Source organism: Myotis daubentonii, chromosome 7 (genome assembly GCF_963259705.1).
Source record: "Myotis daubentonii chromosome 7, mMyoDau2.1, whole genome shotgun sequence".
Lineage (NCBI taxonomy): Eukaryota > Metazoa > Chordata > Mammalia > Chiroptera > Vespertilionidae > Myotis > Myotis daubentonii.
Genome location: NC_081846.1, coordinates 2,467,986 through 2,539,031, shown reverse-complemented (window position 1 = coordinate 2,539,031; position 71,046 = coordinate 2,467,986). Strand labels below are relative to the sequence as shown.

The 71,046-nt window shown below is 50.2% G+C and overlaps 1 protein-coding gene across 1 annotated transcript; it reads right to left on the bottom strand.

The window, feature by feature from the left end:
* Positions 1 to 22,492: 22,492 nt before the first annotated feature.
* WDR75 (WD repeat domain 75) lies at positions 22,493 to 42,264 on the bottom strand. The gene is made up of 21 exons (XM_059702534.1): positions 42,112 to 42,264; positions 38,809 to 38,938; positions 36,670 to 36,735; positions 35,828 to 35,918; positions 34,686 to 34,810; positions 34,262 to 34,332; positions 33,821 to 33,940; positions 33,263 to 33,351; positions 32,165 to 32,323; positions 31,407 to 31,466; positions 31,205 to 31,320; positions 30,441 to 30,616; positions 28,980 to 29,137; positions 28,180 to 28,360; positions 27,412 to 27,506; positions 26,634 to 26,729; positions 26,030 to 26,199; positions 25,678 to 25,737; positions 23,578 to 23,724; positions 23,213 to 23,304; positions 22,493 to 22,823 (listed from the first exon to the last, which is right to left on the bottom strand). Exons 1-21 carry the CDS (start codon positions 42,198 to 42,200, stop codon positions 22,610 to 22,612), a joined length of 2,505 nt encoding a protein of 834 aa, XP_059558517.1. The 5' UTR covers positions 42,201 to 42,264; the 3' UTR covers positions 22,493 to 22,609.
* Between the last annotated feature and the right edge of the window lie 28,782 nt (positions 42,265 to 71,046).

The window sequence follows — 71,046 nt, the reverse complement described above, 5'->3', positions numbered from 1 at the left end:
GCCTGTGCCCTGACCGGGGATTGAACTGGGACCTCCTGGTGCATAGTTCGAGGCTCAACCACTGAGCCACACTGGCCCGGCTCAAGTGTGATTTTTCTAAATGGCATGACTTGAGTTGGGCTTTGTGAGGATGAGGTGATGAGAAAGAAGGGGGGGGGGTGTGTGCATCCTCTGGAGGGAGGAGTGGGACTGGCAGGTGGAGAGGGTGGAGGCAGGGAGGCCTGGTTTTGAAGCCTGTGTTTCTCGAATGCAGCTGATTTCACAAACGGCAGCCTCCCCCCAGGGCAGGGAACTCGCTGGCCTGGGCTCTGCTGGGAAAATGGAGGCATTTGAGGCGATTCCCACCCTCCTTCTCTCCGCTGGAAAGATCCCCAATACTTTCCATGTTCCTGCACACCCTCGTCTACTCACCTTCTCACACTAAGCGCATGACTTTCTCTCTTGTCCTAAAAGAACTCCCTTTTCTTTTGCTTCTCTCTTCTTCCAGCCCGAGTAACTTCACCCACCACACCCCCTTCTCAGCCCGTCTCCCCCCACCCCCCTTAGGACTTTGTCTTAAACAGCTACTGGTGGCCTCACATTCTATGCTTTGTCTCTTCCCTCCTAAAAAACACGCCACGGAGATGAAAAGAATTCCCTCTCCACCTCCAGCTACTGCTCGATGGCGCATTTGCCTACACTCGCTGTCGCTAACACAGGTTTTCTTTGCAAATCGCTCCCAGCTCCACGGCCCCTTGGAGGGACCGCAGGTGAGGCTGGCGACTGGGCCCTGTTTCAGCTCTCGCCTCCTTCGACTTCTTCGCAACAACAATACTGTCGATCGCTTTGCCCATTTGTGTTTGAGCTCTCCCTACCTTTTCACTGCTCCTTCTCATCTTCTCTCATTCTTCCTGCTTCTCCGTCCTGACCCTAAAGTTCACTCAGGACTCACCTCGCATTCTGTATTCTCAATGTTCTCTCCCGAGTGAGTCATTCCTGCCCCCTCACAGTGTCGGCGACGATCGATGTCAAATCTCTCGCTCCTGCACGGACGCTCCGTGGGCTCCGTTGATGTACTAGTGCGAGCAGCTCGCCATCTCTCTGGCCGCTGACAGTCTTTGGACTTGCAGGGTTCGTTTCATCTGGGAAATGTTGCTGTAAGATTAAATAATATAACATTGCTTGCCATGTTCCAGGAATAATAGAGGCAATTGGAAATTATGATTCTTTGTTTTATTTTATCTTTTTCCCATGGACAACAGTGTGGTGACTGGGGGGCGGGGAGGTGGGAGAGGGTATAGGGGGAAATTATTTTTTATTACCAAGAACTGCTTTGCTGCACAGCGAGGGGTGAGAGCAGCTGAGTCAGCGGATGGGCTGGCTTAGGGGAAGCTGGGATAGAAAGTGGCTAAGAGGGGAAGCACCCTGTGTGCTTAGAGGTGAACGAATGCTCTGCAGTGAATACAGCGTGTGACTCTGGCCGCGGAGACATACCAATTAGCAAAGATGAGAAAGCAGAACTAGCCCCAAACCAAGCAGTTTAAAATGCTGAGCATTAATTTATTTAAATAGCAGCAAATTCCGAATGAAAAACATGGTCTTGCATTTTCTTTTGATGAATTTGTATTTTCCTTAAGGGTATGCACTTAGAGGTAGCCAAGCAGCCACTTGTATATTGCCCATAGGCTAAATAGCACAGATGGAACTACATTGAAGATATACTTGCTCTGTGACTTTTTACATCGAACTGCAAGTATTATAAAAATTCCCTTATTCGTTGATTTATCAATGCTTTTTCATGTTGCTTTGTGCCAGCACAATTGCATGGTGATGTCAGTTATTACAAGACACACATGCTTGCCTCGAGACGCTAACACAGAGAGCTGTAAAACTAGATAGCGCACATGATAGAGACATGCAAGGTAAGGGAAGGAGATAATTTTGCTCAAAGTCATAAGCAAAACAACCCCTGACCAGGCCTTGCCCTCCTTGGCCAAGCTGCTGGAACAACTCAAGGATGCCGACAGGTGCTTGTCCCAGGTGTCTCTCTCTGGGTCACGGTCCTGACATAGTCTGAGGCTCTACTCAAGGCTACCACCTGCACACTTCCTTTCTCCTCACCATCAGCACTTCTTTCCACATCCATTCCCCGGGGCACGGTCTTGTATTCACCAAACTACCCAGGACCCATGGCGCTCTCCTGACTCTGGAGTGAGGCATGTTCCAGGATCGTAGACCTGGTCTGAGAATTCTAGACTCTATGGTTTAAATGTTCTCATCTCAGGTCTCAGGATAATCTTGGCAGATTTGAAGATGTTGAATAAGATGAATATATTTGCTTGGGCAGTTGAGTTGATTCATCATAAAACTATTGAAAGGTCATCTGGATTTTTAAAGTTAGAGGCTCAAATGGTTATTTCTTTCATTATTAAAAGGTTTAAGAATCACCCACCCGGTGTAGCTCAGTGGTTGAATGTCGACCTGTGAACCAGGAGATCACAGTTCGATTCATGGTCAGGGCACCTGCCCAGGTTGCTGGCTTGATCCCCTGTGTGGGGCGTGATCAATGATTCTCTCTCATCATTGATGTGTTTCTCTCTCTCTCTCTCTCTCTCTCTCTCTCTCTCTCTCTCTCTCCCCCTCTCCTTTCTTTTCTGAAATCAATAAAAATACATATTTAAAAAAAATTTTAAAACTCAAATGCTATATCTTCAAATGTTTGAGTAACCAGATGTGATAAACTCAAGAGAAAACATGGAGAAAAATTAGCATTTCATTCTCCAGCAGGTCTGATAAAGGCGGACCGACTTTTCAGTCGGGACTCGCGCTGGCACTTGTTCCCGTGAACAAACATCCTCTGCAGAAGGCAGGCCAGCGTCCCTTCCTTCCAGGAGAACTGATTAGCCGGCGGTTTCTATTTTGGTGCGAATGTAAACACATTTCAGCGAGAGCAAAAGCAACGCTGGGCAAGGTTGGTGACTCAGCAGAAAGGCGATGGCTTTGGGCAGAGAAAAACAAGCCACGTCTTCTCAGTGTCCTTCCCACGCCGCTCAGAAGCATGGCTGTTAAAGTTCCCCGCGGAGGAAGAGTTAGGCTGTTTATAAAGTCCCTCCGTGCCTCAGCGTCGGGTAGAATCATAGCAACAGCCTGATCGGGAGGCCACTTCCTGGGAAGGTGATAACAGCTCGCTATTTGGTCAGACGTGGCCTTCCAGATAACAGTCTCCCACGCTGGGGTTTCTGGGTTTAGAGCTACAAACTGTCACAGTTAACGTTTTCATCGGAACAAAGATGGGGTGGCTTTCAGGTACCTTTGGGCCAAGCTTCGTCTGTGAACATGGAGGTGCGCTTGCTGTCGAGGATGTTTCCTATTCCAGGAAGGGGATTCCATCTCTGTCCACGTAGGTGACGTCTGTCTGTGAGACTGACGCGGGGACACAGGGGCCGGCCACACGGGCGGGCAGGCCTTCTGCGTCCACCAAGGAGCGTGATTATGCCAGCAGGGTCACTGGTCTACGTGGAAGTGAGACGCTTCATGGGGGGACTTATTGGAAAGTTATAGTTTGGTTATTCACTCATTCCACAAGTGCACATTTGCCTGTTGCCATGTTGACGCAGCCTCTGACCTCACAAAGCTGGCAGTGGAGACCAACAAGCAAACATCTGGAATGACTGGCGTTGGGAACTATTGTCACAGCTGAAAGCCCCAAGATGAAAATGGCCCCTGGAAGGGGAAATAGAGGTTCTGGCTGGAAGGCCATGTGGCTCAGTGGTCTCTATCCAGCTTTCTCTGAAATCCTAATAGAAGTCACTTAAAAATCCTATATAATAAAGAGCTAATATGCTAATGGTTGTGACACCCTCACGCCATAACGACCAATCAGCAGGAGGCTGTGTGCGTGGCAGGTGCACGCTAGTGGGCAGGGATTTGACATTGCATCCCCACCCGGTGGGGCTTGATGGGGGTGGGGCTGGCCAGGTCTGGGTCTCGCCCAATGGCAGTCAGACATCTCCCGATGGGTCCCGGATTGCGAGAGGGTGCAGGCCAGGCTGAGGGACCCCTGCCCCCGTGCATGAATTTTGTGCCTCTGGTATGTATATATTTAAAAATGTATTTATATACTTAATGTATATATACTTATTTATTTCAGGGAGAGAGAGATAGAAACATCAATGATAAGAGAGAATCATGGATTGGCTGCCTCCTGCATGCCCCACACTGGGAATTGAGCCCACAATGGCATTCAAATCATGACCTCCTGGTTCATGGGTTGACGCTCAACCACTGAACCATGCCGGCTGGGCTAGAAGTCACTTTTGATAAGAAGGGACTAGAGATGGAAGGGAATTGGGAAACAGAGGGCAGGCAGGGGCTAGACCAGCTCATACAGAACTATCAGCTGTCCTTGAACGCGTGGTAGCCGGAAAGAAAAGGTGGCCATATAAAGCCAAGAAATGTCTGCTGTCCTTTTCCACTGGTTTTTGGGTTGCAAAGTAGCAGATCCAGAATGAGATTTCTTGAAACCAGAGACACAGCTATCGGGTAACCATTCTGTTGTGCTGAGGTGACGTGGTGGACTCTTGCACCCAAATCAGTTTTATTAATATGTTGCCGTTTGGTGAACCTAAGTTTCCTTCCTTTGTGATTTTGCTTATGCCCAAGCAGAAAATAGCCTTACACAGAAGTCATTTCTTTAATTTAGGGCCAGAGATTGTTTAGAGGAACCTTGGGCAGGGGTTCTCTTCTCCTTTTAATTTTTAGGTCTACCATATGAGCTATATTTGGCCATTTGAATTTAGATTCAACCAATCAATTTCCCTATGAAGACATCTATGATGTTGTTAAAATAGGGAACTAAACATCCCTGAGTCTTGGGTTTTAAAGTGAATGGAAACACAAGTACCTTAAGTAATCTTACATTTCTAGGTTTACTTCCTTCATGTATGTTGTCTATCTTTTTGTAAAAAGAATTAAAATAAATAATGCTTAGCGTAGCATTACAATGATTTTATTATTAAGTTGTTAGAATTAAATGAGTTTAATTTGGCTAAAATCTTTAAAAAATTACAACTTTTAAGAGAAATGATATTGAAATCGGGTAGGAGGGAGGAGGAAATAGCTATAGGAAGGCTAGCAGTAGTGAACAAGCAGAAAACTTAGATCTGCGTTTCTTGGTGGTGAGGGCAAAAATAAACCATGTTGGATTCTATATTTCTCACTATTTAATCTAGGGAATTATACCTTTGTACCAAAAGGGAAGTTTTGTTTTCCCCAATGCTCTACAACAGCGGTTCTCAACCTGTGGGTCGTGACCCCTTTGGCGGTCGAACGACCCTTTCACAGGGCTCGCCTAAGACCATCCAGCATATCAGATATTTACATGACGATTCATCACAGAAGCAACATGACAGTGATGAAGTAGCCACGAAAATAATGTTATGGTTGGGTCACCACATGAGGAGCTGTATTTAAAGGGCCAGAAGGTGGAGAACCACTGCTCTAAAATAATGGCGTGTGAGATATTTTACAACATGGTAGACAGTACGTTCGATGCACAGTTTAAGGAAATGCAGAGCTGGGTGTCATCGGCTGTTTCCTGTAGCAGCCTTTCTAAAGGGGTGGAGGCAGCCAGCCCTGGGGGGGTCTGTGTCAGGCCCATTCCTAGTGGAATTCCTAGTCAGATCGTTACGGGATCTGACTGTTGAGACGTGGAGGCCGTGAGCGCCCCTCTGGTGATCCAAATGCCGCAGATGAACTTATGAGAAGGCGAGCAGAGAAGAGAATTCCGGGCCAAGGTGGCTCCTAAAAGCCCAGGGTTCTGGCTTGGAAGCAGGTGGGAGCCTCCAGGTGGCTGCTGCTTGCGGCGGCAGAAGTCAAGGTTCTGCTGGGACGTCAGACGGCCTTGCCAACGCCTGCCGGATGGAAATTCCCACCTACATCTGCATAGACGTGGGTGACCACAGAACCGTCTCGGGCAAAGGAACGGTGTGGTTTCCATGTGGTAAACTGGCAACATGTACACTATTTGAAAAGAACATAAAGTATTCATTGACCATCTGAGTATAAAAGTGCTTCAGCTATCATTTTGCAGCTCATGTGGTGGGACGTCCTATTGACACAGCTGTCTTAACCGAAGTGTGGCGAAGCATCTGCTTACTCATGACCATTCCTCGTTACCATTTTGCTTAGAGGGACACTTTGGTGGTAAATATTGAGGTCGGAGCCCAGCCAGCGCGGCTCAGCAGTTGTTGGGTCGATTCCCGGTCAAGACACGTCCCCCCCCCCACCCCCGCCCGTGGGGGCCACACAGGAGGCAGCCGATCAATGATGTTCCTCTCTCATCAATGTTTCTATCTCTCTCTCCCTCTCCCTTCCTCTCTGAAATCAATAAACATATACACTGAGTGGCCAGATTATTATGACCACCCCATCAGTACAATGAAGTGAATTAGTTATGCAAATAATAATAATATTAATAATAATAAAAACCTTGAGAGTATTTGCTTAGGAAGTTTTCAATATTCAGTATTTTTGGAAGTGTCAATGAAGTACTGATGGGGTGGTCATAATCATCTGGCTGGTCATAATAATCTGGCCACTCAGTGTATATTAAAGATAATAAAAAATAAAATAATATTTGCACACAAAAAAATATTTGCACAGCATTTGATCATTTACAAAGTACATACATTGTCATTGTCATCTGAACCCCAAACACCTCCGCAGTAACATGCTCTTCTTAACCGACAGATGTTGAAATGCGGCTCAGAGGGATCAAGAGACTCACCAAGTTGGCTCAGCTCAGAGCAGACTGAGCAGGGGCCTCGTCCCAGATCTTGCCAAGCCCCGTCTTACCCTCTGCTAGCCGGCTGCTCCTGGCTCCCTTCACCTGGTCGAGTCTGAATCTGCATCTTTGTGGTTAACAAAGCCCAACAGATCCAAAGAGTGACGTAGCTTGCCTCACAGCTACATGTATAGCGCATACAACATCTATCACAGCATGCGTGTGTATGCATGTATGTCTTCTAGTTTGGGGGAATGCTTCCATCTGAGTCAGGATTTTTAAGAAAACATACATATTTATATATATGGATTTCAGAGAGGAAGGGGGAGGGAGAGAGAGACAGGAATATCAATGATGAGAGAGAGTCATTGATCGGCTGCCTCCTGCATGCCCTCTACTGGGGATGGAGCCCACAACCCGGGCCTGTGCCCTGACTGGGAATCGAACTGTGACCTCCTGGTTCATGGGTCAACGCTCACCACTGAGCAACACCGGCCGGGCAGAATCAGTTTTCCTTATACCGGAAAAGAGACGTTCGGTTTACATAGCTGCCTTTGTCAGAGGGCCAGGTACAGACCTCACCTCTTGGACTGAGAAACGAGTGAGTCAGAGAACAGGTCATTGCATTTAATCTTATGTAAACCAGCCACCAGGAAACACTCGCTCTTACTCCATCATTAGTCCCCCTCTTTCCCCATTTCCCTGTGTCCACCACCCCACAGAGCCCCCCGCAGAGAGGAAGCGCCAGCAGCATTACCTCTGCTCAGCGTGAGAACGTTCGTCTGTGTGCAGTCAGTGCGTCCACTTAGGGGCAAACACACCAATGCTCTGAAAAACCATCAGTGGACCATTGTCCGCACAATAAACACTGCTGCCTTCCCCACAGATAGGCTGCCGTGACGCAGCGCCACCGGACCAGACAGTGGGATGGCTTGTCCATGGTGATGGGAGTTTCCACAGGCCCATCCACGCCTCCTTGCCGCCTCCTCGTTGGTGACCTTGTAAGTGACGTGAGAGGCAGCTGACGGGGTTGGGAATCTACGAGGGACCTGGACCTTGAATCTTGCCCAGGTAGGTTCCTGTATGAGGTGATGTAAACTAGCAAGACAGCAGCTACATGGCCGATGCTTTCAGAAGAACCTCATGTCCCCATTTACAAATGGACGGGCGCAGACCCCAGCTAACCAGGCTCTCCTGGCCCACGGTGCCCCGGTCACCCTCCCTATCGTTTCCAGCTTACATGTCTGCCCCTTTTACAAGACTGTGGCGAGAGTTAGGGAAGTCTTCTGTCTTCTACATTCTGCTTCTTGTTGTCCTGATGTTCTCTGAATATTTGCTGCTAACGTAAAATTTAAACAAACAAATGGCCAGGCTGGCATGGCTCAGTGGTTGAGTGTTGACCTATGAACCAGGAGGTCACAATGCAATTCCCGGTCAGGGCACGTGTCTGGGTTGTGGGTTCCATCCCCAGTAGGGGGCGAGGAGGAGGCAGCCGATCAATAATTCTCATCATTGATGTTTCTCTCTCTCTCTCTTCCTCTCCTTTCCTCTCTGAAATCAATAAAAACATTAAAAAATAATAAATAAGTAAACAAACAACTGGAAAAAACAACAGTTGGGGTGGCTGGTAAGAAAATGTGAAGTGTTTAGGCTCAGCTCATTTAATCACTGAACTTAATATTGTCTGAACTCACTGCCCCCACTTCGATTTTTCCACATGTTCATTCGCTCATTAGCTTGAGATCCACTGCACATAATTTTTTCAGAATAACAAATGGCTCCTGAATGGCAAGCAAGATCACACCAAGGGCCAGAGTCCTTCACCACGTGGCTGAGCTCTGAGACTGTGCCCAGCGTCCTCTCTGACTCCTGCTTCCTCCTGAAATCAGAGAATTTTGGGTCGCTGGTGTCTTACATCAGGACACACGAGGATTTCCCGGCCCGCCCCTGTTCAGTGCTTGGTCGATGGAATGGAGGTATAATTGGAGACAGGGCCACTGGCCTCTCCCTTCGGGTAAATCGTAGATGAAACAGTTTTTGGTGACCTGGCTTAGAAGCCCAGCCATTGTTTCAGCTGACCCAGGAACACGTCGTGGGAACAGTTTCACCTCAGCCGGAAGTTATCGAGGTTAGAAATTAACAGGAACACGTGTGCACAAAAGGGGGGGTAAGGGAAGGTCAGAATAAGCCCACACATGAGTAGGCAGTTATTTCAGGGACCGGGAATGAGGAACTGCTCAGGGGTTAGCGTGGACCAGGGTACAGTGACCCCAGATATTTTTAAAATGTATTTATTTAAACTTCGCCTGAGGATGTGTTTATTGATTTGAGAGAGAGAGGCAGGCAGGCAGGGTGGGAGGGGGGAAGGCGATTCGGTGTGATTCCCAGCGAGAACCATGGGCCTGGATGGCCTTTAAGGTTCTTGCGGTTCTGTAACGTGAATTTTTCTCAAAAAGGTATTATTCTGCTTACACAGCCAGGAAGATGTGGTCACTCCTTCTTGCTTTTCTAGAGCAAATGGAGTCACAAGAGAGAAATGACTGTGACCCCGTTTGTTGGTTCAAAAACCATCTTAGGCCCTTTGGTGCCCCCCGGGCAGCAGGAGCTGAGGGGGGGGCGGGCTGGGGGGCGGGGGTCAGCCCCCAGCGCCTCTGGCCTGCAGGACGGCTCCGGGCTGGGCTGCTCCGGGAGAACAGGGGCTGGTAGACGTTCTCCACACTTCGCTTTCTCATCACTTGGTGAAGCTACAGACTTCAGAATCGTCCCTCCCCCTTCAAGCGAAAGGAAGCCTTCATTTCAGGGGAGACTGGCCCACCCGCGGCTCCCCACCTGCGTACGAACAGTCCCTGGCCCTTTAGCTTTCAAACTAACTCTCAGGTACATTGTCCCACTAAGGAAGTTCATACAAAACATCCTGACACACATCACCGGTCACGGAGTGTGTCCTGATCCCACGTGTGGGAAAGCAGGTGGGTGTGCACAGGATGTCCAGCGGTTCTCAACCTGTGGGCCGCGACCCCTTTGGCGGTCGGACGACCCTTTCACAGGGGTCGCCTAAGACCATCCTGCAGATCAGATATTTACATGACGATTCATAACAGTAGCAACATGACAGTGATGAAGTAGCAACGAAAATAATTTTATGGTTGTGTCACCACATGAGGACCTGTATTTAAAGGGCCAGAAGGTTGAGAACCACTGTGTTAGGGGAACCACACTGCGTGTCCATAAGCAGGGCTGGATCTGCAGAAATGGCTGTTTGCATGGCTCCCCCTAATGTCTAACGGAACAAATAGGAAGCGAGGGGGGGAACTGGGGGCTGGGAGACAGGGAGAGGCAGATGTATTTTCCTCTCTGTACCCTTTGAAATCCAAGACTTTTTTTTTTTTTAACATATTCAAAAAATAAACATTTTAATAGGAGGGGGAAAAGAAAAGATGTGGCCGTACATTTCCTAAACTGGCTTATATTCCCCTCCGCATTTCTCCCCATAGTCTTTCCCCTTCTCCACCAGGCTGTGTATTAAGCTCGCCAATAATCTGTTAGTTTCAAACTGATGGCAAATGGTTTTTAGGAATATATCCCAAGTAAACACAGGTCTATGCAGCCTAACATTTTTGTTGAATTTGTGGACAATTTATTGAATCCTAACGGTTGACTGCTATATAGTCAATAAAGTTATATGTAAACTTAAAGAAAAGAAATATATGCCAAGAATTTTACTGTCTAATTCTACTAATACAGGCGTGCGGGGTTTCTATTGTTTTAAAATAGTGGAAAGTTAAAGCAAGATCTATGAGCGACTGTACAGAGAGGATGCGGTCGTGGACGCTGAGGCGCTGGTCTTGTGTTTTGCCTGTCGTGGGCCTCATCGCCGTTCTCGCTGGCCGGCCGGGACGTATGGTCGGAGGCACTGCCGAGAACAGGCCGCGCGTGGGGGTCCGTTGTGTGTGGGGAGCAGCCCGTGGTCCTGTCACCAGCCTCGGGGCGTTAGGGAGCCTGGACCTCTGGCCTGTGACCTTCACAAGCTCCCTCAGTTTCCCCTCCTCCCTTCGGTGGGACAGGAGGGCTGGAGGGGGCTGGGGTTCCGCATTTCCTTCCCCCCACTCGGCAGGCTGCCGCTGATGGCGCTCCCACAGGTGTGCCGGGCTCTGAGCATCCCAGGCGCTCCGCTGCCTAAGCAGCTCCTCCTGGCTCAGGCCTCCTGACCCGCGGCTGGCCATTTCCACCTGCTTTCCTCCCCTTCCTCCTCCTCCTCCTCCCCCTCCTCCTCCTCCTCCTCCTCCTCCTCCTCCTCCTCCTCCTCCTCCTCCTCCTCCTCCTCCTCCTCCTCCCCCTCCTCCTCCTCCTTCTCCTTCTCCTCTTCCTCCCCCTCCCCCTCCCCCTCTGGAGGGGACGCTCCGCCGCCTCTGCTGTGGGAACCTGCTCAGCTCCTGCAGGTAGGTCTCAGGGGATGGTGGCCCCGTGTGGGGTCCCCGGGAGTGTTACACACCCAGCGTCCCACCCTGGCGGGGGCCTGCAGGGTTGGTGCGGGTGAGCCTCTGCTCCCTGATCCGTGGCTCCGTGTCGCCTGTCGGTCCCTCCAAGCCGAGGGAGAGGCTGGCCCTGGTGCCCCGTCTCCTGGGCCCGGCAGAGCTGTGGCTTTCAGGGTGTGTGGCGTTGCACGTGTGAGGGTGGCGGCTCTGTAAGAGCAGAGGGGAGACGGCTTGGAACAGTCATTTCCAGCTGGACGCGGAGGTTCTTCTAGTGAACAGAAAGCATAGCTACTGCGGGAGAAATAGAAGTCCACAAGGCAGACGGGACCAATCCCCGTGGACCCCGAGGGACACGTGTCGGGGGTGAAAGTCATGCTAGGTTTTCAGGTGTGCAGTGGGGTCTCGCCCTTACCCTCCTCCCCATTGTTCAAGAGTGAACTGTCCTGACTCCTTTTTTCCTTAATATGTTCATTGATTTTGTTGTTGTTGTTAATCCTCACCTGAGGATGTTTTTGCATTGATTTTTAAAGAGTGGGAGGGAGGGGGAGAGACGGCGAGAGAGAAACATCAATTGGTCGCTCCTGGGCGCGCCCAGGCCGCGATGGAACCCACCAGCTGGTCTGTGCCCTGACCGGGAACCAGATCCCCAGCTTTCGGTGTCTGTGAGGCTGTCCTAACCAGCTGAGCCACCCGGCCTGGACCCGACTTCCCATTTTTATTTTGCTGAAACTGTTTTCATTGGAGGACAGCTTCTCCGTGTGAATTTTATCATGAAGATTTTTCTCGATGGTGGTACATGGCATTTGACCTTTATTTGAAGTGATTTTAATGAGAATGGTCACAATTATCACTAGAATGCACTGAACTCATTAGCAAGTGTAAAGTGTTAGATGAACATCGAACAGGAAAAATAATGGGACATCTGAAATCTAGTCTCTGAGATTTAAGGAAAAAGAAACTATACATACTGTTTTATATTTTAACATTTTTCCTCTGAGTTTATCGTGTTGAAAGACTTTTCAAATACCAGACCCATGACCCAAGCTTCTCCACTATGAGAAACCCTTTTTAACATAAACTATTTCGCAGGCCTTTATGTGATTAAGCTTATAGCTACTATCTTTTATTGAGGAAATACATCAAGAAAGCTGTATTGACCCACTGACATATTTAAATGAACCCGTATTGTATCGTTCAGGGGCTGCTGTGGTGGTGAGAAGCGGGGTCCGGATTCAGGTTGCCTGGTCTCTGTCCTGCTCATCACTTTCCTGTGTGTAAGGAAGGTAGCCTCTACGGTCTCAGTTTCCTGATATTTACAAGGAGGACTAAGCCCTGCTGGTTGCTCAGTGGTTAGCGTGTCCTCCCAATACCCCCAGGCTGTGGAGTTCGATCCCTGGTCAGGGCACATACAAGAATCAACCGATGAATGCATCGATAAGTGGCACAGCAAATCAGTGCTCGCTCGCTCTCCCTCTCCCCCGCACACACTCTCTTTCCTGCTCTAAAATCAATCTAAATTTTTTTAAGGAAAAAAAAGAGGAATAATGGTACTTCATAGGGTTGGTTTGACGGTTCATGGTATATGCGCCTCAAGCCCCCAGAAGCGCCCCTGGCCATAGTATGTCACATGCCTGTTTGCGGTGGGCTCACTCGTTAGCCGGCACATGCTTTGCAGGGGGGCTTTCTCGCTCGGAGACTGATTGCAGGCCGGGGGCAGGGGCTGTGCTGCTGGTCTGTGCCCCCAGCACAGGCCTAGCAGCGGCGGCTGCCGAATGAATGGGACCCGGCAGGTCCGGTGCTGCCAGCCCTCTGCCAGTCACCAGCGGGACCTCGCGGCTGTGGAGTGAGGGTGGCGCACAGGTGTGGTGAGGACCCAGGGAGCCCACGCACGTGGGGTCCTCAGGGGAGTGTGCGGCATGAACTGCGTCAGCCGTGGCCGTGAGCCGGAACCCAGACTGTGGCACAGAGTCTGAGAAGTTGTTTAGTCTCTCTCAGCCCATTCAGCTATACATCACTGTTCCAGCTGGAAATCCCTGCCCAGGAAAGCCATTTGTCGCGACTGTTTCCTTGCTTCCTCCTCTTCCTCCTGCTAACTAAACCAGAAAAATACGTTTAAAGTGTTAGATGAACATCGAACAGAAAAAATAATGGGACATCTGAAATCTAGTCTCTTTTGACGACACGGTTGGAGGCCGCCAACAGCCGTTCCTGCCTCTCTTGCTGTCAGAGCCCCATTCATCTGGAATGAGGGAGTAGAGGGGGTTTCGTTCCCAAGTCTGCATTCCCTCGCTGTGATAGAATGACGCAGCTGCACCTTTTGGCCTGTGACTTTGTGGCACTTTCCATGGGAGCAGGCAGAGTATCTATCCCTGCCCAGTTCGTGTTGGACTTGGCCAGGTCATTTGTTGGGTGAATGGAATGTTACTGGACAGGACACAAGCGGAGGCCCTACATGTGTTTGACTTTATCTGGCTTCCTGTACACCTACCATTTAGGATGGCGTGGCTCTTTAAATGCAGAGTGGGAAATGGCTTGAAACCAGTGTTTAATGAGACACAGAGGTTCTTCCTAATGAATATTAAAGGAGATTTATTGCAAGAGAAATAGAAGTCTACAAAGCAAAAGGAACCAATCCCTTTTGAATGAGAAAAATATGCTATTGGGTAGCTAGTCCTGCCAGAATAAGAAAGTATATTGGTCAGACGTGAAAACACACACCGCCTGGGTCCAAGCCCAATTGATCCCAGACAGTCTAGCTGAGTCACAGGTGACCTACAGGCCCATCACTGAGGAGCAACTGCGTGTTTGTGCAGACCACAAAGGCTTTCAGGGATTGCTTGTTATGGGGCATTATCACAGTCACAGCTGACGGATACAGAGTTTGCCCAGCTCTCGAGAATGAATCATAATTGACCTAAGATAATACTGTTGTTCTTTTCCATCTACTTGGTTTCCAGGTTCTATTAGAGCTAGGGGTGGGCAAATGACCCAGTCTTGGCCAATGAAATGTGAGAAGGTGCCGGCTGAGGACTTCTGGAAAAGCTTTGGCTTTCCTGATAAAAGGCATAGTAGGGGCTGGAAGTGGTATTTCCACCTTCTTTGCTTGAAGATTCAGTGGGTATATCGAGACCATGAATTGAAAGGCCCAAAGATGAAAAGCTAAGAATGATGGAGCAAACAGGTAGAAAGTCTAGGCTCCTGATGATATGGCTTAGTAGTTGACCAGCACCAACCACCACTCATCCCTTCACTTCTTAATCAGAGTTTTTGTGTCTTGCTTCCCAAGAATTCCTAACCGAATGTACCTGAAATGATGTCAGTTTGGTCATCCCAGTCGCTGTGTTTCTGAGATGAGTGATGAATGAGAAAAGGGAGCTGTGAGATCATGACTCTCCTCACACAGACTCTAAAACACCTTATTTACTGTTATCAGACCCTGATGGTTTTTGCTGGGTTGCTTCTTTGTCAAATATTTGTAATAAAAGTGAAGCAATTAGGTTATGGTTGCCTTTAACCAAAAATTTGGTGGGGACTAATTTAAACAAAGAAACGTAACCCAGCTGGTGTGGGTCAGTGGTTGAGCGTCAACCTATGAACCAGGAGGTCACAGTTCGATTCTCAGTCAGGGCACATGCCTGGGTGTGGGATCCATCTCCATTAGGGGATGTGCAGGAGACAGCCGGTCCATGATTCCCTCTCATCATTGAAGTTTCTTTCTCTCTCTCCCTCTCCTTTCCGCTGTGAAATCAATAATATATATATATATATATATATATATATATATATATATATATATATATATTTTTAATATATTTTATTGATTTCAGAGAGGAAGGGAGAGGGAGAGACAGAAACATCAATGATGAGAGAGAATCATGGATCGGCTGCCTCCTGCACGCCCCCTACTGGGGATCAAGCCCGCAACCCAGGCCTGTGCCCTTGACTGGAATCGAACCTGGGCCCCTTCAGGCCCCAGGCTGACGCTCTATCCACTGAGCCAAACCAGCTAGGGCAATAAAATATATTTTAAAAAACACAAACTGCCGGGGTCCAACCCCAGCGGGTCCAGGGGTTCCCAAAGGTGTGGACGGAGTCGGCGAAGAAGGAATGACACGGAGACAGCGTTCAGTTGATCAGCAGCCTAGCCAGGATCTCCAGCCAAGTTCTGGTCTCGATCTCCAGAGAGGGTCTGCTGTTTATTGTCTTGTTACATCCGTATTTATACCAGTTCATTTTAATCCTGTCAATCTCTATTACAAAGGTTAGGGCGTTTCTTATCTCCATTCCAGGGAGTAAAGATTATGTAGCTTTAGCATGATTGTTCGTAGTTAAAGTGATTAATTACCCGCCTGGCACTTAGTTAAGGAGTTTCATCCCCTCCCTAACTTCAGGGAAAAATCCCTACCTGGGGAAACAACCTTTCTCGGAGAGGTGACCTTGGTTAAAACACACAGTGCTAAGGGGAGCAAACATATTAAGAACAGTATGCTATATACGCCAGGTCCCTTGAAACATATGCTGTGCAGATGTTTCTATCCTGCAGCGACTGTGTCAAGCAGCAAGGATGGACCGGCTTCCGGCAAATAACCAACCAAACAAAAAAACCCCAAATATTTATTCCCCTTAGCTCTGGATGGGTGGGAAGTTGCAGATCAAGAGGCCGGTAGATTGGGTATCTGGTGAGAGCTCACTTCTTGATTGGCAGATGCTGTCTGTCTGCTCGCTGTGTCCTCGCCTGGTGGACGAGGGCAGTGGGCTCTCTGGGGTCTCTTATAAGGACACCAATCCCACTCGAGAGGGCTCTCACTTCAGGCCGAATCACCTCCACGCACCATGACATTGGGGATTAGGTTTGCACACAGAAATTTGCGGTGGGTGGGGAGGAAGCATTCAGTCTGTACCAAGAACCAATGAAATCATCACAGAAGCCACAGTAGGAGCCGCTGGGAATGCATTTGAAGAGGTTCCAGATCTCTTGGAAACGAAGAGGAGCTAATGGTGCTGAAACTACGGACTGGCCTGGCGCCCAGGAGGAGCTTTTGAAGCCGGGATGCCCTCTGGGCTCATGGCCCGATGGCCAGCATTCCACTGCTCCAGTCTTGTCTCTGGGCGGCCAAAACACTTAGGCCGGATTCGGGGTGCTGAGATGGGTAAGTCCCAGGGGTTAATTACTCCAGAAGATAAGAATCGTGGAGCAACGTCTTTACTGAGGCATCCGTATCTGATGCGGCGAAGGTCCTGTCTCTGTGGGAATTCCAAGGGCACTGGGGCCAAGGAGAAGTCCTTCAAACGACCAGGATGGGAATGCTCATGAACTCACAACAGAGCGATTTCTTGAAGGAGGAGCCAGAAGCCTTCTGGTACGTCTGTGCCAGTGGAGACCCAGGGGATACGAGAATTCCTTAAAAAGGTAGCAGCACAGCAAGTCCAAGAGAACCCATGACTGTGGTCCTACTGGTGATGAGAGCTGCATTTATCCTGATCACCACGGAAGCGTCTTCATCAGGAGCACGGAGGTCAAGGCCGGGCTGTTAGTCTCCGAGACCTGGCATTTCTCACCGCAGCAGGGCCAGGGCAGGTTCTTGTCAAGGGAGCTGCAGACGTGCTGTCCCCCGAGCATGGTGAACAAGGGCCTGGCTTACTCAGGAGCTCTGTTATCTGCTGGAGACCCACACCGCCCGGCACGAGATGACAGTGGAGGAGTGCCCCCTTTCGCCGTGGCAAAGGTGGGTGCTGTGCCGAAAGCCAGCAAGTCCAGCTGGGGCAACCCGCAGGGACCGGGAGAGGCCTTCCCGCCTCCCAGGGAAAGTGACTCCTTGGCGGTGTTTGAACTCTTTAGGCAAAATTCCTGTGGACTTTGAGAATCACGTTACCTCCTCTCTCTTTTTGTTTTAACTGTGCCCGACTTTTGAGGGGACTCTGTCTCATGTATATTTCTAGTGTTTGTAGACACTACATATGTATGTGCAGTACCTATTTATAGAACATGCATCCTTACAACTGTGACCTCTCATCTGGTGCAGATCTCTCCCTGAGCTGTAGAAACCACCTCTCACCAGCCCTGGAGCGATTCCTGCAGCTGCGCCCGGGCGCCCTGGCTGGGTGCTTCCGTCAGCTGCATTTATAACTGTCGGTAATAACCCTGCCTGGCTTCCTGGATTGCATTTTGTCTCATGTCTGTCTGAGTACCCCCCTCCTCTGCACTTTTAGATTCAAAAGAGCAACGAAGGAAAACAACCGTTAATGATGCGATTCTCAGAGTGCTGTAGAGGGCTGGCATCATCCCGCATGAAGCAGCTACTGTACAATTCTGGGGGTGAATCATCTTGATCAAAAAAGTTTTTGATTTCAGTGAAGCTTTGCTAATGTGAAATGTTAAGCATTTTGCATTGAAGTGTTCATATAATTTTAAAAAGTCTACAAAGTACTTTTGCTAAAAAAATGGGGGAGGGCCTTAGTATTAAAATATGTAAGGCAAAACCAGATAGAATTACAAGGAGAATTAGATGAACCCACTGTCATAACTGGGGACCTCAACACCCCTCTATCAGAATGAACAGATCCGGAGGCAAAGAGTCAGTAGGATGCAGCTGAGCTCAAGAACATCATAAACCAGCCTGGCCGGCGTGGCTCAGGGGTTGAGCATCGACCTATGAACCAGGAGGTCATGGTTTAATTCCCGGTCAGGGCACATGTCTGGGTTGCTGACTCGATCCCCCGTTGGGGGCGTGCAGGAGGCAGCTGATCCATGATTTTCTCTCATCATTGATTTTTTTTTTCTCTCCCTCTTCCTTCCTCTCTGGAATCAATAAAATTATATTTAAAAACATAAAAGTAGCCCTAGCTGCTTTGGCTTAGTGGATAGAGCGTCAGCCTGCAGACTGAAGGGTCCCAGGTTCGGTTCTGGTCAAGGGCATGTACCTTGGTTACAGGCGCATCCCCAGTAGGGAGTGTGCAGGAGGCGGCTGGTCGATATTTCTCTCTCATTGATGTTTCTAACTCTCTATCCTCCTCCCTTCCTCTCTGTAAAAAATCAATAAAATATATTTATAAAAAGAGAAAATTACATTTAAAAAAACAAACAAATAACAAACACACAAAAAAAACACATAAAAGTAAAAGTGAAGCATAAGCTCAAACACTTATTGAACAGTTGAATTCCAGGCACGCCTCACATGACGGGAGCAGGTGGGTCTTTGCTGGGACGCGGAGCTGCCTGGGTTTCCTGGCTCTGGGTCAGACCCTTGTCCTCTTCTCGGGCTAATGGCTCTGCTCTGAAATAACAGCATCTCACATCCCCGAGAGCCAAGGGTTACAGCACGCGAGGTCCCAGGGTAAGCCCCAGGGCTGCAGCTCTGTCTCCTGTGGGAGGAGGCCCAGACCCTGGAGAGATCTCGGGTCCTGAAAGTTGAGACCAGGGCTCTCTGGCCCTGGAGGTATTTGACTGAGATAAGGAGCCAGGACTGGACTCAGGTTTCCAAGGAGACTGCCTTAGGAGGGGAGGGAAACACTGCCTCCTTCCTCCTATAAACAGAGAAAATTCACTTTTGTTATCACTCAGCTCAGAGCATCTAGATGCTCCTGGCTGGAGACGTGTGACCAGCCCTCCCGGCAGCCCCGGGCCAGCGAGGAGCCTGGGAAGAAGGGGAGCGAATCCTGAGGGCGGGAGTGGGCACGGCCCCTCCTGAAACTCCCCGGCTGTGCTGTCCACCGTTCACTGGGATAAGACAGCAACGGTGTGGCAGAAGCCCACCAACCTCCCCGCTTCCCCGCACTCCCCCCACCCCTGGGCGGTACTACCAGTAAAACCATATTCTGAGACTCAAAAACCCACTGGGGACTGAGCCGGATACCCAGGCATGTGTCCTGACTGGGGATTGAACCAGTGACCTCTTGGTTCCTGGGTCAATGCTCAACCACTGAGCTACACCGGCCGGGCACAACTCCCTCCTTTTAGAGATGAAAGAAGTCAGAGCCCCCAGTAACCTGACTGCGAGCACTAAGGTGCCGGCGGGAGAGCTGGAGGCAGCCGCTTCTGGCTCCTGGACCAGTGTCTGCCCGGATGAGACGCTGCTCTCCAGATAAAGCCGGCCACGGCACTCACATTCCATCCCTGCGGCAGGCGTTCTGAGGGCGCAGGCGGCTGAGTGAGTCCTCCCAAGGGAGCCAGCCTGCAGCAGCGCGTTCCCATGTGAAGTGCTCCTGGCCAGAGCACTCGTGCTGGGCCTTCCGGGGGAGAGGCCACCACCGCGCAGCAAGGCTCTGGGCCCCGCGGACAGTGGGAGGAACCGGGCGCTCGGGCCTGTCATTTCTCCCTGCGAGCTACGTGCTCTGCCTCCCGCGGCGTTTCCAGGCTGGAGGTGCGTCCGGCCTCAGACGGGAGCCTGAGCTAGGCATGACTGTGGTTCATACACGGTGCCCCACGGGTAGCACTTGTGCGACCAGAATTTTGGCCTTGGGGGCACGGGTGTGGGTGGCATCTAGCGTTTGTGGTCAGTGGGGCAAAGGGGGGAGAGCGCATCTTGTCTAATTCTGCAATTCGGAAGGAGGAACTGAGTCAGAGGTTGTTTGCTCTTTTTTTTCTTTCCTTCCCTCCCCCCGCCTCACCCTTGACCTCTTCTCGTTGGCCCCTCCCCCACCACAGGCCTCCACCACACTGTGTCCATGGATTATCCCTATGTGCCCACAAGTATAAATAAAATTAAAAAAGTAAATAAAAATAAAAAAAAATACCAGTTAACACATGCAAAAAATTATCAATTGAATCTTGCTACTAAAACTGCTACTAACAAGCAAAATATATGGCTAAAAGACTGACTTAAACGAAGCTTTACGAAATTCAATTCATCCCTCTGCTGGATTTGTTTGCTCCTGGTTATAGAAAAACAGAAGCAGTTTGAGCCATGGACTCATTGTCTCTCTCAGGTTGATCCTATTCTACTCACATCGCCTCCCATTGATACACCATCAGACCCCCGTTCCTCCCGCTTCTCCTCCTCCATCTGGTGATGAATGATCTGCTGGGAGCCTCCGGCCTCCGGTCTTGCCTTTACCGTTTCGCTCAGGACTGTGGGCAGCCACAGGACCTGGACTTGGATAGTTCTGCCATCTTCACGGCCATCAGGAAGCTGGACAGGTAGCGGAGGAACCCACAGCTGCAGGAGGAGGTTTCGGATGAAGCGGCCTCAGAAAACAGTGCCAGTCAGAGGGCTTCGTCCACTCACGCCGCACGGTTGTTTGGCTAACAGGTTTCTGTTAAAGGCTCCGCGGCAGTCCTGGTACAAAGAGCTGGAATTGTGTAAGGTCCATTAGCCACCACGTTAGCAACATATTCTAGCTCACGCCTCGCGGGATGGCGCAGATGAGGGAGGGAGGCGCGGAGGCGAGTGTCTTCAGGCTCACTTCCTGGGACGGGGCGCGTCTGTGGGAAGAGAACGGAGGACAGCATCACGGACCTCCGGGACAGGGGTCCGGACGACGAGGACTAGAGGGGCCGCGCCCGCCGCCTGTCAAGCTGTGCTGGGGATGTTTTGTGTTGGAGGAGGAACTGTCATGACTTTCCCCCACAAGGCTGGCATGTTCCCGCGTAAGAGTGAGCAGCTCTTTAGAAAAAGTGATTAAATCCCTACTTACAAGCAATTATTCAGATGACGCAATAATCACTATTTTAAAAAGACACGTTTCAAGGTTACTGTGTCCTTTGATTGGAAAGTATAAAACCTTTTATATCTAACTGCCCAAAGTAAGTGTCTTACACTTGGAGGTGCCATGTCACCATGTCAGTGTCTGAATATGGAAATGTCATCATGGAATTTATTTGTAATCACGCCATCATGTCCCACTCGCTGGGGACCAAATGGATGCTGACCAGCCCTCCGGGCGCGGCGCAGCGAGGCTGCCTGGCACGTGTAGCCGTGGAGCTGCTGGCGGCTCGGCGTGGGCTGCTGGGCAGGAGCTGCCACGCAAGGTGACGGTGGTGGCTGTCAGGCTGGGCTGGGGCTGCTGGGCAGGAGCTACATGGCACGCAGACTGGACGCCGCTTGTCCAGGCGTGGGCCCCTCAGTGGCAGCCCAGTGCCAGCTACGCCTGGGCTCTGTGCTGGGCTGGGGCTTCTTGGCGGGAGCTGGTGTGAGCTGAGGCTGGCCTCCCGTGTGGAGGCTGTGGTGCACTGAGCTGCTGCCGCTTGTGTGGTGTCTGGGCCGGCGGAAGAGGCTCTGGCTGGGGGCAGGTCGGGTGGGGCAGGCCAGCAGTTAGCCAGGCCGATGGAGGAGACTCGACGTTTGCGTGTGGTCGGGCCAGTGAGGTGGGAGAAGAGCTCCACAAAAGAACAGCGGTGCCGCCTGGCTCCCGCCCCCATCCCGAGCTCACAGGTGCCCGACAGCCCGACGGCCCGACAGCCCGACGGCCCGACGGCCCGACAGCCCTCGCAGAGCCAGTCCACTTAACCCTCCTGCCTGCTGGCGCTCGGCGCTGCCCCCGTGCTGGGCGGTCTGTCGGAGGCTCTCCCTTTGTCTCTGGAGTGAACCCCCATCCCGCTGGCTTTCAAAGCAGATGTCGTGGGGACTCTTCCCCAGCAGGTGCCCAGCAGGGTCCCTGACGCTTCCCAGGGGGCACTTGGGAGGCCAAGCTGTCCCTCGGGTTCATTAGTCTCCACCCTGTGGAGGCAGGACCTGCCTGGACGGTGTCTGAGCCCCTGCCTGTCTCCACGTGGCTTGTTTGCATCCTCAGGGACAGGAATGCTGACAGGTGGTCATTCAGGCGGCTCAGTGACGGTTCTATCGTTTGGCTGTAATGCTGATGTGTGCCTGGGAGGGGGTGAGCTCAGGATTTACCCAGCTGCCTCCGTGTGTTACTTTTACTCCAGTAGTTTTTATAGAAGTGCAGCAGAGAACCGGAAACTTCCCGATGCTAAGTGGTTAACACAGCAGCTTCACTCCTTCCACATACGGCAGAGGACAGACTCTGGTGGGAAGCAGTTGACCTGGGTAAAAGGAGGGGAAGTTCTTGCACTCAGTATAAGCAGACCTCGTGTTGCTGCCTCCAGATGCTGGTGTTTTCTGTTTTTTAAATACATTTCTATTGAGGTCAGAGAGGAAGGGAGAGGGAGAGAGAGACAGAAACATCAATGATGGGAGAGAATCATTGATGGGCTGCCTCCTGCACGCCCCCTACTGGGGATCAAGCCCACAACCCAGGCATGTGCCCTTGACTGGAATGGAACCAGGGACCTTCAGTCCAAAAAGCATACGATCAGTTATTTAAAAAAGAAATCCTGTAAACATTTATTTTAAAAACAGAAACAACATAAACTTAGGTGTTTTTGGAACATCAACATACAACAGAAAAGGTGCAAGAGCGCCCCCTGCAGGGCCTAAGGGGCCGCCACCCAGCTGTAGTCCACTCTCCTGAGCTTGCGCAGCTCCTTCTCTTCGCACTTGGACAGCTGTGACAGCTGCTGCCGGAGGTCCTCTCCCGCGTCCGTGTGGCCTGCATGCTGGGCCTTCTCAGTGGCATCATCTTCTTCCTCTGAACTGTCACTTTCTTTTTCTTCTTCCATATCCACATCATCAGGCATTTCTTCAGCACTTTAACAAAAACAGAATAAAACAAACTTACTATTTACATATAAATGTCTGTAAAAAAATAACTCTAAGCTATCTATGTAAAGACAGAATCACAGAGACAAAGTAAATGAAAAATCTTATGTGCAGTTTAAAAATTATAGGCTATCATAAAAGAGCAGGTGAATTTACAAAGTGTAATTTTGAATTACATATCAAGTCCTTAAAACCTACCCCAAAAGGCCTCTTTTCTAACACTTAGAAATTTTCAATGTGTTTTACCCACTTGATTTCGTACCCTACGTCACGTGAAGTCTAAAGCAGAGAGAAATCCATGGAAGGGCATCCTAAGACGGGGTAACGGGCACCGCTGCCCCCCACAGCAGGGCACCCACACACCCCGCAGCACCTACCTCCTGGCCTCCGTGGCCAGCAGCAGGGAGTTCACGAACATGGAGCACAGGAAGGCGGCCGAGGGCAGCACGTGGGCGGGGGTGTGAAGCAGCTGCAGGGACAGAAAACAGGGTTTCACCTGAAGAGTCGACACCAAACCAAACACAACAGGTTTTCCCCAGAGAAAACCAAGCCAGAGCGAAACTGTGCCTCCCTTCCCACCTTCATGCAAACGACGCCTCCCCTCACCCAAGAGTCTGAGGTCCCACGCCTGTGCCATTCGCACTGTTTGTATCAAGCTGCACAGCACAGGAGTAGCTGACAGGTCGCCTGTGGCAGGCCCGGGCACACAAAGTCTAGCTCCAGGGCGGAGGGCACCGCTCACCTCGCTGATGGCGGGGACGTTCTCCGTCAGGGGCAGCTGCACCAGCTCGCTCTCCGAGGCGCCGTCCGCCTGCTCCCCCCGCTGCTGCCGGTGCCTCCCCAGGATGAAGTAGAACGGGGTGGTCGGCAGGCTCTCTTCTGCCAGCAGCTGGGAGGCGAAGACGAGGGCAGTTACTCCGGCAGCTCAGCCAGAAGGGCGAGAAGGCAGGCCGGGGAGGGAGACCTCAGAACGCCCAGCCTGTCTCTCACGTCACCTGCAAAGCAGCCGAGGCCCCGCGGCCACTGGCTGTGAGGCAAGCTGCCCGGGGACACTTAGATGGCAGAGAAAGACCCACTTCTCACTGCCGCCCCAGGCCCACAGAGACCAGCGAAGGCAGACCCAGCGCTGGGTGGAAGGTGCCGGGGAAGCAGGCGGCCGGCGGAGGGGACGTGACTGACAGGCCCGAGAAAGCAGAGCTCCAGGCCGCGGTCGCCAACGGGTGGCCCGTGGACCCTGGTGGTCCGTGAGATCCGGAAGGTAGGCGGCCGCGGCTCTACGCTGCCTGTGGGGAGCCGAGAGCACCCCGTTTACACTGCAGAGGCCTGCAGAGAGGCCCAGGAAGCGGTACCCACAGACAGACACAGGGTCTCTGTGGAGGGCTAGACACCCTGATGGAACGGACCATGCGAGAAAGAGAAAAAGGTCATCAGCTGATAAAAACGAGGACGTCTCCCGGAAAACAGGAGACACAAAGAGGAGTATTCGCGCAGCCAGTCTAAAAGGCCAACACCTAAATGACAGGAATTCTAGGAAGCACACACAGAAACGAAGGCACAGGAGTGCTTGGTTTTTCCTTAGTTGTCTGATTAAAACCCGTCAGGAAGCCCATTTCCTGAGGAAAAGCCATCTTTCATGAAGGCTGACTTGCACCCCCTAACAAGGCAAGCAGTACCCCACTCCCCTTCCTTAGTCCTCCCTCATATGCTCATCACTTGGAATAGTGCTTATGAACGTATGTCATGCTCGTGCTTGCTGTCTGCATCTTCCTGTTAAATGCAAACACCACAGGCTTAGATCTGCTCGCTGACAGATCTCAAACATCTACTGTAGGTAATCAAGTGGCTGAATGAATTCAGTGAGTCAATGGTCTGGGCTTCTAGTGACAGTGGAAACTATAACGAAAGAGGAGCAGACCGTCAGAGTTCTAAGAAAATGGCTTTCAACTCAGAGTTCTATACCCAGCCAAACAATCAGGCGGGAGCAAGGAAAACTTTCCGACATAGAAGGTCTTCCATTGACCTCCCAGGACCCAAGGACGTGCTGCACCAGCGCCAGGGCGTGGCGAAGCGGGGACCACGGGCTCTGACAGCAGAGGCGAGGAGGCCCTGGCGCGGGCGGAGGCCGCCTCAGCTTACAGAGCAAGCAGCCAGGTGGAAGCCGTCAGAAGGCTCAGCACTGTTTCTTCAAGACCCGAAAGGGGACGTAGAATGTGTCTGGAAATACCGAGACGACTTGGCAACTGGGATAGAGTTTGGAGCGAATTAGGTGAGAAGTAAACAGAAAACTAGGCAAATAAAGGAAGTAGGTAATCATTAACGCCAGAGAAAAGAAGCTGGTTACAAAGGAAAACAACCTATTGCTCCACGGCTGGCCGAGGAATTGTGTTCAGCGGGTTGTCATCATGAATACTGACCTGAACAATTTTTAGATTTGTTTCCTGGGAAACTGGGAGGGAGGAGGGGTATATGAGGATGTGTACGTGTGGGGGGTGTGGGGGGGTGGAAAGAGCTACAACTTCCATTTCAACAGCTCAGTCACCGGTAAACCCAGAGTTAGCAACGCACACGTGCTCCTCAGAGACAGGCGCCGCCGGGGCCGCGGCCGGGCGCGGGGAGGGCTGTCCCACAAGTCTCGGGACGGCTCGCCTCTGTGCCCCGAGCACCCAGCACGGACTCCGCACCGACTGCATGTCAGGAACAATGTGCCCCCGGAGGCAGCGCTGTGAGGAGGGTTTAATCCGCTTCAGGGCCAGGGGCGGCCTGGCTTCGCGAGGCTGCATTCTAACGAGAAGCCACCTGCGCAGGGAAGCCATGCGGCTGCACGTGAGCGGCCATCACATACCTGCTTGCTTGTTGGTGTGAGTTTCTCTTCTGGAGACTTCGAGCTGAATGTCAATAAGCTCTGCAAAGAGAGATCAGTTAACGCCGGGAGAGAGGACCGTGGAGGGCACATCTAAGTGAGACGTTAACGGGACAGTGAGGCCAGCTGTTCGTGCTGAGCCTTGAGCATCCACCCAAGAGCCTGAGGGGCGGTCACGGAGGTGGGCTCGGCAGAGAAGACTGCTGCCTGGACACACGGGACACCTTCCCCGGGAGCAATCCTCCCCCAGGACTGGGCACCTGTCACGGCCGACCATCCCTCCCCGCAGCACAGCAGCCGAGTCAGTAGGGAGCCTTCGGAGGAGGATGGTTACCTGCGACGCCGTCAGGAAGTAGAACTGGGACCGGTTCAGCCACTGCAGCGCCTCCGAGGTGAACGCGTCAGGGACGTCTCGAGGCACAAACACTCCCCACCTGACTTCCTCGCTGCAGATGTTCCTCTGAACATACAGCGGTCTCGGCTCGCTCGGTTTGAACACGAACACTAGAGGGAAAGACAGACAACACGCTTCGCAAGGGCCAGCTCTGGCCTCGGGCTAGCGCCATTATGGCTGCTTTTAGCTCTGATCCTGCAAACACCTCCTGGACACCTGTGTGTCCAGAGGTAGGAGCGAGGCCATGGTGACCAGGAGGAAGGACCCAGCTCTGAGCCCAGAGCTGAGCAGAGGACAGGCAGTGAGCCCAGCGTGGGGCTGCCTGCAGGACAGCAGGGAGGTGCTGGGGCGCAAGGCTGCACGACGCGCCAGGACACGCACGATGCCCAAAGCACGCGGCGCTGGGACAGGGACTCAAGGAAGGGCAGGGCCTCGGGCTCAGAGGCTTCAGACCTCTGACTGGCAGGCAAGTGTGACCCACTTGTATTTCAGCCGTTAGGAGAGAACTTACAGACCCTCCTGTGCCAGCGTGACCTGTACTCACAGTCCGAACCCCCCGAGGACCGAGAGACGGCGGCCACGTTCTCTGAGCGCGGGTCCGGCTCCATCACTGTGATGTCCAGTTTTGTGCTCCACTCCACTGGGGAGAAAGGAAAAGCGATTCACCTCTATTGACAGAAGTGCTTCAAAGCCGGGCACTCTTCCTCTTTGCTGGGACAGCCACCCCACTGTCCCAGGAGGAGGAAGTCGTGCTTCCGAAAGCGCCGGCAGACCACGGACAGGTGTGGAAGCTGCAGAGGCCGGAGGCAGGACAAAGCCCTCCTTCCACACACCATGCAATGCTCCCCTTCCCTGCAGCTACTGAACCTCGGCAAAACGTTAGCCAGAGACACTGCAGAGAACCAAAGATGCTACCACACCCAGCCACTGCTAAGCACCCGCCACGCCTTTCCGGCATGTATTCCCACAAGTAAAACCCACTAAGTGCACCTCTGCCAGGAGGTGTGGCAGGCGTTCAGACGGCAAGCGGCCGGGACACTGCGGGTGACATGCATATGGAGAAGCGGAGACAGGGCTCCAACTAGAGGGTGGAGCACAAGGGGCAGCAGGCCAGTCGCTGCAGGCATTGCCAGAGGGCGGCAGCTGCGCCTCTTCACCGACCACAGGCTGCTTATCCATGACCCTGCCTGCGGCAGCCTGGGCTCCACCTTTCAGAACGTCCCGTTCAGAAAATCACATCGGCTCTGGGTCAAGACATGAGGCTACAACCCAGAAGCCCTAGAGGCCGGGGCTCCTGCCCGTCCAGAGGGAAGATGTCTTACGTGCACAGCTCAGCAGGTTCCAGCAGCACAGGGTCCCGTTCTCAGTGGCTCCAAGGAGGTACTTCGAGCACGTCAGCCTCCCGAAGCAGAGGTGCCTGAGGACCACACGAGCGAGTCAGTCCAGCCCTGGGCACGTCCGCTCAGCTGAGCCCAGAGACCACGCTTTGTTCATCATCATCTTGCAGAAACAGGGACGAAGCAGCACAAAAGGAAGGCTTACTTGGGTGTGCTGCTGCTTTAGAGAAACAGGTCTGATGACCAGTTCTTTTCCCTAGTGTGCTGCGTGGTATAATAACACACACAGGAAGTGTGTGCGAAATGTACAGACATTAATAAAACCCCTTTTGTGCTCATTTACCGAAAGAGGCGTTTGCCCTGCGAACCCTGAAGGAAGTTTTACAAAGTGAATTCAGAATCGGACGCATTGGGAACTGGGAGCCATGTCCTCGCCGTCTGCCACTCGTCCCCAGTGCTGTCCCCTGACGTGGGGGGACCCCGAGGCTCAGGCACAGCTGCTTATGAGGCAGCACGACATGACGCGGTGGTGACAGAGAAAAGAATCTGCAGGCCTGGAAGGAGATGTCACTCCTGGCTCCAGAAATGGTGACTCCAGCACCTGCTTCACCTGCAGAGAAGGCCTGGCTTCCCGCCCTCAGCTCAGCTGCTGCCCACGGCCTCTCTGAGGCATGCGTTATTCTAGAGCTCATGTACAAGGACTTGTTTAAATGTTAGAAAAAGGTACTTCACATTCCCCCATTATTCACCTACCGTACGTGCCCAGCTCGCTGACAGAACGTGCACCTGAGCTCCCAGGTCTCGGACTCCCATATGGTCACAGTCTCCTCGAAGCTGACTGCCAGCAGCGAGCCGTCTTCAGAGAAGCAGCAGTTGGTTGCCTGGTACTTGTGGTAACTGCCCACAAAGTCGCAGGTCCAGCCCACAGCCTCTCCTGTGGAAACACGGACCATGGTTCAGACACGGCACAAAGGCTGAGCAACGTGTGGGAGGTTACACAGCAGGACCCCTGCTCCCTAGTCCTACCAGTCCTGAGGCCTGAACCTAACTGTCCCCTATACCTGGGCTCCTGAGCATTAGAGAGAAAAAAACCAACATGATGTAGAAAAATGTTAGTTACATGCAAACAAGTGGTTAGAATAAGATGGAACTTGGAGACATTGTAGAAAATAGGTCTACCTTTCGTCTACCTTTCATCTAGCGCCAATATTCCACCTTTGTGTGGAAATTACCGAAAAATCGGTCCAGTGGTCTGGCAGGGCTAGTGAGGAGGCTGCAAGCAAGGGCTGAGCTGCAGCTCATGCTCGTCCCACAGACCTCGACCGCCCCCTGGTGGTGCTGCGGGGGGCTGCACACCCGAGCCCTTTCAGGCCTCTTGCAAATGGGAATAGAACAGCCAGCACTGAGCAGTCCAGTGTGTCATTAAAAGTATGGGCTTGGAGGAAAGGCACGTCATAGTGTGAACTCTTACATCGTTTAAGTGCCCTGCCAGAGGGTGCAGCTCATGAGATAAATCTATCAATTCTTAGACTCGCTCTGTGTGAGCCACTTACTGTAGATGTCAGAGTCGTCTGCTAAGACCCACACTTTGAAGCGGCCGTCTCTGCTGGCCGTGACCAAGGTGGGGCTTTCGGACTTCTCCGCGTTGCAGAAGCACAGGGCGGTGATGCGGTCCTCGTGGGGCATGCTAACCTTTGTGTTGAGAACAAACCTGGAAGGAAGGGGACGCCACGTCATCCTCACACCAGGACGACACACTCTCGCCTGGGGTCTCACACAAGAAACGGCCTGCAGCCCACCGGCCGCGAGTTTGACATGCTCGCTGTATCCTTCAACAGCATCTCTGGAAGGGCCTAGAGCAGTGATGGCGAACCTATGCACTCATTTTTTTGGTTGATTTTTCTTTGTTAAATGGCATTTCAATATATAAAATAAATATCAAAAATATAAGTCTTTGTTTTACTATGGTTGCAAAGATCAAAAAATTTCTCTATGTGACATGGCACCAGAGTTAAGTTAGGGTTTTTCAAAATGCTGACACGCCGAGCTCTAAAGGTTCGCCATCACTGGCCTAGAATGACAGACAGCCGCCTGCCATCTCTCAGCCGCGACACACAGTCCTGACACCACCTCTGTCCTGAGCAGCGTCCACAACGCAGAGGTGATGGAGCACCGGGTCCCCTTAATGGTACAATGTGAGTACAAACAGGGGTCACCAATCATGATCCCCGAAAGCCGCCTGCACTAGCCCACAGTGCCTCCCGAGCTACTTCTGAGAATAAGCAAATGGCGGAATGATTATGAAAGACTCCACTGAGGCAAGAAAAGAGAAAACTACCTACTCCCACTGCCCTGTCAGCATTTACCATCTGTGATCACCAAGCCACCTTTCCCGCCTGCTCCCGGAGCGGTGACGGGAGAGGGTCCGTGCCGGCCCTGGGCTGTGAAGGACGTCCGGCAGGGCGGCGCTGTGCTCTGGGAAAAGCTCCGGTTCCCAGGGGGTGACTGGGGCCTGCCCCCTGCCCTGGGGATATGGACACCAGGCTTATCCCCCGTGTTCTGTGGGCGCAAAAGCAGAAGCCTCGCCCTGGCCCCCAGGAAGGACTTGATAAGGGCTGGATGGCCCTGGCGTGAGAAAGTGGCGGGCTCCTTACCCGGTCAGCACACACACTGCACCCCGCCGCCTACACCGCCATGCTCCCCAAGGCAGCGCGACGAAGGAGCAACGAGCTGACGTTCAGATTCTAATCCTGGGTTTGCCTGGAATTAGGACTCAGGTCCTGGGGGTGTCACTTCCCCATGTTTTCTCATTTACGCTGTGAGATGACTGATGACCTGGGGGACACCGTGCTTCCTCAGAGCAGAAAGCTTAACGGCTCTATCAGAAGCATGCCTCCCCATGACTCTAAACCTAACACTAATCGAAATACAGCATCTTAAAGACCAAGAAGTAAAACCACAAGAGAGAAAACATGTTTTCTACTTTCTAAGTCTAGGCTACAAAGTGGCATTACCCTTGTGTTTTCTTATTGTACGTCCACAGCTTCATTTGTAATTCCAGCTCCCCTTCCTTTTCTTGACGCTGTTCGACGGTGGCGAGCCAGGCACCGAAGCAGCCGAACGCAGCCTTTGTCAGCTCAATTTGGACCAGACCGTAGTCGTTGATGTATTCTTGCTGCACAATGTCTAGCTGATGGGTTAAAAATATCCAAAATGCTTATTAATGTAAATACATGCATGTTAGAGCATTCAAGGATGATTTTAAAAAGTGAAAAAAGATAGAACTGCTGTGAGTAGCCCAGCATTTTATTCTCTGTTGTTTCTCTCACCCATTTCCTGGTCTGTTTACTACACAGGTGAAGTGCCTGCTGTCTCCAGGATTTCAGTAGAAATGTGGTAGTAAAAAGACCAGGAAGTTCCCTTTCTCTGAGGTCTGACAGGTGAGAGGAGAGAGAGAAGGCGCCACAGCTCCTCGGGCAGAATCTGTGAAGGGTCCCGTGGGGAACAGAGAGGCGGGCCGCTGATGCATTTAGGGGGTCCCAGGAGGCCTCCCTCTAGTCTGCAGTGTGCCATGGCTGCTCCATCACAGGAGGCACAGACGTGTGTGCAGCTAATTAGTCTGAAAACACGACCACAGACAGAGCGGCTGCAGCAGCAGCCACGGCCACCAGGACCAGCTGCAGGCGACCGAGCGCGGCTGAGCGCGTGTGGTGGCCAGGGCCCTGCGGGGCTGCAGAGCTGCACTAGCTTTAAGGCAGGTAATGGACCAGAATCTTACGTTGTATAACTGCTTATCACTCTGGAGAGAATAGAACTGCAAATGGCCAGGCTTTCCATTCAAAACCAACGCTTTAGTCCGTGGATCAATCATCAAGCCAGTCAAGATACTGCTGTCTGCAAGAAGAGTGACACACAGCAGCTGAAGCCAGACAGACGCCCACCTCGCACGGACACCCCCTCCCACCCCGCGCCGGCAGTACCTCTCACCAGGCCTTGGATCACCGCGGAGGCCTCCAGGTTCCGGTGAATGATGGTGATCTCTGCGGGCACAAAACACTTCACATGAACAGGTCAGGGCCTCCCGTTAGAAAAAAACTAACTGGACTTATGTGATTCTGGAATTATCAGAATAAAAGACAACCAAGTAAGTTGTCTTTTAAGTGTCACATGGGTGCATTTTAAGTGTTAATTTGGGAAGTCGTATGCCCCGAAAGAGAGCGTTCCCTCTTAGGTGGTCCCTGCTTGCTCAGGACGGTACGTTCAGGGTGCCTGCTGGAGGGCCAGGAAGGCAGCGGCTCTGGGCTCTCCATCTGGCATGGGAACAGGACAAGCGCAGGTTCTGGAGGAAGCAGAGCCCTCCATTTCTGCCAGAGCAGCCCTCGCCCCGGACACAGCCATCTCTTCCGGAAGCGCACGTGCCTATGCCAGCACCAAGGCCCACCTCAGAGCCCTTCCTCCACATCCCCACCCCATTCATTCCACACGAAAGGCTCTGAAATCAAGTGGCACAACAAAAACCAAACACACTGAGCCCACAGCTGGCAACCACTCTGAAAATACTGGATGGTGGTGGCATCTCGGGCGGAAGGGGGCGACAGAAAGAGGAAGAGTGGAAGGAAGAAATGCTCCTTGAAGGTGAGGCTGCTCGGCACCAGCCTGAGGTCTTCCATCTGCCCTTCCTTGCAGGCGGCAGGCAGCTGAGGCACCGCACAAGCGGCACGAGTACGGACGGACATACTGTTGTCAGAGTGGGAGGTGCAGAGCAGGTCCCCCGCCGGCGAGACTGAGATGTGCTCAATGGTGGCCCCCAGGCGTGGCAGGAACTCCTTGGTCTTCTCCGCCGCATCGCGCCACTCCACCAGGACCGACTCCCGGCCGCCGCTCAGCAGGCTGCCGCCTTCTCCCGCACGAAGGCCAGGGTGGTGTTTGGAGAGGGAAAAACAGGAAGAGAAGCAGACCCAGCATTTAATTTTTCTGGCCATGTTAGAGAAACGAACTACTGTTTTTCAGAATATGGAACGCTTCACGAATTTGCCCGTCATCCTGGCACAGGGGCCGTGCCACTCTCTGCACGTTCCAATTGTAGTCTGTGCTGCCGACGCGAGCACTGACTGTCTTTGTAAATGTGCACACCAGCGCCTTCCTCTTTTAATCTCTTAAAATCAAGATTTAAGGTCACGATTCAGGGACTTTCCTTCCCACTGGCATCAGCTTAGCTTGCTGCTGACCAGGCTCCTCCTCTGATAACAAGGACAACGGAAAGAAACAAGCACCCTTTAGGCCTGACGGCTTCTCTAGGAAGAAATAAACCCATTTTCACTCTTCCGGTAACAGAAGAAGAGAATGTGCCCAATCTGTGCACAAGCACAGCCCTGCACCAAACAAGCACATGGGGAAGCAACTCCAGGCCAAGCTCACGACAGGCAAGGCTCCCAACCAAAACACGAGGACCGAGCGGAACCCGAGGATTCACTGCAGAGGAACGTGCGGTGGTTTCAACACTTGACAAATAAGTCAACTTCATCCACCCGCTTCCGGAGGACAGAAAACCACAGGTGCAGATGCTCACAAGGGACAGGTCCCTACATCGGGAGGCAGGCACTCAGCAACGTGGACCTGACGGGCCTTTAATTTCCATCCAGGGTCCCAGAGAGTCGACAGCAAACTTGTTAGGGGGTAAAACACTGACACTTCCCTCTGGGGCTGGGAACACTGTTACCACTTTGATTCAACATGATCTTATCCTAAGATAAGAAAGGCTTCTAAACACAGAGAATTAAAGTACTTGATTCACCTGCTTCAAAAGTTCAGCTTCAACTACTAAACGTGCACTTACCCGTCGCTGAAAAAGCCAGGTCCATAACCAGGTCATGGTGCCAATGCAGACATGTGTATGTGTACTTCTTCTCATCATCAAAACCCCTCCTATTGGGGAAAGACCAGTATTTTTAATGTCACCAAAGGTGTACGTTAAATGTTGCACAAACTAATAAATCACGGTATCAAGCTTATGGTCCTCATGTCCAAAAAGCACAATGAGTCCATTTCTGCTTCTGACCGAGTCACTGCTAGGAGCAGCAGGCCCTCCTGGGTCCTACAGGCAGATATGCCTCCTGTCACTGCCACTCTTTCCTTGTTACTGAACGGCAGACAAAGAAGTTCTCTTCAGTAAAGTGACTACAGCACTCCCTCTCCCTAAAGCAGTGAGTGTGTGCACTGAGGAGTATGCACAGAAGCACAGACGGGGGGGGGGGGGGGTGTCCCCACACAGCAGGCCCAGTGCTGCCCCCTCCCCCCTCAGGCCAACACAAGCAGCACAGAAACCAGCGCCCTCCCCTCCCCTCCCCTCCCCTCCCCTCCCCTCCCCTCCCCTCCCCTCCCCTCGCCGCCTGACCAGAGGCGGATCTTGCCGTCCTTGTGGCCCGTCGCTATGCAGTCTTCCTTCGGGTGACACACTACACATGTGAAGTTGTTCTTTGCGTGTTTCCTATTTCCCGATGATGACAAAGTAAACCTAAGAGAAAACAACATTTTCTTGATTATTCAAGTCTCTTGGTAAGTAGCTAATTAAGTAAAAGGGATTTCTCGCCCTTATCAGCCCAAACGGGAGGCTCTCAGAACTGACTGCAGGACCTTAAAGTAAAGTCCTTTTAGTGATTTTGGTTTTGTTTTTTGCCCGGGCAAAGCTGGCTCCCATTTCTTGTTGAAGCTAAGTGTTAGCTTCAGATCTGCACGGGCCTGAGAAATGACAGCTGAGGCCGCTGGCTAATGTCTGAAGATGCCGGGGCCCTCACTCTACTGCACACGAGACAAGTGCTGTCAAAGGGATGCTCACCTTGACGTGGCTTTCTTTTTGAAGAAATAAACAGACAAGTAGAAGTCCCGCACGGCAGCGACGTATTCTCCCTGGGGTCAAAGAGAAGATAACATGCCCAAACAGTCAGCACTCGAGGAAGAACTATTCTTGTCGCAAAAGTCAATGTTGTAACAATAACCTTTTCCTGCAGAAATACAGTGCAGATGCCAAAGCCCTGCTTATGTTTTGGACAATCAGTGTTACAAGAGCAAGAACACAGACTATATACGGGATGGTCCGACAAACCTGTCCCATAAACAGGCTCCAGATGACACAGACCTTAGCCCCTAACAGAAACACTAGCTCGAGGCAGCACGAACCCCTGTAACGTACAACGTTGAGAGGACAGACGGCAGGAAAGAGAGTTCAGGTACGAAAGAGAAACCAACGGAAGAAAGCTGACCTGGCTCCCGAAGGCGACGCACTTGGGCGAGGGGCTGATGTAGTCCAGCACCAGGCAGGGCTCCTCGGCCTCGGCGTCCTGGTGGGGCGAACGGGGCAGCCGCACGGAGACCAGCTGAAACACATCTAGCACAGGAGCGGGCCACTCGCGTGCGCCCGGCAGCGGCGGACCGTGCCCCCCACGCGGACCGCGCCCCCCACGCGGAACCGCTCCCGGCTCCGAGGAGTCATTCGCCGCCAGGGGAGTCCTCCGGGCCCTCGTGACAAAATGCACTTTAGAGCCGGATTCTTTGGATCTTGTGTTTTTAGTTCCTTGGGGTGGTTCCCATGTGCAGCCGTGGTAGGACCACGGGCCTCACTGACAGAGAGCTGTTCCAGCTGCGGGCACCGACCCTCCCAGCCGAGGGGTCAGGGGCGAGCATGAAGAGTGGCTGCCAAACACGAGTGGGCAGGACCACCTGGGACCTTACTGACACGCAGATTCCTAGGCCAAACCTCAGACCCAGTGGATCTGCTAATTGTCAGGGAGCCGAGGCATCTGAACCGGTTGTAAGCATGTGGACAGACATTAAGAATCCACACGTTTACATACAAAACAGAACCTCAATACTGAAGACTGTTATCTTTAAAGCAGTCATTTGAGAAGGCAACTTAATTGTTTTAGAATGTTGCCATTTCCAAACATTTTTGGAATATCCTTTAGAGATGACTACATATGGAAAACTAAACTGACTGTTTTTTTTGTTTTTTAATGCAGTATTTTGATAGATAAAATGCATACTCACTAACAGACTTGGCACCAAATGAATTTTAGCTTAAAAAAATCTAGCTGTCACAGCTTTGACCATTCTCTGGTTACTTGAAAGTCCATCATATATTAACAACTGGCAAATCTGTCCCTTCCTCCCCCGCCCATCCCACCAAAAAACCTAAAACAAAGCAAAAACACACAGAACTGTGGAAAGGACTCCCTCAGCTAACGAGCCGTGAGCCCATCGGCTGCTGGCCGTGCCCCTCAGAGCTGTCTGCATCCGAGTTCTGAACACACAGTCCTTTACAACACGCTGCACAGGCCTTCCTGCACCGGAGAAACTCTCAGAGGGAAGTGCCCGTGTCGAGCGAAGCACGTTACGTGTACCGTACCTGGCTTTTCCTTCTTTATCGCAACAAAGACAGCATCCTCAGCACGCGCATGAGTGTAGAGGGCGTGAAGCTTCTGCCCCACGGTGAAAGTCTGGAAGATCAAAGGCCACGTTGTTCCGCCTTCCCACCTACCTGCCCCACACCCCCAACATCAGTTCCAGGAAGGGCAGGGATCTGTCCCTTTTGCTCACTCATGTATCCCCCACATCAGAAGAGTGCCTGGCACATAGAAGACAACGCATAGTTATCAAACAACCTTCCAAATTACACCTATAGAGCCTGCCATTCCTTTTTGATGGCTGCGTAGTATCCTATTGAATGAGTTATCAATATTAACTGACATCAAGGTCACAGTCAATTTCTTCTTTCTACCATAACAGTGCTTTAAGGACGACATGTACCTGCACTATTTTCATCAAGCGATGCCTAAAGGGGAGATTGCTGGAGCAAAGGTATTCATTTTCAGTTTGGTTCTCATGGCTGTGTTCAAAAGCATGTTTCTCTACACTTCCTACCGTTAGGCTTTTTTCAGTCTTTAACTTGGCATGACTGGTGGGAAAATGCTGGCACACTTTTACGTCTAAATTTACGTTTCTTTTAGTTACCAACGAGGTTAAGCACATCTTCAAGTTTATTGCATATCTTTAGTAAATATTATCTTCATTTTATTGCTCATTTTTTGTTAAAGTTTAAAGTTTTTATAGAGTCAAATTTGCTTTGTGGTATATGACTTTCACGACTGGTTTGGGAATGCCACCTGGCCTTACAGAAGGGAGTAATAGAGCATTAAATTATGTCGCCATTCCTTTCACGTAATAAAAATGGACGATCAATCCACATACCTTTATCAAAATGCCATCGAGATAGTCCCACAGTTTAATTGTGCCATCAAAGGAACAAGAATACAGCTAAAAGGGTAAACACAGTAAAAAACCGATTAAAAAAAAGAACTCCATGAAGATAGCAAATGAATTAAATGCTAACACAGAAGGCATTTTGTCCACTAATCCATTATTTGTCTTAGAGAAGTGGAGTCATTTATTTGTGTTGTTTTTGCAAAATTTCTATTGTTTGTGGCCATCTTGTCACAGCTTTGGGGAAGCAGATCCATCAACTGAGCGTGTAAGTAAAATGCGGGAAAGGTCACCCTCCGTCTGGGAGGGGTTGACGTGAAAGCGCTCAGGGGCCGTGCTGCCTCCTGTGTGTCGCAAACTGTCATCTGTGCGGCAGGAAGGCAGTGCCTCCGGGACGGCCTCAGGGTCCTGCTTCCTATCACACCCTCGCCCCTCGGGGACCCTCGCTCCATCAGGGACCCACGTGCCCAGCGGGGACCCTTGCTCTGCAGCACCAGGAGGCCAGGGCGGCACCTGCTCTCATTCTGTCCCACTGGACACGGGGTGTTTTCGCTGCTGTTATTGTGAAAACATTTTGCTTATAATGTTGATAAAGAATGGTAGATATTTTTGAAAGTGGCAATTTTAAGATTTCTACCAATGAGGACATGGAATTGGAGAATAGGAATAAAAAGTGATGAAGAAAATATTTTCTGTTCAACTAAAATATTTATATTAAGTTAAAAATACACATTGCGACTACATATAACCTTAGACTCATGAACATGGATTAGTAAAATATAATAAGGCAAACACACAATCACTGCTAAAACAATGGTCAATGCAAAAATTGCGACTCCAGTCCACAGAACCTCCGGCACAACCCCCCTGACTGAACCTGCTGGTAAAATTGTCCTCCTCCAATTTGATTAACCTGAGGTTCCGAGAAACAGATCTTTTATGCAATGTGTAGTTTTTCATGTTGCTATGGAACGTAGTAATGCAGCCTTCACAGATTCCAATTTGAACAACAGGATATTCCTGCTACAAAAACCCATCCAAACGCTACAGATGACAACAGCGTGTCTTCTCACACCCTCAGGACAGCAGGATGCAAGGCCTGCCCCGCGGAAAAGCCACCCCGACTTTCAAGAGCAGCTCATTGGGTTTCGGAACGGCTCAGCGTTCCCTTACGTCCTACTTCCTGTGACAACGCAGTGGATGACAATGCAAGTCCCTTCACTTTTATTTGGGGGGGGGGGGGGAGAGGAAGAAACATGGGGTCACTCGGCTGCCTGCCGCGGGCACCTGAGCCACGCCGAGGTGTGCGCCGCCGTCGGGGCAGGGGAGGCCAGGGCGGCACGCCCGTTTAAACCCAGTCACTCCCCGGTGGCTGTGACCCACCCAGAGGAGGGGACCTGGTCAAAACGAGAGCGAGACAAGCATCTGCACCTGCGGCGCCGCTCTGGTGGCTCGGCTGGGGCTGATGAGCTGCATTAAAGCGACAGCTTACTCTCCGATTCTGAGAAGCAAGAGCTGCTTTGTGGAGGGCGACGGAGGCCCAGTCTGTCCTGACGTGAACTGACCGACCCCCTGACTGAGGAGCCCTTCTTGTCCAGATGCTGGCCTCCAGGAGGTGGCTCTGCATCAACACTACGAAGCCGCATCTCTGAGATCTACACAACCAATCCCTCAGGCAGCATTTAAAACGTGTGTTCCGGAAACAAGAGTTCAGAGGTCAAACGGGTTCGAGAAACGCAAGTCCTAGCTGCCCCTTCCTGACGTGGGCAGTCACCAGGCAGGGAGGGGACCCGAGAAGACCTACAGTCAGGAAACTCAGTGTGTGCCAGACCCCGAGGGTCAGGCTCAGACGCCAAGAGCCCTCACTCAAGTCCCAGCTATTGGCCTCTCAGTAATAGTGATTGTGCAGCCATGGGCGGTGACCCTATTTTAATAATGATCAATAAAATGCATATTCTTGGGTGAGGGGGAACAAAAAAGCTTAAAAAAGTGAAACTATCTTGAATCAGAAAATCCACATGGTTCTTTTCCTGATTGTAACCTGGACAGATTGCCTGTCAAATTCAATTCCAATATTTTCGGCAACAACAAGCCAATGAAAAGACGCAGTCACGAACGGTTCGCCACCTGGAGGTGGTTGTGGGGGTTGAGCTGGATGCCCGTCACCAGGTTTCGGTGCCCCTGCAGCACGTGCACACACTCCTCCGTGGCTGTGCTGTACACCTTGACGAAGTCTCCAGACACACAGAAGAGGTACCTGCAACGAGAGGAAAGGAGTTGCACACCCTCTATGGAGAGTCAGACTCTTTACTGTCCATGTTCCTTTCAGACAATAGTTTAAGGCAGAGGCTGCTAAACTGTTAATATGGCGAGAGTTGGGACACTTGTTTGACTATTTCCATAACAGATATAAGCACAGGCCAAAGGGCGGGACATTCAGTTGGTGTTGAAAGTACTTGCTTACATGTATGTCTCCCCCCTTACCTGCCCATCAGACCCTCCAGGGCAGAGGCATTATTCTCTCTGTTTCCCAATGTCCGATCCAGTTTGTTGAACAGACCGTGCCTGAACCTCAGAGGCCTTTTAAATTAACTGGGTAAAATGAACCAGTAAATAATTATTTTAAAGTAAGAAGAGGAACTACTCTAATGCCGGCCGGGGTCACACCCATGTCATCGGTTCTGAGCCACTTGGTTTCCATGCTCCCCTCTGAGAGCAGGCGGCATCTTCTAAGCATTCCCTGAGACCAGTGCAGGCAAAGGCACGCTTGGCCCGCAGAGCGAACACTCCACGAACGCTGCCGTGGCCGGGAGGCAGTGACCGCGCGGCTGTGAGCAGCTGTCCACGAGATCAAGCAACCTGAGCACCAAGCTCTGGGCACAGCCTCCAGCGGCTGGCGCTCCTCTCCGCTCCCAAGCACCCCCTCCGGCCTGGACATCTCAGACGTCCTGTCCCCAGGTGTGCCCTTCAATGTGCCTTCCATACTCACATCAGACGCATCTTTGAACGTGCCCACGGCACTTCCTTAGAGAAAACTAAACTAAATCTTCCAATGCTCTCCCGCCGCCTGCAGGGCAGGACCCACACTCCTGAGGCCTTTGGGGTCTGACCCGGGTCTGGAACCCCTTCTTCACTTGACCTGTCAGTGGTTCACAACTCCAACAGCCTTCTCCCCGCGGAAGACAGACCCCCTGGAACCAGCAGACGGGTCCCCTAGGCAGTGTGTCCTGGAGATGGGGGTCGTTTGCCTAGAAAACTCCCCGCAACAACACTGAAATGCGTCCCCAGAGGAAGGCTTCCCTCAGCAACAACAGTGGCTGGACCGCCTGCATGCACCCCAAAGGCAACGACCTGGTCCTCTAACCGCCTGCATGCACCCCAAAGGCGACAACCCGGTCCTCTACCTGCCTGCATGCACCCCAAAGGCGACAACCCGGTCCTCTACCTGCCTGCATGCACCCCAAAGGTGACGACCCGGTCCTCTACCTGCCTGCATGCACCCCAAAGGCGACGACCCGGTCCTCTACCTGCCTGCATGCACCCCAAAGGCAACGACCTGGTCCTCTAACCGCCTGCATGCACCCCAAAGGCAACGACCTGGTCCTCTAACCGCCTGCATGCACCCCAAAGGCAACGACCCGGTCCTCTACCTGCCTGCATGCACCCCAAAGGAGACGACCTGGTCCTCTAACCCGCTGCATGCACCCCAAAGGCGACGACCTGGTCCTCTAACAGCCTGCATGCACCCCAAAGGAGCCCCAGCTCTGCCCGTCCCGCGGTCTCTGCACAGCGCCTTCTGCTCCCGCTGGACGATCGGCGCAGGGCCTTTCCACACAGCCCCCCTCGCCTCGCCCCTGGTCAGCAGCAGTCCCTGTGCTCCAGGGACAGGATGGTGCCCGGCTCCCTCACCGCACCCACCCCAGGGCGCGACGACAGACTTCCTCTCACACAGGGAGACCCCGGGAGGAGCCGTGCGCTTACTGACTCTAAACAACAGACACAGGGTGCGGCAGACAAGTGCAACCTGAAGAAGTCAAACACCGCGGGTCTGAAGCCAGCTTGCCCATGTCCTGGCCGAAAGATGCTGGAGAATTCACTTAACGCCCCCCCCCCCCCCGCCCCCAACCTCACCGCCACCACCTGTAGAAGGCACACAACACTGTCCTGTTCCCAGGAGGATTCCGTGAGGTCAGTGCGGGCGAAGACGCGCTTAGCCACAGAGCACCCACCCCGCAAGTCAGAGGTTCTCAACCTTGGCTGCACATGAGAATCACCCGGGAATCTTTGTAAAATCCTGACTTCTGGGCCTCGTCCTCCTGAAATTCTGTTTCTTTGTTATGGGTGGGCCCACAACATTAGTAACAAAGACACAGAATTTCTGGAGGAGGAGGCCCAGACATCAGGATTTTACAAAGATTCCCGGGTGATTCTCATGTGCAGCCGAGGCTGAGAACCGCTGCTGTGCCCTAAGGATGACACCGGAGCCTGCAGACACCTGTGAACACCCCCCACAGAGCCTGCCTGTCACCCCCGAGGATGAGGAGCAGAAGCGGATGTTCCTCAGCAGGAGTCTGGGTTCGAGAGGCTCTGCAGGGAGTGGGGGTGAGGGCTGGGCAAGAAACAAAGCGCAACAGGAATTAACTCAGGCGGTACCTGCAGAGCCGGCACCTGCAGAGCCGGGGCACACACCCACCCTGAGCGACGGGCACACGGGCCACGCCGGGGAACACGAGTGGCTGAGCCCAGAGGAGCGAGCCGGGCCTGGGCCGGCAGAAGGGCGACCACGAAGGCAGCCTGCGATCGGAGCCGGCGGGAGACGGGCCTTGGGGGCGGGGGGCCGGGTCACAGCGGCGGCGGCACCGGTCTCCTCCCAGGTAAAGGCTCCCCGAGGGGAGCACGGACGGCACGGTTACATCAAGAAGCGCGCCGGGGCACACGAAGGGACCCGCTCGGAACCGGGCCAGGCCGACGCCCGCTGTCACTCCCGGACGCCAGGGCCACTTTCCCCCAAGCGGCCGGGGGCGCCCTTCTCCTTCCTCCGCGGGCCAGCAGCGCCGAGGGACCTGCCCCGGGGAGGCTCCGAGTCCCACTCGGCCCCCGCCGTCCGCCCGGGCCGCTCTCCCGCCGCCCAGCGCCGCGCCCGCCGGCACACGTGGGCCCGCCCCCCGCGCCCTTCTCTGCCCGCGCCGGGGGTCATCGGGGGCGGGCAGCGCGCCCCAGCCCGCGGTGGCCGGGACTGAGGGTGTCTCGCTCCGGTCACCCGACCCGGGCACCAGCGCCCCCAGCCCGCACCCCCCGCGCGCCCTGGGGTCCGGCACGCGGCCCCCACCTGGACCTCCACCAGCCGCCGGCGAGCCCGGGCGCCTGACAGTCCCGCCCCCGCCCCGGGACGCAGACGCGCGGCCCCCGACGCAGCGCACGGCCCCGTACTTCGAATCCGCGGAGAACACCGCCCTCCTGAAGTTGAGCTCGCTGCCGCCGCAGCGGACCACGCGGACCGCCTGCTCCTCCTCCACCATCTTCGCGCGGACGCCGCAGCTCCCGCCGCCGGCCCCGCCCCTGACTTCCTCTCCCGGGCCAGGCGGTGGTGCGCACGCGCACAGGCGCCGCGCAGGGCTCCTCTAGGACCGCATCTCGATGGTCGGACGCCGCGCCGGGGCCGCCCCCGCGAACCTGGCCGACCCTCTCCGCCTCCACTGCCTTCGCGCAGGCGCAGGAGCTCCCGGCGGCGGCCCTGTCCCCGCCTCCTTTCCGGGGGCCGGGCGGTGGGGCGCACGCGCACAGGCGCCGCGCAGGGCTCCTCTAGGCTGGCGTCTCGATGGCAGGACGCCGCGCCCGCGCCGCCATCTTTCGTGTGGCAACGTCAGGTTAGAACAGAGCAAGCGTTTCTACTGGGTACCTGTGAACTCGGTTTTTTTATACTTTATTTTTTAATCTTAAAATGTTATTATTTTATTTTAAGTTTTTATTGTTGAAATTGTTACATCTGTCCCCTTTTTTCTCCCACTGGCCCTTCTAGCCCGTGACCCCCACCCCCCAGGCCTGAACCTCCTTCCCTCCACCTAGGCCTGCACCCCCTGTTGTCAGCGCCCACCGGCTCCGCCTATACGCACAGAGGTCTTTGGTTGATTGCCGCCCACCTACCCCTCTCCCCGCCTTATTTTACAATGGAATTCTACGCTGCTGTAAAAAGGAAGGAATTCTTACCATTTGCAACAGCATGGATGGAACTGGAGAGCATTATGCTAAGTGAAATAAGTCAGTCAGAGAAAGATAAATACCACATGATCTCATTCATGGATAATGAAGACCATTATAAACTGATGAACAAAATAGATACAGAGGCAGAGCTGCCTCGAACAGACTGTCAAACTACAGCGGGAAGGCCGGAGGGTTGGGGGGTGGGGGGACTTGTATGCATGCATATAAGCATAACCAATGGACATAAGACACTGGGGGGTAGGGGAGGCCAGGGGATTGTTAATGGGGGCGCGGGGGTGAAGGAGACATATGTAATACTCTTTGTAATACTTTAAGCAATAAAACATTTTTTTTTTAAAGAAGTGTTTATTGTTGAAAGTATTACAGGCGCCCCCCCCCCCCCCCCACGGGCCTCCCCACCCGCCTCTGGGTCCACGGTTGTGCATATGCGCGTAGGAGCTCATTGGGCGCTCTCTCCCCACAGGCCCTGCCTGCCCGCTGACATTTAAAAAGATCTTTATGGTACGGATGTCCCTGTTTTCTCCCGTGGACCCTCCCCCGACCAGCCGCGGCCCAGGCCTGCACCACCTAATATCTGTGACCACGGGTCACGCATGGATGCACAAAGGCCTTGGTTGACCACCTCCCCCGCCCCCCCCCCCCTCCCCGCTGAGATCCCGCGCCTGCTGGATGCCTCCGTGGCTCTGGGTCCAGTTTTGCTCATCCGTTTCCGTGGCTCATTGGGTCCCACGTGTGAGCGAGGTCGTGGCAGCTGGTCTCCCCGCCTGGTCATTTCACTCAGCGCCGTGCTCGCCGCCCCGAGGCTGCTGTCCAGGATCAGGGCTCCTGCCTTGTCGCCGCTGCCCGGCGCTCCGTGGGGGAGACGCCCACAGCTCCCCACCTGCCTCCCCCGCTGCTGGCCCACGGGCTGCCCCGGTCCCGGCTGCTGGGCCTGGGGCTGCTGCGGACAAGGGAGCTGCGTGCTGGTGGTGTTGGGGTTCTCGGACATATTCCTGCGGGGGACCCTGGGCCCAGGGGCAGCCCATCTGTTTAGCACAGGGGACCATTCTCCTGCCGTGTCAGCCTCCCTCTCCAGGGGCCCGGGGAGGGGCGTCCCTGGCTCCCGCCAGCACCTCTGGCGCAGCGGCTCCTGGGGGACAGGCAGCTCCCTGTTGTTTGCAGGTTGCTCCCGCCTGTGGCGCCCGTGGTCCTGCTCCCCAAGCACCGGGTTCCTGTGCCGGCACCTGCCCCTCCTGGGGGTGCTGAGGGTGACCCCGTGCCTTCGGGGCTCTGGAGGCGGAGGGTTACCCAGAGACGGTGTGTGCGAGACAGAAGTGGGGGGGGGGGGTTCATGTGGGAGATGGTGCAGGGCAGGCGGGGACCCTGTCCCGTTAAAAATGGGGGAGAGCCCTGGCCGGTTTGCGCAGTGGATAGAGCGTGGGCCTGTGGACTGGAGGGTTCCGGTTCGATTCCGGTCCAGGACATGTACCCTGGTTGCGGGCTCGATCCCACTCCCTGGTCGGGAGCTGCAGGAGGCAGCCAGTCCATGTGTCTCTCTCACACGGATGTTTCTCTCTCTCTCCCCCTCCCTTCCTCTCCCTAAACACCGATGGGAAAATAGCCTCGGGTGAGGGCTAAAAAAATGTATTTTCAAAAATGGGAGAGACAATAAAAACGTCACACCAAGTAATCACAGATGGCGTGTCGAAGGAGATGAAAACCAGTGAAACGGCAGTTTCCCGAGGAGGTGCGGGTTGAAGCTGATGCATCTGCTAAAGCTGTGCAGCTAAAGGATGATGTCACAACATCTCCACGTGGACGCCGAGCTGAGCGAACCAGGGCCGAGCCGCCATTCGAAAGGCCGTCCCTCTGCGCCCAGTCCCCCCTCCCCCCCAGGGCTGGGTGCGCTCCCGGGGCCTTTCCAGGCCTCCGTGCCCCTTCCGCGCCGCCCGTGCTCTCCTCTCTCTGAGGTGGAAGCGCCGGCAACGCCTGTTCTCCTCGGACCTCCGTCCCCTGCGTGGCTGCGTGCCTCACAGCCCACGTGCCCTGATGAAGCAGCTCCCTCTCGGGGCCCAGCCATTTCCGCCCTGATCCAGTCGTTCCCTCTCGGGGCCCAGCCATTTCCGTTTCCTAAGCGCGGCCTGTAGCTCAGGACACGGAGGACGGGCCGAGGGCCGGCTTGCAGGCTGAAGGGTAGCTGCGTTTTTTATTTTTTATTTTCCCGGCAGAAGCTTTATGGCTGCAGGTGGCCCAGTGCCCGGGAGAGGCTCTGGGTGCTTAAGGGACGCCCAGTGGTTTCGGGGAGACCCCAGGGGAGCGCAGAGGGGCCCCCAAAGGCCTCCGGGCCCCCAGGCTCCTGGCGGTGTCGGAGGGGGAGACTTTGGGGGAGACGCTCGCCCGCCCCGCGGGGGTGGGGTTGGGGGGCCACCTGCGGAGGGGCCAGGTGTGGCCCATCTTCCCAGGAGCCGCCCTCCTCACCCGGAAGTGGTTCCCAGGGGTCACGGCGGAGGTCGGGCAGCAGCAGGGCCCGCGGCTCCCCACGGGCCTGGGCCACCCCCTCCCCAGGCGAGGCCTCTTGGGGTCCGAGGTCACCCCCTCCCCTGGGGGCCCAGCTCGTCGCGGAGAGAAGCGGCCCCCGCGCTGGGTTTGCGCCTCAAGAGGCTCAGCGCCCTCGGCTTCCTCCGCCCTCCGCCCGCCAGGGCCGCGGCCTCCGGTGAACTCAGGCCCCGGAGAGAGGTGGGCGCGGCCGGGCGGGTGCGATCCTGAGGGATGTGGGGGCCCAGGGGTCGGCAAGGAGGCGTTGAGGTGGGAACCCGTGTGCTGGCCGGTCCCGGAGGAGGCTCTGCAGGGGGCCTGGGGGAGACGGTGGGGGGGTCGAGGCGGGAAGGAGGGTGCCCTGGGTCCGTCCCCGAACCCCAACCCCGGGAAGCAGGAGGCCGACCCGCTCGGCCGCCTGTCTGTTTTGAGGGACTATTTTGTGGAGCCGAGACTTGTCCCGGGCGACCAGGGAGAATAGCCGATGGCCGCCAAGAAGGGGACCGGTTAGCGTTTGGGTCTGAAGTGTGGGGGTCCACAGGAGAGTGAGAGTGTGAGAGCGTGTGATTTCCTCGGGAGAAACCCGGGCCAAGGGCGTGACGCAAAGGGCTGCGGTGGTGACGTCAGGCAGACGCCTGGCTGGTCGGTGCTGCTCGGCGCTGGGGTAGCGGCCCCCTGTGTGCGGTCACACGGTCCGGCACTGTTCAGGGCCATGCACTTGCTTCAGTGCATGACTGGCATGTGTGTTTCTTTAAAAAAATATTTTTATTGATTTCAGAGAGGAAGGGTGAGGGGGAGGGAGAGAGATGGAAACATCAACGATGAGAATCCTTGATGGCTGCCTCCTGCACGCCCCCTACTGGGGATGGAGCTGGCAGCCTGGGCGTGTGCCTGGACCGGAATCGAACCCGGGACCCTGCAGTCCGCAGGCTGACGCTCTACCAGGTGTACCAGTTAATAATGCGGATTTTGTAATCAAAACACGATAATTTCAAGAGAAACATCGAAAGTGCTTTATTCAAAGTAATGTCCGTCGCTAGCTACACATTCCCCCATCTTCCAGGTAATTTGTGGAGACCGCCCCAATAGAACTTTTCTTGTTTGAGGCAAGCCATTCAGGGACCCAATTTTCCACTTCTTCGCCCGTTGTGAAGTGCTGCTCAGAAAGTGCGTGCGCCATCGATCGGAACAAGTGGTCATCTGAAGGCACAAGGTCTGGTGAATACGGCGGGTGGGTTAATACTTCCCAGGCAAGACCTTTTAACGTGTCTTTAACTGGTTTTGAAGTGTGTGATGGTGCGTCATCATGAAGCAAAATTACTTTGCCCTGTCTTCTGGCCCATTCTGGTTGTTTCACGATCAAAGCGTGGTTCAAATTATTTGTTGTCGGTAGCAATCGGTTTTAATGGTTTCACCTGGTTTTAGAAGCTCATGATACACCACACCTTCCTGATCCGACCAAACGCAGAGCAGTGTCTTCTTTCCAAAGCGATTTGGCCTTGCAGTCGATGTTGATGGTTGACCTGGGTCAACCCATGACTTTGTGCATTTGGGATTCTCAAAATAAATCCACTTTTCATCGCCAGTCACAATTCTATGCAAAAAAGACTTTCTTTCGTGCCATTGAAGCAACATTTTACTGATGACTTTTCGGTTTTCCATTTGTTTTTTGTTCAGTTGATGTGGCACCCATTTTCCTTCTTTTAAAATCTTTCCCATTGCGTGTAAATGATCGGAAATTGTTTGCTGAGAAATGTTTAATCTTTCTGCAAGTTGTTTTTGAGTTTGACACGCATCTTCACCCAATAATGCTTGTCATTGTTGGTCTTCAAACTTTTTCGGTTGACCTGGACGTTCTTTGTCTTTCACATCGAAATCATCACTTTTAAAGCATTTAAACCAGCGCTCACATGTATCTTGAGATGGAGCATGTTCACCATAAGCTTCCCGAAGTGTACAATAACTTTTTCTTCAAAATAATTAAAACTTCCTGCAAATGCTCTTTTTTTTTTACACGAAATTTGACATTTTTAAGTGTAAAAATATCTGTGATGTTAACCCCTTCAGCAAATTTGACGTATGAAGTTTTGAAGCTTGTTGTCAATACAACAAAATAGCATATATATCAAATCGCATATATATCAACACATGTGTAAGTCCATCCATTGAAAAAAAATCCGCATTATTAACTGGCACACTGAGCCAAAGTGGCTAGGGTTGGACTGGCATTTGTATATCATGCATCCGTCTTTGCTGATTGGCCCTCAGACACTAAAACACAAGCAGCGCTTTCTAAAGTGTTTGGAGGATGGGAAAGAATCAACATAAGGTTGAGGGTCAGAGGAGGTTCAACAATCTGATACTCCCGGCCTTTGGAGGAGGGGAGCAAGGGGAGTCTGGCTCGTTTGTCAAGAAGGGAGGCCGAGAGCTTCGACAGGTCCCCTCTTCTCTCTCCGAGCCTCACCAGAATCACCACCTTTAAAAGTTCCTTCTGGCCCGGCTTGTGTGGCTCAATGGCTGAGCATCGGCCTGCAGACCAAAGGGTCCCAGGTTCGATTCCAGTCAAGGGCACATGTGGGTTGCGGGCTCAATCCCCAGTAGGGGGTGTGCAGGAGGCAGCCAATCAATGATTCTCTCTCATCATTGATGTTTCTCTCTCTCTCTCCCTCTCCCTTCTTCTCTGAAGTCAATAAAAATATATTAAAAAATAAAAATAAAAGTTCCTTCTGGCCCGGCCGATGTGGCTCTGCAGTTGGTCATTGACCTATGGACCAGGAGGTCACGGTTTGATTCCCGTGGGCACATGCCCGGGTTGCAGGCTCGATCTCCAGTGCGGGGCGTGCAGGAGGCAGCTGATCCATGATTCTCTCTCATCACTGATGTTTCTATCTCTCCCTCTTCCTTCCTCTCTGAAATCAATAAAAGTATAGTAAAAAATAAAATAAAAGCTCCTTCTGGCCCACACCTAGAAAGTCTTCCAGCCTCCACCCTGCCCTAGTTCCCCAGCCACTTCCATGTTGTTAGGGGTTTGTTAGTTCCAGCAGCGTCCCATTCTTGGTAGCAAAATTTTATTACCTAGGGCTCTGCAGAAAAAGAGAACCATAGGATCCATTCATTCATTCATCCATCCATCTGTACTTACAGGATGTGGCACCTCAGTCATGGAGGCTGAGGAGTCCCGCAGTTGGACGCCATGGAAAGCAGACGTGGTGTCCTGAGGGCGAGGACGTGAGCCCTGGCCGCGCAGGAGAGACATCCCAGCTGGCGGGCGCGGAGGGGTGAGTCTCCATTTCTCCCTTCTTCTCCGTTCTGGCCCCTCCCGGCCGGAGGGTGCTGCCCACATGGGGACCACGATCTTTTCCTGAGCGCACACCTTCAGATGCTCGGCTCTCCAGAGATCAGTCCCTTACAGACAAGCCTAGAGGTGATGTTTGCCCAAACCTCTCGCACCCTCCACCCCGCACCCGCTGCGCTGTTCTCTTCCTACAGTTTCGCCTTATCCAGAACGTCCCTTAAAACGGCCCCCATAGGGCGTCACTGTTTGCGTCCGGCTTCTTTCCTGTAGCAAGTGCATGTGAGATTCCCGTGTGTAGACCAATGGTTTCCTCTTTTTTTTTTTTTTTTTTTTTTTTTTAATTGCTGAGTGGTATTCTATTGCATGGGTCACCCAGTTTGTTTTTTCCTTGTTTTGATGAGAGATGTTTGTGTCCTCCCCGTTTTGAAAATTATGAATGTTACTGCTTTAAACATTCAGTTGTAGGTTTTTGTGTGAAAGTGAGTTTTATTTCTTGGGATAAGTACTAACAAGTGGGATTGCTGAGTTCAATCATATGTTTAAAAATTATTTAAAAAAAACTGCCAGACTATTTTGCCAGAGTTCTCTTCCACTGTGCATTCCAGTCGGTTAATGTGAGAAAGTTTTAGCTGCTTCACGTCCTTCTCAGCATTTGGCGTTGTCAGTATTTTATATTTTGGCCATTATGACATGTTTATGGCGGAATTTCATTGTTTTAATTTTCATTTCACTAATGAGTACTGATGTGGACATCTTCTCATATGTGTCTCTCCCCCACCCGTCACCCACCCCAAACAACCTGATAGAAAATAGACAAAGGATGTTAGCAGAAGAGCAAATCCAACAGCCTACAGACATGTTTCAAGAGACAGTCAAGAATCAGATACAGAACGTTTGCAAACAGGGGCAGGAGAAGTATAACAGGGAAATGCTATAAATGAAGTGTGGCTCAGCAACATTTAAGTCAGTATAATCTAGGGGAAAGTCCTTCAAAGGACCAAAGAAATATTTTTATATTTTAAAGGGTGCATTCCATTAAGGAGATATGAATCTTGAACATTTTATGATTCACCAACATAGCTTCAAACTACATAAAAAAAGCTGATAGAAATGAAAGGTGGAATTGGCGATCACAAGTCAACTGGTCTCATGCTCGGAAAAATAAAGCTGTAGAATGTGCTAGCAACACATTAGCCAGAGTGATCTCATTCACACGCATGTCCAGCAGACAACATGCTTCCCCCAGACACACACCATGTTCACAAAACAGACCATCGTTTAGATCATAAAGGCTGTTTATTTTTTAAATTGAATTTATTGGAGTGACATTGGTTAATAAAACCATACAGGTTTCAAGTGTACAATTCAATAAAAAAGACTAAATAAATTCCCAAAAGTATATCATATAGGCCATATTTATTGACCATAGTTCAACAGAACTAGAAATTAAAAACAAAATAATTGCTAAGAGAACAGTGAAGAAAACAAAACCAAATTATCTACTTGGAAGTTAAAACTTTTCCCTAAATGACTGAAGTTAAAATATCAAAATAGAGGATAGCACTAATAGAAATAAATGATGAGAGCACTTACTTATCAAAACTGCAAAGAAAGAATATTCAGAGGAAAATTTATATATTTAAGTGGCATTTATTAGAACACAAAAGACTGAAAATTCATGAACTAAGCTTTTATCTTACGAGGTCAGAATGAGAATAAGAAGATAGACTCAGGTTAGAGCTCTTTCCATTATATTCCACTAATGCTTCTTAATCATGGAAGGGAATATTATTTCTGTGTTTTTGTTGATCCCTACTTTAAAAAACACACATCTTTTTATTGATTTCAAAGAGGCAGGGAGAGGGAGAGAGAGTGATGGAAATATCAATGATGAGAGAGTCATTGATCAGTTGCCTCCTGCACGCCCCACAATGGTGATCGAGCCTGAACCATGGGCATGTGCCCTGATTGGGAATCAAACCATGACCTCCTGGTACATAGGTTGACGCTCAACCACTGAGCCACGCCGGCTGGGTGACTCCTAGTTTTTAATCCTAATACGTATTTGATAGACCCTCCTGCTGCTTTTCTATCGCAGAGAGAAAACCCTGTCTATGACTTTCACTTGGGTACAAGCACACAGATTAAAAGACTGTCCTACCTAGTGCTGCTGGGCCTGGTGGCCCAGGAGCGGCATTAGGGGCGGCGGCGCGACACCCTGGGTCCCAGGAGTCAGTGTGAGCTGGAGGAGAGCAAAGGGACCCAGGACTCCTTCGCATGGAATAGGAAGAGCAGAAGCATCGTGTGTCTGAGGTGAAGTTAAGGGAACGTCTTCTCTCGCAAGGTGCTTGTTCCTGGGTCTCTCTGAGAGTCGCTGCTTCCCGAGGGCCGTGCGGGTCGCGTGGTCCCCGCCTGCGAGATGAGGCCTGTTGTCGGACCCGCACCCTGGGAGCCCTTCTTCATGTGCGTTGTGAACGCCTTTCTGAGAGCAGACCAGCACCGCTCCACACGTGTGTGACTCACTGACACTTCCTGTTGCTCCGGAACTTTCCCACGGGCCTTGTAGAGCACATGGACTTGGGGTGGCGCTGGCTTTCACCTGGGCCTCGAGGCTCACCTGCAGCCGTCCCTCCGTCCCTCCGTCACTCCTCCCCTGGTACCCCCTCCCCACTCCCGCTGCACACACTGCTGTGGGGGCCCACAGCCTCCTCCCCCTCCCCCCTCCCCCTCCCCCTCCCCCTCCCCCTCCACCTCCCCCTCCCCCTCCCCCTCCCCCTCCCCCTTTCTATGCAGTTTACACCCTCCTCTCAGAACAGAGGCCTCAGTGCACTCTTAGGAGGGAGGTTCACATCTCGGGCTCAGTGTTCAACCTTTTTAAGGATATTTTCCCATTGATTTTAGAGAGAGTGGAAGAGAGAGGGAGAGAGAGAGAGAGAGAGAGAGACACCGATGTGAGAGAGACACATTGATTGGTTGCCTCCTGCACGTGCCCCGACCAGGGCCAGGGAACCTGCAGCCAAGGTACATGCCCTTGACTGGAATTGAACCCGGGACCCTTCAGTCCACAGGCCGATGCTCTATCCACTGAGCCAAACAGGCCAGGGCTCATCACCCTTTTTAATGTTTCTACTACCCCCCCCCCCCCACTTGGAGATTTGGCTGTTATCTGCAGGTTGACTTTAATTTCAGGGCTCTGTCACCTCAATTACTTATTCAGGGCGAGTGATAGAGGAGCTGAGCTGCTAGATCAGTGATGGCAAACCTTTTGAGCTCGGCGTGTCAGCATTTTGAAAAACCCTAACTTTGGTGTTGTGTCACATATAGAAATTTTTTGATATTTGCAACCATAGTAAAACAAAGATTTATATTTTTGATATTTATTTTATATATTTAAATGCCATTGAACAAAGAAAAATCCACCAAAAAAATGAGTTCGCGTGTCACCTCTGACACGCGTGTCATAGGTTCGCCATCACTGTGGTAGATTCTTCTCTGTTTGGGAAGTAAATTATTTCCTTCAAACTCATAGGCGTTTAGTATGTGGCTGAGGGAGTCTGTCTGCAGCAGGGCAGACATGCCTGCTGTGTGGACTCAATGGCCCCCAGGACCTGAGGGCGACATCCAGGCATGGTGACCGGCCGTGTTGTCCTGGTTCATTTTTCTAATCTGTCTTTCTCTCTCCTTTGTGAATGGTCTCCCTGGCATCCCATGACGATTTTAGATCCATCATTAATTTAGTGTTACTCGTATCTGAAATGCCCTCTTGTTTCTATTCTGCCTACCAAGTCCTTCCTAGGGCCGCACAGCCTCTCAGTTCTCTTACATGAACATTCTATGTATATTCCTACTTTATACTCAGAGCACTTAAATCTGCTTTGTCACTCATTGCCACTTCAATATACTAGCGCTGGCCTGGCTGGCAGGGCTCAGGGGTTGAGCATCAGTCTATGAACCAGAAGGTCACGGTTCCATTCCTGGTCAGGGCACATGCCCAGGTTTCGGGCTGGATCCCCCAGTAGGGGGTGTGCAGGCGGCAGCCGGCAGCCGGTCAATGATTCTCTCTCCCTTTCCCTTCCTCTCTGAAATCAATAAAAATATATTTAAAAAATTATATACTAGCTCTTGAGTTGTCCCATATTAATGCTTGGTTCGCCTGTGTCTAGTGTTAACAGATGTAAGCTTTTTGGAGGCAGGATGATACATTATTCTTCTCGGTCTCATGATCCACGAGTGCTTCCTGCATTGTGGGCTCCCAGTTCTTATGACTGATGATCTATTAGAATGCAAATTATCTGGGAAAGACCCTGCATCCCTAAATGTTCGCCTACCAGAGGTCTGCACTAGGTCTGACCACTATGCTTCCGCTGAACTACACCTGCAAAACACAGACACGCCACAGGGTGGCAGCAAAGACCCACCATTAGTTTTGCAGGTTTTGCTTTACACTTGAGTCTATGACCAGAAATTGTCATTAGCCTGCTAGCACGTTGAAAAAGTATTTCTAAGGTCTTAGTAATAGGTAGGCTTAGTGGCATGTTACGGAACGAGCATTTTTTAATATAAGAAAGTTCAAAATGATCTTTGGATCGCTGTCTTTATAAAGGAAGGGTCTCTGAATTCTAGAACTCCTCCGTGTTGTGTTGGAGTCAAGTCCTCTTCCCTCACTTTGTTGTCCCTCTCTACTGTGAACGTTTCACGAGCGTCCGGAGCTGACCTTTGACACTGGGTTTGGGACGGTCACGGTGACTCACAGGCCATTGTGGCGGGTGGAATGTGTGCCTGCACAAGTCCCACTGCTGGTGGGACACGTAGTTCTTTTCCAGACGGCTGCTTAGGCGTATGGCCGAGGTCTAATTTCCACCTCTAGAGTCATCCCTGAAGTATGTAAACTGAACCAGATGCTAGGTTCTGGGAGAGCACTTGGCGCCTGAGGAGCAGCCCTTAGCCCGCAGCCCTTAGCCCCCAGCCCCCAGCCCCCAGCCCCCAGCCTCAGCCCCCAGCCCCCAGCCCCCAGCCTCAGCCCCAGCCCCCAGCTCCCAGCCTCAGCCCCAGCCCCCAGCTCCCCAGCCTCCAGCCCCCAGCCCCCAGCTCCCAGCCTCAGCCCCAGCCCCCAGCTCCCAGCCTCAGCCCCCAGCCCCCAGCTCCCAGCCTCCGGCCCCCGGCCCTCAGCCCCCAGCCCGCGGCCCCCAGCCCCCAGCCCTGCTCCCACCACTCTGTTTGGAAAGCCCTCTGGAATAGAAACGACCTCTGAGAGCTGGAGGATCTGAGTCTCTGGCCCCAGCAGCATGGAACATTCGTTCCTGGGAAACAGTTGCCCCTGAGAAATGTTAAGTTCTGCTTCGCACTCCCTCCTCGGTATAATTTGTATAATTATGATACAGGTGTGCTTTTCTTCTCTTCCCTGCCAGTTTTGTTCTCGAATGAGAAAGCTAGTTTCTCTAATAGGACGAGTTTTCTTCAAACAAACCAGATCTCACCGATGCTATTTAAGTAATAACTCTGGACTTCCATGTACTTAAAGGCCAGCAGTCCAGGCCGAGGAGCTGCACCTGCCCACCATGTTGCTGCTCTGGGGGCGGGTGTGAGAGCAGACTTGGAAGCCTCCAGGATCTGAGCTATGTTGGTGTAGTTCATAAACAGAGCACCAACAGTCATGTGCCTTCCAGTAATTTTCCTAAAAAACGTTGGAGTTATTGGAAATGACATCTCACTGCCTTCTTTGTATCTCCTTCCTCTGTCCTCTCCTCCTCTCTTCTCACAGCTTTGTTGAGGGCCGACCTCAGGCACTACGTTGGGCTCAAAGAGGATTCTTTTGGGGGATAGATCCTGGCCCTAAGGAATAGTCAATATAACTTAGAAAAGAAGCGTAGATTAGAAATCTCAGCACAGACGGCCCACCTGTGATTCTGGGGAACTGCAGGCTGTGGAGGAGATGATACGGAGTGCGGGGCTGCGTGATGGGATGGGGGGCTCCTCCAGGCAGTGAGGGGAGCAGGCGCTCTAGGCAGCAGTGGCACGAGCTCCGGTTTGTGGGCAGGGAGACTTTGCGGGCTTCCTTCACAGATACGTGCTGGTGGGGGTCAGAGGATGAGAATGGACAGAGGGTGAGACCAGATTTAGTTATATCTAAAGATTTTGAGATATAAATGCAAAATCTTTCTTTAATTAAAAATTAGTGATTATGGTTTTAACATTTTGCTGCATGTTTGGATGTATGATAAAGTTTTAATTTATGTCACTTCAAAGTGATAGTATATGACCTTTCTGTCTGCATGGTAAAAATTATGGTAGATATCATAATAGCTGATGTGCTTAACAAAGTTAGTGAGTTACCCTCTACCTATATTAGAAAAATGCATCCATTGACTAAAAATTTATGTAATTCTATGTATATTCACAAAGTCTGTGCTTTGTTATCTATATATATAAAAGGCTAATATGCAAATTGTCCCCTTGGGAGTTCAACTGGGAGACTGGGAGTTCGATCGCTCGTTATGATGTGCGCTGACCACCAGGGGGCAGAATGAAGGGAGGCCCGGGCCAGCAGCCAGAAGGCCCTGATTGGCCCTGATTGCCGGCCAGGCCGAGGGACCCTACCCGTGCATGAATTTTGTGCACTGGGCCTCTAGTGTAAGCATAAAAGCCCCCTTTAATTTGTCTTCATATTGAAGCATTCAAGTCCATAGATACTTGGCTTTTAGATTGAGAAGCAGAGCTTTAGTGAAAAGGGTATGATTTGTATAATTGTAATACAGGTGTGCAATTATAATGTTGTATTGGTAAGTAATTAATTTGGCCTTTATTAATGGTCAACTTGGCTAAATACACTTGGCTGGTATATATTAATGTAACACAAATGATTACATTATCACTAGAGTTTTTTCCTCATAAAGTAAAACCAAATTCAAAGTGTTTGTGGAGAAACTTAAGTTCAGACATAAATTCCGTGTTCTGTAGTCTAGCTTTTTGAATTTCTGATGGAAGTTCTTTCAGCAACTGTTTTTTAGATACATAATGCTATTTTGCTATTTTATGAAAATAAGTTTAATTTTCTACTTTTGGTTTTAATATTTCTTTATTCTCAAATCATATATCTTTTGGTCTTGACACTACAGTCTTAGTTATGTGGAAATAAGTGATGCTATTTGTTGGGACACATGTGGATGTCTTTAAAAATGTTGTTGGAAGTTTGCCCGAGGGGGAAACTTTTATTGATTTGTTGAGAGATAGCAAGGTGGGGGAGGGGGAGAGAGAGAGAGAGAGAGAGAGAGAGAGAGAGAGAGAGAGAGAGAGAGAGACATTGATGTGAGAGAGAAACATGAATCCATTGTCTTTTCCACACACTCTGACCGGGGGGGTGGAGCCTGCAAGCTGGGCATGTGCCCTGACTGGGAACTGAAACCAGCAACCTTTAGGTGCTTGGGACAGTGCTCAACCTCCTGAGCCACCCGGCCAGGGCCCTGAGAACATGCTCTGTATCTTGTTTTCCTGTTGGATCGGAGGAAGACACACGTCTCAATGAAGAGGGGAGCTTTCCTATCGCGCTCTCCCATCTCATGGCTGACACTGAGCTCCCTTTTTATTTTTTCAGCCCGAGTTGTAATTCTAAAACAAACAGGTTCTAAGTGCTCTACTTTCCATTTAAAGTTTCCACCAAACTGTGGTCAGGGAGTGGATAGAAAATTACTCTGACATCCTTTAGGTTTCCTAGTCTGCGTGAGTGATTTCATGAATAGTAATGCTTCAGTCATTTCATCACGAAAGCCACTTGAAAAAATAACTGTCAGAAATAAACTCAGTCTCATAAAGGGGTGTTATGAAGATGGTCTTTATATTTTTTACATTGAAATAATTATATTTTTAGGATGAAGTGAATAATTTTTAAGGAATTGGTAGTTTTTTTGAAAAAAATATTTTTATTGATTTCAGAGAGGAAGGGAGAGGGAGGGGGACAGAAACGTCAGTGGTGAGAGAGAATTGCTGATTGGCTGCCTCCTGCACACCCCCCACTGGGGATCGAGCCGCAGCCACACCCGAGGCCGTGTCCTGACCTGAAATCGAACCGTGACCTCCTGGTTCCTTGGTCAACGCTCAACCACTGAGCCACGCCAGCCGGGTAGTTTTAATCTGAATTTTTACAATTACTTAAGGTTTTCTCACCTCCTAATTAGAAGTAGAATCTGTCATCTCTAGGACTTCTAAGCGATAGTAAGGAGAAACTAAAGGTAATTTTCTTGTTTTATTGCCCAGTACTGTGGGACAATGCTAACTGAGCAATGAGACTTGTGTTTCTGATTTGCTAGGGCATGATTTTCAACCTGTGAGCCACCGAGTTTTTAAACATGCACTACCTGAACAATGTGGTCAGGGGCACTGACCCATACTTACCCTCAGCTGGCCAGATACAAAAATGAGAACAGCCAGGTCAGTGTGAATGAATCAAAATTATACCTATTTTTTTTGTCAGGTTGGCAAAAAATGTAGCATTTTCTGGTGTACCACAGAATTTTAGTAATTAGTTTATGTGTGCCATGAGAAGGTTGATATTGCTGTCCTAGGGCATGTGTCCTAGCATTGAGTGGATTTATAAAAATCAGTAAAATGTAAGGGTATTTCTATAAGAGTGTGAGCAGATTCTATCCTGAGTTTTTTTGTGAGTGTCATTTGATGTTGAAGAGAGAAGTATCAGTGACTTTTAGAAAGAAGCCTATCACTAAACAAGAATAAAATGCCAGGAAGTGAAAATTTTATAAATAAAACTTCAAATAGGTAATGGATTTGTGCTGATTTCCTGCTAAATGACTGTCACTATACAAATTAAACTTGTGAAGAACTCAGACCACGGACACCCTAGTTATTCTCTTTCCTCTGATTGTGTCCGGGTGGGTTTGCGCAGCCAAAGTGAGGAGGATCAGCCGAGTACATAGTCCAGTTCATTCCATTGAAACACCTGGTAGACTCATAGAGACTCCTGGGTAACTCAGATGAGTTCAGTGGGGACGTGGTTGTGTCAGGACTTAGATGCGTGCCTCGCACACTGCAGCCCCTGAGGGCCAGGTCTACGTGAGCTCGGAAAAGTGGAGGTGGAAGCTGTATCTTGTGTGACTTCTGGGAGTGTGTAGACAGATGATTTAGTGTGGGGCTGGTGGGAACAAGAAAAATAGTATATACCAGTCGTGGTATTTAATTTGTATTACATTCCGATATCTTTATTTAAAAATTCTTATTATATTTTTGAGATGAAATTGACATATAGCACCGTGTCGGTGTAAGACGTAGAAAACCAGGCTCTCTGAATTTCCTGTCGCAGCTGCCGACTTGCAGAATTAGCAAGAGCACGAGGTGGAAGGACACAGGAGTCCGGGCCAGCTCAGGGCTTCGTCCAACCGTCTTGATGTTTGACGGCAGCACATGACGCTGGGCCGGGGGAGGCCATCCGCGGGGTGGGAGCAGCGGAGGCCACGCGCCTGCCGTCACCAGCGGAGACACCTCCCTCCTCAGGGCAGGGCCTTGCTGCCCGGCAAGATCGGGGCTCAGTCGGTCCCTGGAAAGGCAGCCTCACTGTGTCCCTTTTCCCAGAACATGGAAACCCTCATGTCTCAAGTGCTTGTCAACTGTCCCAAATGTCCCAAAGCAGCGCAAACGGAGCGGCCAGCCCAGCCCACGGCGCTGCGGAGCCTGTTCAGTAGGCCGTGTCCTTTCACGTGAGTCTCTGGGTCGGTGAGGCATCGGCACAGGACCTGGGCCTGTTTACATTCCGAGTCACGCACGGCTGCTGGGTCCTGGAGGGTTTGGGTTGTTCAAAGGCAGAGTCTTACCTTTTGTGACGAACGTGTCAGAGCAGGGTCTTAGGAAAACACTGCGAGTGAGTGAGCGCGCAGAAAGCCGAGTTTTGGAAAAGGCGGCCATCCCTTTCCTGGAGGGGAAGGGGTGTGAACTGTCCTGAGGGCGTCCTGAGCTCAGCTTTTAGCACATTTTAAAGGCGTCTCCTGTGATGCAGAGCAGCTGGAGCTGTGCTTTGAGGGAAATAACACTCTCCCCACCTCCTCCTCCTCGGTCCCCGTCCCAGGCTCCAGGCGAAGGATTGAAAACGGCCCTCTGACCCTGCTCGCCTGCACCCGCTTCCCTTTCTGACTGCATAGCCCTGGACAAGCCTGCTACAGAGATGGAGCTCCAGCAGCCACTTGAAGCCAGTAGCCCCAAAAGGGGTGGAAAACAATTTTGAAGAGTTAGTGTAAAATCTTAGAGCACCTTCTTAACACTGGCACTGCATTTCTGCTTGGGAGGAACGTGGCCAGCACAGACGGTACCGCTTAGTCCAGCCGTGGGCAAACTACGGCCCGCGGGCCGGATCCGGCCCGTTTGAAATGAATAAAACTATTGAAAAAAAAGACCGTACCCTTTTATGTAATGATGTTTACTTTGAATTTATATTAGTTCACACACAAACACTCCATCCATGCTTTTGTTCCGGCCCTCCGGTCCAGTTTAAGAACCATTGTGGCCCTCGAGTCAAAAAGTTTGCCCACCCCTGGCTTAGTCCGAGTTCAGCCGCTGTCCGGGCTGACACGGGCTAGTCCGTTACAGGCCTCTTCCCGGAGGCCATAGGGAGCTGCCCTCGGCGTGCCAGCCCCTGGAACCGCAGCCCCTCTCTCTGGACTTGGTGGTGGTTCGCCCATGGGCTCCTTGTCTGAGCCACGTCAGATCTTGCATCAGCAGGGCTGAACTTCCCACACCTTAGACGCCGCAGTGACAGACAAGTAGCTGTTACTTGGCATCTCGCATTTGAATAACATCATGCGCAAGTGGATTTCAATATCTGAGCGATCCAGAGGTCAGGGCTGGTCGGTCATGCTTAGTGAGACAGCGTTTTCCGTGGAGGAATTTTCCTGAAGGATCTCAAGGAGCGCATTTCCGGTGGAGCTCAGCAGGGGCAGAGCTTGAGTTTAGACTCAGGAGTCGTGCAAGGACAAGACTTTAATTCGTGGCAGGAAATATGCACTAAAACGGACTTTTTAGATTTTGGCAATAAAAGCTTTTCGGTGGTCTTGGAAATGTCTGAACCTAGCCACATGTTAAGAGTGTCTGAGGTGTTATTATCTCAGAGATGGAATCTACCACTTCTTTGTTTCACTTATGAAGTATGTTGCTACCCCAAATATAACTTTAAAAGTATTAATTCCATGTTTTTAAAAGTGTAGCATAAAAATTAAAATGAGATTGGAAATTTCTAACATATTATTAATCATGGGTTTTCTTCTGGTTACTTTGAACTTATTTATTTAGTTATTCACTTATTAAAAGATTTAATATTGGCATCTGGAAATGGGAAAATTACTATGTGCTTTGATTTTAGCTCAAATATGTTAGTTATATATTTCCCTTTAATCACTCTATGAGGTGGCTGCAAATACTCTAGAAAGAACTAAGCTACTTGTGTGCGTTGATTTGAAAGGAAATTAAGAATTTCAAATGATGCAACAGGTTCTTAGTACAAAAAAAAGTTTCTCAAGGAACACAAATGTTGATTAAGTTTTGACAGTAAGTTTGACAGTTTTAAAAGTTGTCAGGAGAACCCTGGGACAACAGGAATTTTTGACTGAAATGTGCTATAAATCTGTATTGAGTTCGTGCTTATACAGCCATCTAGCCTTACCTGCATTTTACACTGAGAGCATGAAATAGATTGTGAACAAGGGCTGTTCTTCTTAGAGTTCGCACTGTGTTGTTACAGGCCTAACCCTTGTATTTTTAACCCAGTCCTTTTGGGTCTGTTTCCTGCCTGCCTCCCAGTGTCCAGAATGTTCTATAGAATGCAATCATCCTATTGTTGAGAGAAAAAAATTCTATGACACTAAATATGTTGAAAGGCAATTTAATTACAAATGGATATCCTGTGTCATTGTATTTTTTGAGTTTTTATTTTCATGCAATTCTAATACCTTCCCATTAGTAATAATTATATTGCTAATAATGGCTAATACTTATAGAGAACCTCCTATATGCCAGCAAAGTAATTTTATGGATTATCTGATTTCTCACAGCCTATCCTATAAACTAGATAAAGTTATTATCATTTTATAGATGAGAAAACTGAGTCACACAGATATTAAATAATTTGTCCCATATCATGTAACTAGCAAATGGCAGAAGCAATATTTGTATGTAGTCTGTTTCCAGAGCCCTTGCTCAGCTTCTGTTAATAGGAAAAAATTGGACGAATATAAGTATTTGATAATAGGATTAGTGCCAATGACCTAAAGCATTTCATGCACAAAACATAAACAAGAAAAGCAAGCACAGTTGCCTTAATACTTAATAAATTACAATATTTTGTAAAAAGTAGAGCACCCAAGTTCCACATTTGTTTTAGAATTTCTTTTGAATAGAAAAGCCAGTACATGCTCATAAATGAAAAACCAGACTTTTAACAAAAGAAAGAGATAAAAAAATGCCCACAATCCATTTTAGAGATACTACTAACTATCAACACTAATACTATATCTCGTGTATAAATATATACATATATACTTATTACAGTATTTTCTCAACAGTCCATTCCATCAACCAACCACCTGACAGACTCACACATGTGGTTGGATAACTCAGGGAAATGTGGGTAACTGACTGAAGATTTCTCTGGACTGCCTTTCATCACGACATGTCACTGTGGTTCTGTTCAACATGAGGTCAAGGGAATCGTAGAGACGGTGATTGCATGTTATAGGGCAGATAATTAGACAGGTTTTTATTTCTGCTGTACCTCTGTTGACTAGTTGGTTGTTTGAACTTTACACCATTATAGCAAAAACAGGAATAATTTACCAAAAATTATAAATCATATGTATGTATGCATTTGTGTATATAAAAACGAGAATACCTCCAAATGGTGATCAAGTTTCCTGTATTCTGAATGGAAGGGTCTTGGTTTCTAGTGTTCCTCACATACCCTGATTTCCATTTAGTAGATGCTTTGTATATATTTTTTGCAAATAGGGTTTTCTAAATACCAACCAACAAAACAAAAATATGTAGTTACCACTTTTCATGCAAAATTGTCAATTAGTTAGTAGCTTCTTAAGAACAGCTTTCTGTATTACCTTTACCTCAGATTTTATTTAAAAATGTGAACTATCAGTATATTTTCCTAAGCCTGTAACTAAGACAAACAATTCAGTGGTGATACAAAACATTTCAAGCTGCATGGAGCTTATTGAAGCTTATACACTTTTTATATGGATTGAAAATGTCTGCCTCAAATAGTTTTTTAAAAAGAAGAGGAGAAACTGAAGTTTGGCTTACAGATTAAGTTGTGACCTTAGAAAACTATTAGTTGACGAAAACTTTTTCATTGCTTCCCAGCTTATACATACACTGTGCTTTTCTTTATAAGTTTATTTCATTCTAATTCATAATGTAAAAATTATCCTCATTCAAAGATCATGAAAAGTGTGGGAAATAAGAAATGATGTTAAAAAGTGTGCAGTAAAGTTTGACACAAAACATGCCAACATCTCAGGCACTTCTGACAGGTTCTCATCTTTCGTTTTAGTTAAATTATTCCTGTAGCTTTATCTGAAAGTGATTTCAGTGACTTCAAATTCCTTTTAGATTATTATGCTTACAGTGACTTAGACATTTCTCTGGTATCTGTCTTCTTAGGCATTGTGCCCCATGAAATAACACAGGTTCTGGAGCTGCTATAAACCATCTCATGAAAAGACAAACCTAAATGAGTGACTGGAATACAGTGTGTAACTCAAGGCGAGTTGGTGTGCAGCCTGGCTGAGAGTATGTGTAGCGCCACGAGCAAACGAGACCCGGGCACAGGGACCGCGTTCTGTGGGGTGGAAGGGGCCTTCATCGAGCTTCGCTTCACTTCGTTGTAGTACACCTTTCCCACTCCACCTTGCCTCAATCTTTGTGTCTTTATAAGCGTACAGAAAAGGCAGTTTTATAAGTATCTGACTGTCATGTGGTTAGTTTGCTGAGTTAATCCATCTTAGTCAGTTTAGATTGTTTAACAGGATACCATGGACTGGGTGGTTTCAACAACAAACATTGATTACTCGCAGTTCCAGAGGCAGGAATCTGAGGTCAGGTGCCGGCCTGGTTGGGTTCTTGGTGAAGAAGGGCTCCTGGCCCACCATGTGGCTCAGTGGTTGAGCGTTGACCTATAAACCAGGCGGTCATGGATGGTTCCATTCCCGGTCAGGGCACATGCCTGGGTTGTGGGCTTTTATCTTTTCTTTTCTTTTTTTTTATCCCCAGGAGGGGGTGTGCAGGAGGCAGCTCATCAATGATTCTCTCTCATCATTGGTGCTTCTAGCTCTCTCCCTCTCGCTTCCTCCCTGAAATCAATACAAACGTATTAAAAAAGAAGGCCCTCCTGGCTGGCAGATGGCCATGTTCTCACTGTGTTCTCCTGGCAGAGACCGGCGAGAGGAGCCAGGCTCTGAGGTCTGTCCTTATACGGGCACAAACCCATCCTCGGGGCTGCGCCCTCATGATCCAACCATCTCCAGGGCTCTCTTTCCAAACACCTTCAGGCTGGGCAGTAGGGTTTTCAACATGCACATTCCTGGGTGGGGACACAAACAGTCCATAGCGTAACCGTCTCAAGAGCATTCCTTTTTGAAAGGGGACCGTTGTATGAAGAACCTTAAAGGAATGTTTCTTTTTTCAGAATCTTTCTGATATTCCTTAATTTTATCATGTAGTTACCTTTCACAGTGCATTGCCCACTGCAACAAGATTAATGTCACTATTATCCAGGAACACCTTACCTCTTATGCTAAGGATGAACCTCTGAAGAGAGATCACAATAATGACGCGCCAGCAATTATAAAGGATTGGTTGCCATGGGGATTTGTGATTGAAGGTGTGCCCAGGGGAAGGCCTGGTTTAATTTCTGATTAATATCGTTGAGCACAGAAAATGGCTTCCTAAGTCTGGGGAAGCATAAGACATGTGGCCGAGGAGGAGTGACACTTCAGTAGGCATTTATGGCAGGCAGGCAGCTGGGAGCTGGTGCAGGCCCTGCGGGCCCTGAGAGCCAGGCCTCATAGGTCTTGCCATACGTTCTGCTCCCATAGCTGAGAAATAGTGAGGGCATTTTGGTGTGATGTAAAGACGCACATTCATTTCTCTCGGCATTCCAGGGACAGCACACCCAGAGAAGCTGTGAGAATGGAGGGTTCAGAACTAGTTACTGACAGATCAGTTATCACTTCATGGGTGATGGTTTTCCTGATCAGGAAACAGTTTGTTGGCATCACTGTTGTCCAGGGGAATCCGACTTTTGATCTCCCTGCTGGGGGCAGCACTCCTCAAACTAGGAGCGTTCCCAGCTCTGCTGGATCCAGCTCCTCAACAAGGCGGTGCAGCCCCGCAGTTGGGGCGCCTCGGCAGTGGCGCACGTCCTTCCCTTTTCTTTCCCAGGGTTACGTGGCGTTTCTAGGGGTGGAATGAAGCTCAGTAACTAAGCTTTTCATATACTTTATATGTTGATATATAAGAGTAAGAATGGTGGTGTACATTTTAATATTACATTTGCTCAAATGATCTTACTTTTAAAAGAGTGGGAGTAAAGGAATATTACCCTCTGTTACCATGGCAAAGAAAGATCTTAATAAAGGGTAAATGGATAGCTCAGCTGAACATGAATAGCTTATCTAGACTAGAGACCTAAGGGGAGCCCCGTTTCAACATGATGTCAAACAGTAACATTGAGGCGCACAAGGAATGTAAAGAAAACACATTCATTTAAATGGGAAGAACTAGGCCCATGAGAAACAGCATCAACAACAGCACATTAAATACTTTTATCACGTAGAGTGAGCTGATGTGATGTGGGTCATTTTTAAAGCAAGTCTCAGTATTTCCCTTTTTATGTTCCAAAATAGCAAAGACTTCATGAGTCGTGTACCTCAGGAGGCCTTTTAAACCGTCTTCTCGGAACAAACAGCCCTGTTCCATAGCTCGTGGGAGAAACCTGGTGGATGGCCTCTGAGAAGAGTGTGTTTAAAGGATCAGATAATCAGTGTTTCTCCCTAAAAGGGAATCTAGAGTGAATTATGAATTACACTTAGCACAGCAGCCCTTCTGAGACCCCAGATGCGATGTTGCTCATCTGTCACCTTGCTCAGCCGGGCTCTGTTCTTTGTGACCCGGTCAATCAGCATTCCTCTAAGGAGCTAGGAAATTAATTGCTTTTCTAAAAAAATATATTTGTATTGATTTCAGAGTGGGAGGGAGAGGGAGTGGGAGATAGAAACATCAATGATGAGAGAGAATCAATGATTGGCTATCTCCTGCACGCCCCCAACTGGGGATCGAATCTGCAACCCAGGCGTGTCCTGACTGAGAGTTGAACCGTGACCTCCTAGTTCACAGGTCAATGCTCAGCCACGGAGCCACGCCAGCTGGGCACAAATGAATTTCTTTTATTTAATGGGAACATTGGGTAATCGCCTTAAATCTGTAAGTGTCAGCGACCAAAGCTACAAGTCAGAGATTCCTCCCGCCTGTCCGATGTGCATGGAAACAGGCTTCCTCCCGCCTCCATTCACATCTGCACTTCAGTGCCGCCTGAAAAGGGCCAGAGCCTTTGAGCTTAGAGCATTTGTTACTTTTCAAGTAGTGCCATTGCGTTGGATACATTTAAATAAGTAGTTTTTAAAAATCTATGAAAATAGCAATCACCAATTTCCATGGCTAATGACTTAACCTTTTAAGCCAATTTTAATAAACTCAAATTTAAATTAAACAACCCTGTTGACCCAAAGGAAAACTTTATTATTTTAAGAAATTAGCATCTCGCCCTCAGATGACAGTCTCAGAACATGAAAATAGTTCCATTTTAATGACTTCCAAAAATAAATTGCTGATGCCTTATTAATTTGTTATAAATGACATAATTTGCTAAACAAATCAGCAAAAGGGCTTCTAAGTACTGACTCCCTAGTCCAGTGGTCAGCAAACTGCGGATCGGCAAACTGCAGCTTGCGAGCCACATGAGGCTCTTTGGCCCCTTGAGTGTGGCTCTTCCACAAAATACCGACCTCTGCGCATGGGCCACGAAGTTTCAATCGCACTGTACGTGCGCGCCCACACATGGTATTTTGTGGAAGAGCCACACTCAAGGGGCCAAAGAGCCACATGTGGCTCGTGAGCCACGGTTTGCTGACCACGGGGCTAGTCTTACCTTTGGTCTTTTATTTTCTTCCTTAGACGGTCAGGTGACCATTCAGTTGGGAACTGGTGGCTGAGACCACTGACCTTGGGGTGCAGGTGAGCACGGCCCAGGCTACGTTTTCTTGTGACTTGAGAACAGGCAGCCACAGTGTTTGGACAGCTCCTTTCCTTCTTTCCTTCCTTCCTTCCTTCCCTCCTTCCTTCCTTCCTTCCTTCCTTCCTTCCTTCCTTCCTTCCTTCCTTCCTTCCTTCCTTCCTTCCTTTCTTTCTCTCTTTCTTCTCTCTCTCTCTCTCTCTCTCTCTCTCTTCCTCTCTTCCTCTCTCCCTCTCTCCCTCCCTCCCTCTCTCCCTCTCTCTCTCTCTCTCTCTCTCTCTCTCTCTCTCTCTCTCTCTTTCTTTCTTTCATATTAAAAATTAAAAAAAATTACAGTTTACATTCAGTATGACTTTGTATTAGTGTCTGGTGTACAGCATGGTGGTTAGACAGTCATATACTTTACGAAGTGTCCCCTGATATTTCCAGTGCCCCCCTGGCACACACAGGTGCTGCGATGCTGTTGTACTGCAGTGCAGTGCTGCCCTGGGCATCGCAGGGGCTAGTTTGTGATTGCCAATCTGTACTTCTCATTCCCTCCCCCTTTCTCTCAGCCCCTCCCCCGCCCCCTCGGCAACCATCCGTCTGTTGGATAGCTTCTCATCCCGACTTTGAATGCTGGGTTTTCCTCTGTCTGTAGCCCTGACCTCATCCCCTTGTGTCCCTCCTTCCTCCAGCCCCAACCGACAGCCATGCCGTGCAGGGCAGCAGCAGCTGGACTGCACTCGGTTCACATGAATTCTGAGTTGTCTCCATTCTTCTGAAGCCTGTCTTCATTAGGATGTGTGGGCCATCAAGTTTATGTTTTCTCTTCGATTTTGGAAAAACGGTGCTAAAATTTGATAGTTTCAATCATCTTGGCTTTATTTTTAAAAGTAAGGATTTTATTGATGAGACCTGCTTTTGCCCTTACCAAATTTTGGTGACTCTCAAGCCGTACCATGAAGGATGTGGTGTGGAGACCATGCCCGCCTTGGCTTGAAGGCCCGAGCCATCTTGGCAGGCGCTGTGTGGAATGGATACATTTAAAAGAATAAGTAGTTTTTAAAAATCTATGGTTGTGGGTGTGCTGCTCAGCTTCTCGGCCTGAGGTTGCTCAGACACAGTCACCCTCTGGGCACCGCTTCCAGCATCACCTCCACTTAGGCTGGGTCTGGGGCTTGGCTCACCAGGTTGGGGCGGGCCCTGGAGACCCAGGAAGCCCACAGAGCTTGTCTCTGTTCCAGGACTCAGTCGTCTGTTCACTAGAGCGATGGACTCGTGTGCCTCCACTGACTATGTGTTTTCACAATTCAGAATGCTCCCCAGAATTTCCAGGTTTTATGAAACTTAACGAGAGACCAATGTGTTGGTGGAATCTAGCTTCTTGATGCAATAATATCTTCCTTCCAGACTTAGATATGTTTACAGTTGTTACGAACTCATTCATGGTGACGGGTCATTGGAGGTTAACATTTCCTATTGCAGTGATGTTCAGTTTAGATTGGAATAGCGTTTGTTTTCATTCATGTCTCAGTGGATGATCTCAGTGTGCATGTGGTCACGGTGTGGGGAGTAGGAGCTCTAGCTGATCGTATTTTCTTCTCCTGAGAATACAGCAGGAGTAGGCAGTAATGTAACAGCCCCTTTACAAATCTCACATCATACGTATGTTACAGAAAAACCGGAGAAGAACCAAGCAACGCTTAGAGAGGTGGAGTTACATTTATTACGTGCGGGCCCAGAGGAAAATGTCTCTCAAATTCTGGGTCAAATCACACATGAGGTTTCCCATATTTATACTATTTTACCTTCTTTGTCTCCCAAATATGGGTTTTTTCTGGTTCCCTTTGCAAGTTCTTAAAGGGCCCTATGTGCTGGGGCTTTGAGACCTCAACCAAAGGCTTGGCCTGGTGCCGGCACTGATAACTTCATCTGGGGAAGGTTTAATGGCCTCTCTGAAATGGGGGTAGTCTTATTTTCCTTATTATTTAAGACAGTAAGCATCTACAGAAGCCAGAAATAGCAGGGTTAAAATTTCAAACAGCAGTTTTTATGTGAGATTGATGCTTCACATATGGTCATAAAGCCAAATTGCTTTTTTCCAGTTTAAATGTATAGAGTTATTTTGTCCTAAAGGTTGGCCTGACAGGATAGATTTGAGCATTCTAAACACATTGGAGCAGATAATTTCTCTGAAGGAGAAGGTAAAAATGATCTTGGAAAACACTCCTAGAATCTTTGCTATATTTGTCCATCACTCACTTCCCATCCAAGGGCGCCTCCTTAAAGACGCCTTCTCTGCTCCCCACACAGTTCCTGATGCTCCCCCACACCCTCCCCGCCACCTCTGTGTGCGGAAGTACTTTATGGCAATGCCCAGGGCAGCAACCTCACTGCTGTGTCCTCAGGTTTGGAAAGTGCAGGCTGAATGAGTGAATGCTGTGTTTTCATGTTCTTTTATTGAGGTATAATTATTTTTTTATTTATTTTTATTTTTTTTATTTTATTTATTTATTTTATTTATTTTTTTATTGCTTAAAGTATTACAAAGGGTATTACATATGTATCCATTTTATCCCCGCGCCCTAGACAGTCCCCTAGCCTCCCCTATCCCCCAGTGTCTTATGTCCATTGGTTATGCTTATATGCATGTATACAAGTCCTTTAGTTGATCTCTTACCCCCCTACCTCCTGCCCCCCAACCCTCCCCGGCCTTCCCGCTGCAGTTTGACAATCTGTTTGAGGCAGCTCTGCCTCTGTATCTATTATTGTTCAAAAGTTTATAATGGTCTCTATTGTCCATGAATGAGTGAGATCATGTGGTATTTTTCCTTTATTGACTGGCTTATTTCACTTAGCATAATGCTCTCCAATTCCATCCATGCCGTTGCAAATGGTAAGAGTTCCTTCTTTTTTACAGCAGCATAGTATTCCATCGTGTAGATGTACCACAGTTTTCTAATCCATTCATCTACTGATGGGCACTTAGGCTGTTTCCAGATCTTAGCTATGGTGAATTGTGCTGCTATGAACATAGGGGTGCATATATCCTTTCTGATTGGTGTTTCTGGTTTCTTGGGATATATTCCTAGAAGTGGGATCACAGGGTCAAATGGGAGTTCCATTTTCAGTTTTTTAAGGAAACTCCATACTGTCTTCCATAGTGGCTGCACCAGTCTGCATTCCCACCAGCAGTGCACGAGTGTTCCTTCTTCTCCACATCCTCTCCAGCACTTGTCGTTTGTTGATTTGTTGATGATAGCCAATCTGACAGGTGTGAGATGGTACCTCATTGTTGTTTTGATTTGCATCTCTCGGATGATTAGTGACTTTGAGCATGTTTTCATATGTCTGTTGGCTTTCTGAATGTCCTCTTTTGAAAGGTGTCTATTTAGGTCCTTTGCCCATTTTTTGATTGGATTGTTTATCTTCCTTTTGTTAAGTTGTATGAGTTCCCTATAAATTTTGGAGATTAGGCCCTTATCAGATATGACATTGGCAAATATGTTTTCCCACGCAGTGGGTTTTCTCGTTGTTTTGTTGATGGTTTCTTTTGCTGTGCAGAAGCTTTTTATTTTGATGTAGTCCCATTTGTTCATTTTCTCTTTAGTTTCAAGTGCCCTAGGAGCTGTATCAGTGAAGAAATTGCTTTGGCATATGTCTGAGATTTTGTTACCTTTGGCTTCTTCTAGAATTTTTATGGTTTCCTGTCGTACATTTAAGTCCTTTATCCATTTTGAGTTTATTTTTGTGTATGGTGTAAGTTGGTGATCCAGTTTCATTTTCTTGCATATATCTGTCCAATTTTCCCAACACCATTTATTGAAGAGACTATCTTGGCTCCATTGTATGTTCTTGCCTCCTTTGTCAAATATTAATTGAGCATATTGGTTCGGGCCGATTTCTGGGCTCTATTCTATTCCATTGATCTATATGCCTGTTCTTGTGCCAGTACCAGGCAGTTTTGAGAACAGTGGCTTTGTAGTACATCTTGATATATGGTATTGAGATCCCACCTACTTTGTTCTTTTTCAGGATCGCTGCAGCTATTCGGGGTCTTTTTTTATTCCAGATGAATTTTTGGAGAGTTTGTTCTAGATCTGTGAAGTATGCCGTTGGTATTTTAATGGGAAGTGCGTTGAATTTATAGATTGCTTTGGGTAGTACAGACATTTTAATGATGTTGATTCTACCAATCCATGAACACGGTATGTTCTTCCATCTGTTTATGTCTTCCTCTATCTCTTTTTTCAACGTCTTGTAGTTTTCTGAGTAGAGGTCTTTTACCTCTTTAGTTAAGTTTATTCCTAGGTAGCTTAATTTTTTTGGTGCGATGGTGCATGGAATTGTTTTTATAATCTCTCTTTCTGAAAGTTCACTATTGGTGTATAGAAATGCCTCAGATTTCTTGGGGTTAATTTTGTATCCTGCTACATTGCCAAATTCATGTATTAAGTCTAGTAGCTTTTTGATGGAGTCTCTGGTGTTTTGTATGTATAATATCATGTCACCTGCAAATAAGGACAGTTTTACTTCCTCTTTTCCAATTTGGATGCCTTTTATTTCTTCTTCTTGCCTAATTGCGATGGCTAATACTTCCAGTACTATGTTGAACAGGAGTGGTGAGAGTGGGCATCCCTGTCTTGTTCCTGTTCTTAGGGGAAATGGTGTTAGTTTTTGTCCATTGAGTATGATGTGGACAATGGTGTTGACTGTGGGCCTGTCATATATGGCTTTTATTATGTTGAGGTATGATCCTTCTACTCCCGCCTTGCTGAGAGTTTTTATCAAAAATGGGTGTTGGATTTTGTCAAATGCTTTTTCTGCATCGATTGATATGACCATGTGGTTTTTTTCTTTTAGTTTGTTTATGTGATGAATCACGTTTATTGATTTGCGGATATTGTATCATCCTTGCATCCCTGGGATAAATCCTACTTGGTCATGGTGTATGATCTTTCTGATGTACTGCTGGATCCGATTTGCTAAGATTTTGTTGAGGATTTTGGCATCTATGTTCATGAGGGATATTGGCCTGTAATTCTCTTTCATTGTGTTGTCT

Bases quoted from the DNA above. Each gene is read 5' to 3' on its own strand.
- WDR75 (XM_059702534.1), bottom strand. From the start codon at position 42,200: ATGGTGGAGGAGGAGCAGGCGGTCCGCGTGGTCCGCTGCGGCGGCAGC. The intron at 31,467-32,164 runs GTATGTCCGTCC...TTGTGCCCGCAG, and splicing joins CACCTCCCACTCTGACAACA to AGATCACCATCATTCACCGG. The intron at 27,507-28,179 runs GTAGGTGAATAA...TGTGGTCCTCAG, and splicing joins CAGCGAGCTGGGCACGTACG to GCACCTCTGCTTCGGGAGGC.